Source organism: Hippocampus bargibanti, linkage group LG13 (assembly GCF_051943395.1).
Source record: "Hippocampus bargibanti isolate YZ-2025 linkage group LG13, ASM5194339v1, whole genome shotgun sequence".
NCBI lineage: Eukaryota > Metazoa > Chordata > Actinopteri > Syngnathiformes > Syngnathidae > Hippocampus > Hippocampus bargibanti.
Genome location: NC_142746.1, coordinates 15,073,195 through 15,145,283, shown reverse-complemented (window position 1 = coordinate 15,145,283; position 72,089 = coordinate 15,073,195). Strand labels below are relative to the sequence as shown.

General features: G+C 41.2%; 1 protein-coding gene across 2 annotated transcripts; it reads left to right on the top strand.

Moving 5' to 3' along the window:
• Positions 1 to 19,820: 19,820 nt before the first annotated feature.
• Positions 19,821 to 71,344, top strand: unc5b (unc-5 netrin receptor B). 2 transcript variants are annotated; one of them, XM_089012515.1, is made up of 17 exons: positions 19,821 to 20,607; positions 53,489 to 53,719; positions 53,937 to 54,080; positions 54,295 to 54,398; positions 55,144 to 55,324; positions 55,575 to 55,742; positions 57,989 to 58,153; positions 60,143 to 60,175; positions 64,497 to 64,691; positions 65,080 to 65,448; positions 66,999 to 67,086; positions 67,359 to 67,533; positions 67,621 to 67,860; positions 68,157 to 68,306; positions 68,437 to 68,601; positions 68,704 to 68,882; positions 69,443 to 71,344. In XM_089012515.1, exons 1-17 carry the CDS (start codon positions 20,517 to 20,519, stop codon positions 69,606 to 69,608), a joined length of 2,844 nt encoding a protein of 947 aa, XP_088868641.1. In that variant the 5' UTR covers positions 19,821 to 20,516; the 3' UTR covers positions 69,609 to 71,344. The 2 variants fall into 2 exon arrangements, with proteins under 2 accessions (XP_088868641.1, XP_088868642.1); XM_089012516.1 differs by lacking the exon at positions 60,143 to 60,175.
• Positions 71,345 to 72,089: the final 745 nt, after the last annotated feature.

Sequence of the window (72,089 nt, the reverse complement as noted above, 5' to 3'; positions counted from 1 at the left end):
AAATTTTGGCACAATATTTGACGATTGTCTCCCAAGAGGCAGCAAGCAGAAATACTAAATAAGAGTCATCTGTGTCTCTCTTAAACCTACTTTAGCGCCCGATATTCGATGAAATCATCACATAAAAGCTTGTTTTACAGCTTTTGAGCCTTTGAATGGGGATAAAATGCCTGTAGATCTCTTAATAAGCACTACATATCACATGTAGATCAATGCTGTATTTAATAGTTTGACTTGTTACCTTTTTAAGAATATTGATTTCCATTGTGATCTTCATGAGGGGCTCACGTTGGAGTGTATTGACTGTGGTGTTGTTATGATATTGTGAAGGAGGGGTGGTGATGCCTCAGGCTCCAAATAGACGCTCCCAATGCCACAGTTATTGACCTTATTGACCTTCCCCCAGTAATGCTATACCGTACATCATTTGCTTCCACGTTTGAATAAACAAACTGCCTGAACTTTAACGAAGGCCGTTATAAAATTACATCCAATCATTTCTTTCTTCGATGTCCTTCCAGCCGACTGTAATGATGATGAAACTGTTTTTTTTTTAGACAGAGACTTGTCATTTGGGTGGTCTCCTTTGAGGTTCTGATGATGTAACCATGAAATATGGCTAAAAAAACAACAACAACAACTACTTTTCATTGTAGAAGGGTATTTTCATTAATTAGCCAAAATAGTCACAGTTGACTAGGTGAAGAATGGTTCTCCGGTGGGCTTGTCTCTTCCAGACAGGGGGTAGTTAATCCACTATAGACGCATGTCCAAAACCTAACTATTATGAGATGCCATCCATCTCTCTCTATCTGTCAAGTTTTATGTTGTCCCTCTGCTGACTTGGGCATCCGTACAGAGGGAAGCAGCTTCCCTTGGTCACAATGACACCATAGATGTCATCACACACCGTGTATGAGAGGACACTGCTTAAATGAAGAACTCGGCTCTCTCCCCAACCCGTCATCATTGCCAGCGCCCACTGCTGGATGAATTAGATTGCAGGCTTTTTAATAGGGCTTTTAATGGTTTATAAATTGCACGCAATGATCCCTCCTTCCCTCCCCCCTTTTGCGGTGCTTTTTTACAGCTGCTCTGCTTTCCAAGGGTGTGAGTGGGTTTTAATATCTGGTGGAAGAGGCGGAATGAGGAGGAGAAGCTGGACCTGCATAACTTCCTGCCTGTGCTTTTAATGTTACCCCTGGCTACAGAAAAGGGAGTCATAGAAATAAAACTGGACACTGATACTATCTGGCTGCTAGTACATAACGGCTGGGACAGGATTGTACCGCATAACAAAACAGGACGCGGGAGTAGTGCAAATAACCTGGAGACAAAGGCGGCATAGGTGTAAATGGAGAGGACGCACCTTTGGGAAAGACGAAAATGTGGTATCCCAACCGCGGGAGTGAGAAATAGAGTAGCTTGTATAAGACATCATCATCATCATCCTCAATTGAATGTTAATGTGTATGTTTTTCTCCCTTTTTATTGCAGGTCGATCGATCATGATTTTAAATGTTTATATTCCATTATGAAAACCTAAGCATCACATAAAAGCATTTGCCAGTGAAAGGGAACTCTTGCCCCGCTGTGGTATCCACTGAGACTAATTTGGGCTCACCTTTTATTTGCAATTGCATGCTTCAAACTGTATTTATATTGACTGTAGAGACGCAAGGATAAGCTTGGGGGCAAACTGATAATATCCATTGCCTGCAGTGAGTTGCATATAGTGTTTAATTTCACTGAACAAATAAACATATGCTTCCCATAATTGTTCAATTAAATCCTTCTTTGATTCACTGTTTGCATTGCACTTCCTCAACTTTGTAGAGGACGATAATTAGAACAGTGTGGGAAGCTTCCAAGTCTTAATGCAGCACAGTTGGAACGGCAAACTATCTGCCCTACTTGATGAGGGATGAAGTGAAAATCTCAGTAAATGACCCAAATGTTGGCATCTGAGCGTGTGAGTTGGATGAGTCTGCAGGGGTAAATCTTTGACTTCTGGTCCCATTGATTTGAGTTTGCAAAGTCATTGTACAGATAGAAGTAAACAAAAGAGAAATTGTGCCGTCTGCATCAGCTTGTCGGTCAACATGAATATTGATTATTTTATTGTAATTCTGTAATTGTGCCATGCAGAGGCAAAATCCCAAACACTAGTAGTAGTAGTAGATACTTCTGTGGATTAACAGAAGCCATAAAAGTGTCTCAATGATATTCAAATCAACGTCAAGTCAACGTTTGGTAAAGCAAAAACACAAATTGATTCTACAAGATTTACAAATGATAAATCGATGGGGTTAAGATCTTATCAGTACCGCGGCACAGAGGGCAGTCATGGCCATGCCATTTGTATCACAAATGAGACCAGGCTGAGGCTTAGCCATCGGCTTCGTTGCATCTGTGGATCAGGTGGACGTCAGCCAAAATCCGCCTAACCGGTAAGGTATTGTCACACGGTTTTCAGTAAAGGATGTTTGAAATGTCAAGGGCCTTTTTACATTGGTCTGAATGTTGAGCAAAATCAAACGTGCATTTTCATCCTACTGCATGTGAGTTTTTCACGGCCTGTCTTACTAAACAAAACGCGGTCAGTCGGGCTTCCTGAAAAGAGAAGATAAAGAAGCAGGGGCAGTGTACCTCTGTCAGTCGTTCCAACTGAACTATTTTAGTTCTGTCATGTAGAGACAGGTAGGGGGCAAATCGGGTTAAGGGACGCAAGAGAGGATTTAGTTATCTTTTCTCATTACCACAATCTGTCAGTACAGCACATGCATAACCCACATAATCAGTAATCTGTACCTCTGTTATGTTCTTCATCTCACCTCCCTCTTTTCACCTTTTTTTAACAGCCTTGCCTAAAATGCACAGTGGAATCAGGTGAGAGGAAGTCTTCAAAGCACGACCTGCAGGAGCCTGCCTGAGCCTGGCCAAAATTAAACGGGACCGTCCTTTGGGTTTGTACACACTAAGGGCGAGAATGGGGCTTGAGAGTACTATCTTCTACATATTTTGAATCCTCAATTTTTTGGGAAAGCATGAAATGCACTGAATGCAGAGCACAGGTGTCAAAGTCAAAGGCCGGGGGCCAAATCCGGTCTGCCAAATATTTTTTTGGGGCCGGCGATAGCAACTCAAACTTGTGAAATTCCATGACCCTTGCTAAAATCCTAATCGGAATTTCATCTTTTTGGATGTAAACCACAATAACAGTCATTATTCCTGACTTTTGTAAAACTAGTTATTCATTAATTTGTCGTGCGCTCTATATGTAATATGTGGAGGGGATTAAACATTCTAATGGCGTCCCCAAATTCATAACGGCCCTCGAGAGGAAACCATGACTACAATGTGGCCCGCGGCAAAAAATGACTTTGACACCCCTGATGTAGAGTATAAGCATATTCCTGCGCCGGTGATGGTTATTATTACATTTGGAAGCATCTTTCATATGAGATTCGGGCCATCAAGTGTTGACAGTGGTCACTTTGATGAGCAGCTGAGTATTGTACCTGTCATGTTAGGTTAACTGCATTTCATTAGGGGCATGGCAATAGAGACACGAGCACCATCTCTATGGCTCCAGTACCAATACTTGGATGATATGAAAGAGAGAGAGAGAGAGAGAGAGAGAGAGAGAGAGAGAGAGAGAGAGAGAGAGAGAGAGAGAGAGAGAGAGATCCTTTGTTATTATTTGCCTTCTACTTTGCAATAAATGTCAAAACCTGCATTTTACCATAATTGCAAAGTGATTAATAAGAGAACATCGCGTGCACATTTTGTTACAGGAGACAGGAACAATAGAAAAGACAAAAGACACCAAAACAGTTTTCTGCCTGAATCACTTTTAACTGATCATATATGTCTTCCATCAAAAGCTATGAGGTGTTTAATAGTTTGAATATAACCTCTTCATTTGTCACAGGCAATAATTATATTGTAGCCAAGCTTTAATGGCTATGTGCAAAATCATAATGTGAAATCTAACTCATTACTGTGTGCATGTGTGCGTGCATGCGTGGGCGGATTTCTGTGATGGCAGCATCCCTGCACGGTCCTTATCAAATTTACAAGACCGAATCCTGATTTTAAACCTCCAATCTATTGAACCTTGTGACTTTCGTGACTTCTGTTGTTGTTTTGTGTGCCTGTATACGTGTGTGTGTGCGTGTGTTGTTTTTATTTATTTATTTATTTATTTAGTCCGTCACGGAGATCACCCAGAGGGGTTTAAAGCCGAAGTAGTGAAGACAAAGGCAAAATCAATGTTCAGACAAAGCGATGTAATACATTCTAATGAGCTAACGGGAGACTGGGGTAGCATTTATATGCCTCCTGCATTCACATCCGGAGTTCATAACAGAATATTCTTGTGTATAAAATCTGCAGTCAACCAGGGACGAAAATCTCGTCTAAAGTTTTTTTCTTTTTTTCTTAAGGAAGCCGAAAAAATTGAAATTACAAATAGAGTATGGTTAATACAAGGTTTGTAATGGAGAGATTTTTTAATGAGGTGGATTATTATTTGCTATTAAAAGAATATTTTGAAATCTTAAGAGGTCGTTTGACCTTGAAGGTTTCACTATCCTTGAAGCCACGCAGAGACAAGAAGTAACGACTGACAGCCGGTAGTTTTTCAGGAAAGATTGAAAAAGTGCATCGATCAAAGGTTAAACGGAAGTGAGGCTCAAGCCCGCGGCAGCGGTTCACCTCTCGAGTCTGGTGACTGAATTACCCAGCAGCCTGGCTGCTTGCAGGATCAAGCGGACAAGGAGAGACGACGGGAAGAGTTAATGAGGGGAAGAGACGTGCTGGTCCCCCAAGAGCCTCTGGGCGCCTGCAACTGGAAATCTTGTACCACCTGACCAAGTTGCGATGATTTTCGACATGGGTTGAGCCCACAGACAATCATAGCATAGAGTGTTTGGTGATTTCCCTTTTTGCTCTCTTGGAGATTCTCTTTCCTCTATTGTGCTTTGTGCCTTCACCACATTCCCAGAGTGGGAACAGAGAGCTGCAGGTAACCAGTTACTTTGCAGGATGTTTACACAGCTACAACCGGGATGCTTTTACCTCCCTGCAGAGATATAATTACCAGAATAAATAGTTCCTATCTGTGGATCCTTGGCAGAGAACAGCCTAACACATTCCTCAAATGGTGGCAAAGAGATGAAAGGGCATATTTACTGACATTTTGGGTCAACATATTTACAGAAATTGATGTTGTATTAAGTTCATCCTGTCTACTTGATATCTAATTTAAAACAGATTCTTATCTTACAGACAGTGTATTGTCGGTGTTCAAATACCTGACAGGTATTTGAACACCGACAATACACTGTAAGAATCTGTTTTAAATTAGAAATTGATGTTGTTTGGCATAGCCACTCCACCTCTGGAGCAGTCACAAAATAAACCTGGCTATGTTTGAACATAAGATGATGATGCACAGGGTCAGGTGCTAGAAGGAATACGCAGGTTGCCTTTATAAATATGGTTAACTTCTAAACATTTGACTCCATTTTTACTAGCAGGGATTTTAATGAAATGATCTTTATTTTAATAGCTATAAGGGTTCGGGTACAGTATATCTATCCATCCATTCATTTTCCTTAACGCTTCTCTTACTCAAATGACGATTTGGAGACTTCCATGATCCTTTTGGAATGTGGAAGGAATCAGTAATAGGCAAAGAAAACCCACGCAAGCGCAAGTAGAGCATGAAAAGTCATGACAGGCAGGCCACCGTCAAAATCTGACCCCGAATCACTGAACTATACCATTGCCAAACATTGCCATTAATCCTCCCCATTTTTTTGAAAGAAAAGAAAAATGCTGAATGCACATCATTTTAAACAACATTTTTTTTGCTATCGCTGCTCTGGAATTTCTACCAAAGGTCATCGGTCCTTAAACACTGAAGGCTGACACCTTCACTCAAATGATGTTTTACTGTTGCCTTGCCCAATGTTTATCCCCATGCTGTGAGTATTGAATAGCTTGACAATGTGGGAGTACATGTAAAAAGCTTCCTTTTTGCATCCTAAACCACCTGCAGGCCAAACGGAGTGCATGAGACATCTTGCCATGCCATGGAACAGAACAACAGAAGAAGAAAAAGAAAAGGAAAAAAAACAAGAACAAAGCCGCACATTTCATGTAATTTATGCAAGCAGGTATCGTCTCCCTGCTTTCCCCCCCAGCGGGAAAGTAATCCATTCTCTTCACTTGAAGCCAACACAAGAGGTGATGGAGTTGACTAAAACTCACAGCGGGATGGAAATGCTTTGTCTAAGCAACGGGAGGGCTTAACTAGAACTTTGGAGCGCTCATCGAAGTGAACAAAAACTAAAGAGACAAAACATTTGAAGTCTGTGATGATGGTCCACAACATGTATAGCACTCCAGGGATTCCCCAAAGGGGTGGAGGGGGCGGGGGGGATTAGTAGTGCTCTATCTCTTAGTGCTGGTAATTAATTAAGTCATTATGAAAAGCAGACAAGGGATGAAATATGCATGAGCCCCGATTGGTACGTTTGTGATTGTGTAATCTGATTTCTCCCGGCACAATGACTCTGTCATACAGTTAGCCGATATAGGAAATAATCGGAAAATTAAATTGATTACAATTAAGGATGAAAGTCTCAATCAAAGTTATGATGATTTAACAACAGATTACCGCTTGCCTCTTTGTTTGCGAGATGATGTAAAAACTGCAGGATCATGTTCCACTCAACTTTCTGATTGGGGATTTGCAAAAGGAAACAAATACAGGTGTTGAGAAGATTTTGATTTTATCTCTTTGCGCTTTGATTGAAGCTGCAACGGGGCCAAGTGGAACTGTGAACACCCAATGGCACCGGATGGACACAGATTTTCATTTTTTTAACTGTGTAATTACAGGCAGAAAATCCCCTCTTATTTTGAAAATTCAAAATTCCATTATTTCATTATTTGCCATAGAACAATAATCTATACATCATTTGAAAGCTATTCAAATGCACTTTAATATGGTATTAGAAAATGTGAGATGAATTATTATTGAAAAATTTCACCGCATCCCTACTTTAAGACATATTTTTTTATCTCCATGCTTATGAACCCTTTGCACCCTGCCCACAACATTTTTCAGCTACTCCTCTCAAGCATGCGGTACCGATCCATGCGCACCAAATCCAGCAGACATTTAAACAGCTTCTTCCCCCTCGCCATTAAGTCTCTAACCCAAATATAAATGCATAGTACCTCTTTGCAATTTTGCACAACCCTATGGAACAGCATCCCGTTATAGTCATTGTATCTCCAGTTCTGTACTCACTTGAACCACTGTTACTGACCTACTCCAGCACCAGACACTTTAAGGAGCTCAAGGACATCTGCATTATTGTAAACTTGTTTTATTACAAATACGTACCTTTAAAATGGTTCACTGATTTTCTGTACCAATTGTACAACTGTTCGCGTATCTTATTCCACCACTGATCACTTTAGCTATGGGCATTGTTTCAGTTGTTCCTGAGAGGTATCACTTACATGATGGAATTAGATTAGATTAACCTTTATTAGTGTCCTCCATACTTATTTGTCATGTCTTTTTTATGATAATACTAGTGCAGTGTACTATAACGAAGACCTTGTGTGTCCTACATACTTGGCCAATAAACACACACAGACGTATTGGCCAATAAAGATTATTCTGATTCCCTTATTCCCTCTGTTTTCTCAAAGGTCTCTTAGCCTTTTTCTGTAAAATAGTGGAGGGGAAGATCAGTCAATAGCAGAGCAGAAGTCAGCAGCCACAAGATACACCGCAAAAACAACACCTCCTTTCTTCGTACACAAGTACACAACATCTGGTCAATACAGGCTCGCAAACACAAATGGACACCAAATGTAAATACACACAAAAGGCTCCCATTTGCTCTCAATCACCTGCATGTATCGACTGCAGCGCATTCTCTTTCTTTTCGTTTATTTAGCTTCTCTATTTCTCCCCTGCGTATCGATTTCGACATTTGGAAAGCTGCTGCATCACACTATGCCGGTATATGATATTCGAGCTTTGGCCATTCTGCATCCATCCTCTGCTGGACCTTAATAGCCCCGACTTTAAACTTAACGATCAGTGTAACAACACAGCTTTCAATATGGTTTAATTAAAAGAAAAATGGCCGTTCATACAAAAGCGATGCGGCCACGTAAACATGTCTCCGTAGGAGGTACTTCACTGGAGCCCTGCAGAGGGAATCTCCAGCATTTCAACTGGTCCCCCAGTGTTTGAGTTACGCTCACAAGGCAGAAATAAAGCAGAGAGATGAGAAAACACATACATAGATGAAACACTGCAATGTGACCTCCAAAGGGAATGCGGCAGCTCGGGTGCGTGTTAACACAGAGCACTTGTTCTTTTGTGTCATGTCATCACCCTTTAGTTGCGACTTTAAAGCCACTGGTTGGAAGGTTGTGAAGTTCTTATCGTCAGATTCGTCACTTCTCTTCACCTCAAGGGAATATCCTTTATAGAACGTGCTGAACTTTGATTGCATGACAAATGAGGTCACAGCTCACACAGATGTTTTTTTTTCAGTGACAGAAGAGAGTGATGTTGTTTTTGAAATAACAAGTAGGCGGCGAATGGAGCAGATGTGCCACGAGCATCAGCTGCTCACCTTTTGGACCTCTGCATCTTCTCGAAAAGAACGTGCGGTGCATGCTCCTTTAGTGAATTTCAGTGTCTGTTTTGTGACAGGAGAAGCAGCAACAAGTTAGACTGTGTCAGAGCTTTTTTCACATTGGATGTGTCAAAAATCAATCAGTATTAATAGCCTTTGAGGTTACAAATCGGTAGTACGTCAGCAGCTTAACATAGGATCTTGTCAGGGACAAGAAGTGTAATAATAATAATAATAATAATAATAATAATAATAATAATAATAATAATAATAATACATTTAATATCAAGCGCCTTTCTAAACACCCAAGGACACCATTCTCAAGTCACATGTCAAGTCCAAAAACAAACAGTGCATCTTGGCTTCTGCCTATCAAAGAATATGGCATGGCGAGTGATAGTTTTTTCTCATCAATACTGAAACAGCATCATACATACGAGAATATAAGTGTAGCAGAAAGGACAGGGCAAACTTGGAGAGTTCTAAGGCTATCTTCCAGAGGGTTTAAACAGACGTACTCCGGCTTATCCTAACGGTGCCAAAGCAATAACAATCGTCATTTGTGTTTTTGAAGCATGTCCATAAACGTGTTCCTGGTAACATTAAATATGTTTATTTATCAAATGTGAACCAAATCAAGACTTCCAAATTGTAATTGCCTGCATTTGTATACCATTATTAAGACACTATTACATGCAGTAATAGTACATAGGTTTTTTTTCCCCAAATATTAAAACCATCCACAACAGCTATTTGGCCGATAATGAAAACAAAAAGTTTTGACACCCCTGTTATGCGAGTTAGATGAAAATAATCAAGTGATCATGCAATCATAGCATGTCTTGGAGATGGGCTTTTGGATTCACATTTATTACTTTCTCTGTCATTCGTTTTTATATCCGCTATATCAGTCCACAAAGGTTTTCACTCACCGCATGAGAAAATGTGTCCACACTTTTGACAGGCACTTTGGCAATTGTGAAAAACAAAAGTTGGCATATTTTCTCCAACTGGGAGGAATCAGAATACATATTCTGGTTTTGGGCTAAAACCCTGATTTAACCCTGAATTAAAACAAATCAAGCCCTTTCCAATGTTTTTTTGTCACAGGCTAATTACAATTATTCATAATTATACGGTCAATACACTACAATACATTTTTTTCCAATGAAGTTGACTTTATTTTCTATAAATGTGACTCGAGTGATCATGACAGTGCACAACGATATTATCTATTTCGCATTTACTCCATTTTGTGCATTTTAAAAAGTTTCAGTTCTTGCTTCCTCCTGACCTTATACTACGTTGAATATTTTCTACTACCTCATTTGTGGCTTTAGTCCCAACTGACTGCGTGATTTGCATGGATTTGTTTTGCAAGCATAACGCTGATTTGCATCCAATGGAAAGGAGAAGCACTTAGAGGGCGGACGAAAAAGACCGCTGATTGTGATTGTGATTACCATTCAAATTCACTGATGACATTGAAGTATATCATTTGAATTACAATACAAAAAACGGCATGACTAACACTGGTAAAACGGTCTTTTTCTCACATTTTTCCAAGTCAGCCTTACTTTCACGCATGTTTTCCTCCTCCGCTTTCTCTCCTGCTGCTGTTAGCTTGCATGACCTGAACTGAGCCGATCTTGTGACGATGGGAGACCATGTGATGACAATCAAAATACACCCTCCACACACTAATGCTATTAAGGTGACCGCTGACTGCATGCACAGTGAATTTAGCCCTTGTTCTCCGTGCGCGACATGCAGACATCCAACTGATGTTTCCCATTCTAATTGGCTTTTAATATGTCACCTAGTCAAACTAACTCTATGGAACAGATGAGAAAATGTACATAAATATATTTACAAAGTCATTCATCAAATAATTCAGCAACTAGAAAACATCTTTTGTATTGTGATATTTTGTCGTCGTTTCTCTTTTGCCACATAGTTTTTGTAATGCTCTGTTTTATTTGTTTTTTGTTTTTTTTTGTAGCTGCTGAGAAAGTACTTTGTGTTTTATTACATCGACAAATATACCGCCGCTTTATGAGTTTGGATGCAATTATCGTACACTTTCCCAGGGTGAACTCTCCTGTGCCAAATTGAAAATGTATTAAATGGTGACATAAGAGTGTAACAACTCCTCCAAATAGGAAATACTTACATTGCATAACCACCACATGCGAATATTTTCTCCCCGCTTTTTTTTTTCGGGGGGGGGGGGGGGGGGGGGGGGGGTAGCAAGGTGGTAACTGAGGCTGATTATATCCAGCAAAAACTTACTCAGTTGTTTGGTTGCCACGCAAAAAAAAAAAGACAACCGCTACCTTATAAATCTTTTTTTTTGTTTTTTTTTTGTGGGTGGGAGAAAATTAGAAAGAATGTGTTATCACATTGTCCTGCTGCATCCACATACATGTTTTACAGTATTTTGACTATAATGATCACAAGACATTAAAATATCTACCATTCAACACAATCGCTTTCGGTCTCACTTTACAAACCACATGAAGCACGCACAGCACTAGTAATAATTTCAAGATATATTTGCTTTATAATTCCACTGGAATTCCAAATTACGTATCATTCATCTTGTTGGCTTGGCTGTTTTCAAGGATGAGCTTTGTGTCCCTTGAAAGTAGAAGTGCAATAGTAGCAACACGAGAGTATTATTTCTGTTCAGTGTTCTTGATGTTCCGTCTACATCAAGACTGTGATTCATAAAACTGGCCTCTTGGTCCCACTCCAGTCGAGCCTCACCTTCTCCCTTGACAACTTTATGCCGCCTTTGAGCATGTGGTTGCATTCTACTGTGTGTTTGCCTCTGTCTACTATCCTCATTCTTACTCGACTTTTCTTTCAAGACTTACAAGTGTACAGTACTCCCTTTCCTCGTGTGCCCACTCTCAAGCGAACGGCAAACCATATATGTAGACTCAGAACCACTGAGTAATCATAAGGGAGGAGTTGCAGGTGAACGAGAAGATTTTTGATGAAGAGGTAAATTAGAGTATATATATATATATATATATATATATATATATATATATATATATATATATATATATATATATATATATATATATATATATATATATATATATATGTTTTCCCTCGCGAGTGTTTCCCTTTATCCAAAAACTGTACATTATTTGTATATGCTGAAAGTGATGGCACATGTAATGCTTTTTGTCGTCAATCACACGCATGGAAAAATGAAACCACAATGTTGATCTCACAGGCGAAGAACTGACTTATAGTGTCCTAAAGCCCCCCACAACCATAAAGAAGACTGGACGAGCAGAGCAAATGTGCTGAGCAGCCAATACTATGAAGTGTACATAATGCTTCCCTTATGAAATATCATCACTCAACAATGCTCCGATGCCCTTCATAATAAACAAAATGTGGGTTTATAGTTCATATCAGGGCTAATAGACTGAGACATTACCTGACACAGGTCCACAGAGGGTGCCACATACTCCCACTAGCAAATCATATGAGAAACCTGATTCATCTTAAGCGGCGTACACAGACCATATAGATTATATACTGACCTTATTGCCAAATTTCAGCATTTTTTTAGGCCTACCTCGCGACCAAAGTCAGCAAAGTTCCATTTCTCACATGCCTCGAAAAGATTATCCTGATTGATTTCGTAGTAGTGTGTGTTAAGAAAGGTTTTTCCTACTCTGGAACGAGAGTCAGGGGCAATTATCTTAAATTAAACAAATCTAATATTGAACAACACCAAACCACAAACAACATCCTCGTTCTGTTTTTCCCTGGTCTATTTTCTTGGTCAAAAAGCAACTCAATATTGTGACGGTCAGGCACTGTGATCTATAAAATGTCAGGGACGTCACTTTTCGTGATGGACCTTCAAAAAATGCACGATATTCTGAGTACTGACTTGCACTGGATTTATTTCACACAAAAAAATAAAACATGCTCTCCTTCAAAGTGTTACTTTGTGGCCCATTCTTTGCCGCGGGTGGTTTGTCAGAAGTCCGGATGAAAAGAGTACTCATGGATGAATTGTGCATAAGTCGAGGTGCAGAAAAAATGACTGACGCACGAACATGCGCATTACGAAACATGAAAACGCATGCTGATTGATTTCTCATCTTTCGTGTCTCTCACACTTTAAAAATCACTCAGTGTACCGTGCTTAACCTTGTTTCAATACACAATCACACACACGCAATCTACACAATAATGAGTTCAGACAAACAATTATGAAGATAAAACAAAGCAAAATCCAATTTGCTTTCACCTATAACTTCCACCTACACCCTCCAACCTCACACATTGCATTGTATTGCATCATTGATAATCACCTCAAAGTATTCATAATAGCTCAAAAAAATACAAACAATCAAAGCAATCTTCATCATCCTCGAAGAGGCTTTTAAACCAAATAAAAGTCGGTCAATTAATTTTGTCACACTTGAATAAACAAATGAAAAAAAATAAATACATCTTCTTTTCCTTTCGGCTTTTCCCTTGAAATTGTCGCCACAGCAAATCAGTGTCCTCCATCTTTAGATGTTTGATCCGCATGTTTGTTTTGGCCAAGCTTTTACGTCGGATGCCCTTCCTGATGGCAGAAATGACAAACCATCATTTCTGGTCTAAAATGCAAATAAAGCCAAACATAAAAATAATAAAAAATCTATGCAGTATGGTAGTAATCTGCAAAAAAAGAGGGCATGTATTTAAATGCAGCTGTTCTAAAACCAAATATATTATGAAATATTTGTGGTCAGCATGGGATCGATTCCCACTCCGTGACTTTCTGATGTGCATTGGATTGGATTGGCCTTTATTAGTCTCGGAGTGGAGAAATGTACATTTCACAGCAGCAAAGTCATGAAAAGAAGAGGAAAGGAAAGAAAGAAGTACCAAACAAAATACCGGAAGTATTGCGAAAGGCAGCCATCCTAACGGCACCGTGTTGCAGTGAAAAGGACAAAAAAAAAACGAATATGACAAATAATATGACAACACTCTGCACCCTCTTTGTCATATGAAGCAGTTCTAGATGAAAGAGGAGAGGATCAAAGCGTCCTTTTCACAAGTGGATCATGGACGTCATGCTGGAATTTGCACGTCTACTACAAGCTAATTGCATCCATTGACGAAGAGAGTCTCACATCTCCTCTCCCACGTAAATCCGCTTCAATACCAAGCTGCGACAGTTCCACATACACATCGGCGCAGAGTTTGTCCTGATATATTTCTTATTTAATCTTATAATATAATAATAATAGATTTCATTTATACGTGCCTTTCAAAACTCTCAAGGTCACTTTACAGTCACAGGATATTTTTTTTCTGTGGCTGAGCAGTGGCAGCCACACGCGCCAGCGTTCACTCAACACGGAAGTAACTCAAATAGATAGTAAGCTAGCCAGCTAGCTAATAGTTAGCCAATAGACAGCGAGCTAGATAGCTACCCAGCGAGCTAGATAGCTATATGGTAGATAGCCAATAGATAGCCCGGCAGCTAGAAATATAGCTAGCTAAAGATCTTTTTAGCTAGCTTTTGTAGTGCTAGCTTGCGAGACATCTATATCTCTGTATGTATGTATGTATGTCTTATCTTCCGTGTGTTAGTTATTTAATATCCGATTTTCATCTTTGTATTTGATTCATGTTGTTATTTGAGTTTGCATGAGTCACTTGTATCACAGTACCCACCAATAAAGTGCAAAGCACATTTCCTTCATAAAGTGGTCCAATGAAACACTGTACGTATAACAATAGTTCTGGATAGATACTTAGCATTGGTGACAATCAGCTCCTTAGTGATACTGTGATGTTGTTTATTGATCACATCTGAGCGAGTTCTATAGAATAGATCGGTCTCAACTTTGTCATTAAAATGTCACGGTGAATATTACACTTCCTGTCTGCCATGAATAATATCCAGGAATCACTTGCTGCTGTTTTCAGTGCAACAATCATTATTGTATTTTTCTAAAGTGGATCACAGCTGTTTGCAGTGTAGGATGAAAAAAAACTTAATTTCATGACTGTATAAAAACATAATAAAACACTTGTATCACAATGCATGCCTCCACTGCAAAGCAGGAAGTCAGCAGCGTTTCTAGGGCAACAATCACTCTAATTGTCCTAAGTGTGACACATGCAATCTGCTAAAAGCCCTGAAGCCAACAGGCACAGGTGTGTCCAGGGATTACACGGGTGGAGGACAGGTGAAGTCAATGAAAAGTGACAGGGAGACACTCACACACACCTCCAAAAGCACACACATTGACAATGATATACACTAATACACAGCCATCGAAAAAAAACCATACCAACATTAGATCATTCAAAAAGCTAATTCTACTATCTTCAAACCATCGTTTCTTGTTTGACTCAAAATGGTCATGCTGTTTCATCCTTCTTTCCCCCACATTGTCTCAAAACCCCGAAAAGGATCAAGAATGACAGCACGCTACTTCCACTTTTAGCACCCTGATTGAAATGATTCAGTCTACAGGGGTGATCTGATATGCAAACGTTCCACAGCTTTTATTCGCATGATGACAAGGAGACGACCTAAGACCCAACTCTTATAATAGCGAGAGCGACCTGCACTGCATTTCCCCGTAAGGACATCAGTGACTGTATTTTAACGCCATCACCAAGACGCCAAACTTGACCTGTCAAATTAATGTACCACAGGGATGCCCTCGCTGAATCATACCCGAAACAAACTCTGAATGAGAATAACAACAACAACAGAAAACAGAGCGCAACAGATCTAATCATAAGCTGCAATTGCAGAAATGCAGACTGACCACAAGCAACTTCCGGGGACGCAAAGTCAAACGCCACCGTAGCTTAAAGATTTACCTGATTTATTTTATTTTTTAAATACTTTTTCTTAAAACAACAACGATGGGATGATAAGGTTGCTGTGCAAATTAACCAAAAATATTTATATATACCGTATTTTCTGGTGTATAAGGCTCACCGGAGTATAAGGTGCATCCTCAAAGAAAGTTTTCCAAATATAATATATAAATCTATAAAGGTTTTTAAAATATAAGGCACAACACATTATGAGGCGCTATAGTAGAGGCTGCAGTTCCACAATAATTCTTCGACAGGTTAAAATGGAGTCGATAGCTGGTGACAGTAGTTGCGAGACCTGTTGTGGCTCAACATGACTTCATATACTGTGATATCATGAGAGGCTAGCTCTCATAGGGACAGGACAAGAAGTGCAATGGACGACAGGTTTGGATACAAACAAAAGGTTTTAATCAAGGGTTCCAGGGGGAATTCACAAGCGACAAAGGTTTGAATAGTGTCTCTTCCAATACCTATCAAAATAGTCTGTTCTGATACTTAAATCCAAATAAAGTCTCTTCTGATACTTAAATCCAAATAAAGTCTCTTCTGAGGTAAAACTGAAGACGGAGTTCTTTTCCAAGAGTCTCTAGGCCTCACCCCTCTTGACGTCCTCCTCATGTAGCCTAGCCACCATAGCTAGGTTCAAATCCAGTGTCCAGTCGTGTGGTCCCAACTGGCAATGAGTTCCACGCAGCAATCAACTTCTCCACAGAGCACAGCAATCGAGCTTGTCTTTCCCCAAGATCCACACTCAGAGGCTCTCTGCCTTAAGAGCCTTGCTTGCCAATCAAGCCCTGATCAGCTGCAGGTGTGTGGTTTTAATTGCTGCCTTCCACCAGATGGGGCCAAGACTCTTTCTGGGTGGAGCCATCTTAGGGGGATGTATTTGCCCTCCAGGACACAGCCTCTCGTGACATCACAATACATATAAAGCGCACCTGCGTATAAGGCGCAGGGTCATCTTTTCAAGAAGATCAAGGCTTTTGGGTGCGCCTTATACACCAAAAAAAAAAAAAAACGGTATTCCTAACATGCACAAAGACATCCATCCATCCATTTTCCGTACCGCTTATTCCTCATTAGGGTCGCGGGGGGTGCTGGAGCCTATCTCAGCTGTCTTCGGGCACGAGGCGGGGGACACCCTGAATTGGTTGCCAGCCAATCGCAGGGCACACAAAGATGTAAAACAATCACTCTCACACTCACACCTAGGGACAATTTGGAGTGGTCAATCTGCCTGCTATGCATGTTTTTGGAGTGTGGGAGGAAACCGGAGGACCCGGAGAAAACCCACGCGGGCCCGGGGAGAACATGCAAGCTCCACACAGGGAGTCCGGACCGGGACGCGAACCGGCGACCTCTGCACTGTGAAGCCGGTGTGCTAACCACTCGACGACCGGGCCGTCTACACAGACAAATGTTTTTTTTTTTTTTCTCGACACTCATTATGATCAACTTGGAACCAGTCTGAAATGATTGTGATCGAAATAAGGGGCACCCTTTTTGTACTAGACCGGTGGCGCATATAACAGCCACAAATTCAGTTGGGCACTTATTATAAGTTAATGTGAGCAATTCAGCAAAACGCAGCCCATCTCCGCAAACTTTTGAACATGAGCATTTTATCACTTGCAGATATGCACAGTTTTCCTTCAAAGTCATGTTTCAGAGAAACTTAGAAGTGAGGAAGTTTTTAAATTATGATGGGTTTGTCATGGTGAGCTTTCTTACATTTCATAACTGTATGGGGGCCTTATAAGCAGATCAATACAAATACACTGTTATGTAGCAAAATCCAGTATACCTCACACTATCCACAAATACAATCACCTCACATCAACCACACCCCATGGTAGATTTAATCGTGACATATTTTGATACAGTATTTGGCATAAGCGATTTTTCAGGTGCTCTTATGTTGTGATCAATGTACACCTGCATACACATCCAGTGGAGATTTACCACCACTATCCACTATCCAAAGTGTGTAATAAAACTGAAACTAAGACGCTGACCTTCAATTTTCACCACATCTGAAGAAAGAGATACAGGACACCAAATCCACAAAACAGCTTATCGTTTCGTGGCAGTATTCAATTGTGAAAAGGTTAAAAGTCTTTGTGGTGTGCCCAAAGCCTGCAGGCTGGTGCTTTTTTGTCTTATTCACTTCAACTACAATCAATTAAACAAGTTCTCCTCTGGGTGGCAAAAAAAAATTCTAATTAGTGTACTGAATAGGTCAACTTAATCATTCCTGAAAATAATATTCTATTATCGCATCTTCTGGAACATCTCTTCTATTCTTAGAGCCCCTCTGCTTTTCAGAGATATGCAGTTTGCAGTCTTTTTATGTCAAGCCTACAATACGATGCACTTGAGTGTCTGTAATAGCAAACAGCCCTCTCTAATGACCCACTATCTTGCTGTTTTCCACATCGCCTTGAAGGTTCTCCACACATTGGTTACGTCCCCCACTACCTTTACTCTCCCATTTTGCTTTAAACACTAAGTGCCCTTGACAATTTAAATTAGAAAAGATATCACCACCAGCCAAGACAGTTACTGTCATTTTAGGTCTTCAGTGGTGGTTCTCTTCGCCCATTATTTTCACAAGTAATGCATTTTCTTACCCATTTCAAATATGGAGGTGAAGTGGACAAAAGTCCATTTTCATAATGCTTCACAAGAATGAAACGGCAATGCAGATGGCGGAACCAGCTCTATGGCTTTTTGGCCAACATTGGTTCGATAAACAGTGGGAGAAAGTCGTGAGTCCTACACAAAAGCAATGGCAGGTCAGCCATGAGGAATGTCCTTCCAACGTTCTTGTTTGTTAATACTCATGACCACAGGGCGTCATACTGATGAACAACCACGGATTCTTTGCTCCGAACGTAGCAGCTTAAAACTGTCTTTTGTCAGTGATTTGCAGTTTTTTGTACGGCAGGGTCAATAAAAAAATTCATTTCCCTGCATCAGTACAATGTCGATGAACATAGAACAGAGCCGTTTTCACAATCGATCAGGATTAAGATAAATAAATAAATAAATAAATAAAATACTTATGTTTTTGTAATTTTTGGGATATGGTTTGAACATCAGCTCAGTTTTTTTCCACTTTATGTTTTTGCTTAAAAATGCTTAAAAATATAATGAGACTATTGTCGTAAGAGTAGCAGCATATGCAGTATTGTGGAAACGGTTCAAAAACAGTTGCCAATGACACATTTTAACCACATTACTAAAACATAGCCCTAACCTTGCATATATCATTTTGTAAATGTACATACAGTATTATATATCTACTTTGTATGTTTCCACCGTTTGTCCACCGGGAAGAAAATGCTACAGCTTGTTCATGAACACACAAATAACCATGCAACCTAGAAAAGTTGCATAAACATATACCATAATATGTATACGTATACGTACATAATACGTATTCATGTCAACTTTTTTTAGGTGTCTAAAATTCATATATTGATGTCTTTCTAAATTCAAGTTGAATTTTTCATGAATAAATTAAAAATAAGATCACGGTTTTCTTAAAAAATGTTTCACATACAGTACTCATGAATCTAATTGTACAATCATCTTCATTCATAACATACAACCTACAGGCTGAAATAAGTTCTCTGTCGCAATCATGTGCACTTCTATATTCCTTGTAGTGTGAATTGAATTGCTATTCCAATTCAATATCTGTCTACTCATTAAATACCACCAACTCCCAACATATATAATGGCCACTGAATAACACGAGAATTGTCAGCAGCAGCACCGGTAGGCTCATTAATGAAAGGGTGCGCCCTTGTGGTCACTTGGGGTACGCTTGTGATGGAGAGGGGTGGGCGAATTGACAGAAAACAAGTCCGATGATTTATGATTGATCAAGGCTTTAGATAGGATTCATAAAATAGATGGATAGCTAGATGGATAGCGAGGTTGGATGGTTGGATGGATGGCTAGGTTGGGTGGTGGGGTCGATGGTGGGAGGGAGGGATGGGTAGGTGAGTAGGTGGATCGATGGATCAACGGAGACAGACAGACAGACAGACAGACAGACAGACAGACAGACAGACAGACAGACAGACAGACAGACAGACAGACAGACAGACAGATAGATAGATAGATAGATAGATAGATAGATAGATAGATAGATAGATAGATAGATAGATAGATAGATAGATAGATAGATAGATAGATAGATAGATAGATAGATAGATAGATAGATAGATAGATAGATAGATAGATAGATAGATAGATAGATAGATGAATCCTGGGTGGATCCGGGTTTTCTCTCCTGCGATCTATTCGTCGCTTGCTCTGAACTTCCATTCACTTGTTCAGTCATCAGTGTGATGAGGGGGACGAGGAGGAGGATGCAACGTGATTGGCTAGGGGGAGGCTGCTAGTCCGGCTTGTGGTGTTCCTTGAGTCTTCTTGTTTACACCTGGAGGACGGGAAACAGGTCCAGAGTGCCTCCACCAGACTCGGTCGTACATTTTGCGTTAAATAGGGCTAATTGACAACACCTCGATTTTGTCGGAGCGAGTATTTTTTTGGATTCCTTTTTTATTTTAGCGAATGTTTTGTTTGTTTTGTTTTGCCTGGTACATTTTGTTGAGCACCAGTTTATCATAGAGGCGGGGTCAAACTTTTTAGTTACTTTCTAAAAGGTGTATTTTGTGCGTAAAATCGCACCTGAACACAAACGCTGCTGGAAATATTGCAATTTTGCTTTGTTGGCGCTTTTTTGTCCAAGTTATATGCTGGACGGAAAGCAAGCCGTTCCGTGTTGATTGTAGCGGTTTGATCGGATACGTTGCCTGTCACTTCACAGCGGGACTGGACTGTGTTTGATATTCTCCGACAACTCTTTTCCGGAGAGACATTTAGCGTGGTCAACCTGCGCGTGTGCGCACCATTGGACGCCTCGCAGCAGTCTAAACTGGAATGATGCTCGCTTTTCGGATGCGGCGTGGACAACCTTACGGTCCGATTGTGCTTTTGCTCCTGGTCGGGGGTTATGTCGTTTGTGATACCGGTAAGTACCAAAATCACACGAGGTCTGCGTTATTTGGTGTCCTTTACTTTTAGACTTGCGCACAGCGACACATGGAAACGTGTTCACCCCGTATTGTCCGGTTATTCCAGGAGTATTCCAAATTAAATACAGTAACGGAACAACCCCCTTTCTAAGTTTTATTTTGGAGTCCAGTTGCACTTAAAAAGCCTTGCACTTTGTTGTTTCTTCGTCTCAAAGCAGTAATAACTAACTCACCTTGAGTAAATGGATTAATTCAGGTGTTCTGAAAAGACAGTCTTTTATCGTTTCCATTTTTTGTTGGCCATTCACAATAAATCATCAAATGAATATTAAAAAAAAAATACAAATGTTGGCTTCATGAGTTTGTTAGGTAGCATTTCATTCCCCCACTGTTTGGACATAATCAGAGCGGCATTATGAGAAGTGAGTGTTGGATTGTTCCACACAGCGGTCAGCTCACATGGGAATGCTTGACTTGGCACAAAGGCCAGGTCACTGCGGGTGAGCTAATGGGACTTGGACAGAGACTGTCAGAGTAGGTTAGAAACCGGGTTCTCCCTGCCTTGTGTATGTCATCTTGAAACACAAGACGAATATTTGTGGTTTGTCTTAATATCTGCACACAAGCACACGCGCACACACACACACACACACACACACACACACACACACACACACACACACACACACACACACACACACACACACACATATATAGACACACAAACAAAACTATTGAGAGAATGACCACTACAGCAAAGTTTACTTTTAGCATAAATGACACATGTAATAGGTCGCATTTGTCTCTCATCATCTCTATTTATTTCCCTGACTGATCTTTTCTTGGAATGCACAGGACACAACATTGTATTCCCCAAACACGGCGATCACAAAAGCAGCTAACAAGTATTAAAATTATAGTCTGTTAAAAATACTTGCGTGGGTAACATTGATATTAACAAGGTGGAGTATTGCAGTAAGGTGAGAGGTGCTATTAGGAAGGGAAACAGCCTGACAATCGCCGACTTTGTGTCTAAGAGAAGGTGTCGGAGCTGTCCGACCGTTCTTAATTACTGTATGTCAATTTTTTTCTTGAAAAGTCCATCTTGAAAATGGCTCAAACAGTAAATCACCAACCAAATCCATTTTTGTCCTCCTAAAGCCATTGTGGGTTGACAAAAACACAATTAATTCAACACAACAATGTATTTGCTGATGCTGCTTTCTCCAGATTCAGTGTGCTAGCTCTGGCCAGGATGTTCTGTCCCTAGCGGCAAGTGATACTATGATTGACTGGTGACTAGTCAATCATAGTTTGCGTAAACTCTGACCCAGGCCATGTATGTCACCAACTCGAAATCTGATTGGTGAAAGCAATAGACCTTAGTTAAGGCAACAGAGTCATTGACACCACATTTAATGCTCCAGAGCCTGCAGAACTGATTGTGAAGGCGTCCAGGTAGATTTCTGACCCTGGTAACAAATGATGGAAAGAAAATGTGAAATTATTTAATAGGAATTTATGGACAAAATATAATTAACATCAGTCTGTGATTCAGATATTTTTAGGCCAGCAGAGAAGACCTTGACGGCCGACTACTGGGTTTCTGCATTTGTATGTTGAGCATGTCACTTTTGCGTCATTGGAAAATAACACCAATGGGATACGTTCAGTGATTTTAAAGCAGACATGGGCAAACTACGGCCCGCGGGCCACATATGGCCCGTTAGGCTTTTCAATCCGGCCCGCCGAACTTGCCCAAATTATAGTACAGTGTCTAAAACTCATGACAAAAAGCTAGCGAACAACAGGGCAGATAACTGAAAAGTTGCCTGCCCCATTTTTCACAACTTGAAGCAAAATGAAACCAATCCCATTAAAAAAACATTGTCACAAAGTATAATATTTTTTTTTTAAATCAAGAATGCACCAACTACAAATGCTACCTTGCTTAATTTACGGCAAATGCGCATAGCTGTAAATTTTGCTACAGTAGTCGATTGCCATTGTGGTGCATAATGCAACGTTTGCATTGCTTCCTACGAGCCACTAAGCCCCTTTCATAAGTCTCACGTACACTTTACAGTCACGGTTTAATGTAAATTTACGTTTTGTAGCGTCACATATGTTGTTAGCTTCTTTTGAATCTTTCTTCTAGTCTTAGGTTCTGTGCATCTATTTTGGAAAATGACATGCAATTACACGACTTTGTAACGCTTGCGAAAGTCCGGAAGAAAGAAGCAGGCTTCTGATTGGCTGCCGAGCATGCAAATTTCAACTGCAGGTAGTCTATGTTTGTGTGCTCGGCGACGGTACACGTGTATTGTTTGCGCGTGAAGGCGAGAGCGTCAGTGAGGAGTTTGTTGAGCGCGCGGTCAGGACAAACCATCTATGATTTGGCGGAATTTAACACAAGTAGGTATTATTGAGCTTGAATATTTCGTTGTGTAATAATATGTTTTGAATGTTGAAAGTGATTCCATTTTTCAATAAATGTTGATTTCTTTAACTTTGCCCCTCCAATGAAAACCTATTAAAAACAGACGCAATCTTGATAAATCACAGTGCATGTTATTTTAATCTATTTCCATTTCCTCCTCCAAGTATCTGCGAAATAGTATGTAAACGCCATATTCCTTGAGACAAATTTACCTGATCAGGGATATCTTTCACATTTGAAAGACAGTTAATAAATTGGGGTCTTACTGTGCTATGAGGTTTGTACACACTACATTTAAAGGACAACCGGCACCATTTTTTTGTGTTTCCCACTGACATCAGAAAAACGTTTTATAGCATCTAAAATACCCAAAACAGGCAGGCTGATATTTTTAGTTAAATGAAAAACACCAATAAAAATGACTTCAAAATGAATCCGGAAATGGCCAGTTTCAGAAGGTCCCACCCCCTTGTTCGTGACGTCACGCCAAGACGTCTTGCCTTGCTCGAGAATCAAAACAATGGCTTCAGATTCGGAGAAGATGTTTTCTTGTTCTTCTGAAGAGGAAAGCATAAATGTTTGCAATTGATTCTAGGAGTCCTCCCATATCAATTCGAGCCGTCAAGGACAGAAATGTAGCACCCAGAAAAAGCAGAAGATTGCGCCCAAGCTCCGTTGGAAATGGGCTGATTTGTCAGCTGGGAATTTGTGTCAGCGAATATCAAATAGTTGTCTTGGTGCAACACACAACGATTCACCATGGCGTTATTTATGTGTTTTCCTTCTAATTTCACCATCAACACGGATCAACACGGATCAACACGAAGTTTTCAGACCAAACAAAGTACCCAAAATGCATTGTATGTCGCTTTCTCGGTCAGGGGCGGTCCAAACGTGACGTCACATGGGGATCGTCATCAACACGAAAATAAGACTTCATGAATATTCAGCGCAAGTCTTAAACCGTAAACTATAGCTATATGCTGTGGAATCTTTGTAAAATACGCTCAGTCGAAGTCATTTGAAGTGATTTTATAAATTATGGACATAACTTGTTCGGAGTATTTCCGGCCCAAACACTCCCTCCAAATGCTCCTGGCCCGGTCCCTCTGTCAAATTTTAGAACCCAATGCGGCCCGCGAGTCAAAAAGTTTGCCCACCCCTGTTTTAAAGTGTCTCTAAAACAGTGTTATAATTGAAGAGCTAGTGGCGCTAACTTGAACAGGTGACACGGGACTTTTGGGGACTAAAAGAAGAGAGAGAACTCTTTTGGCCAAGCTTGAACCAGAATGGTTTGTCAAGCCGGTCCTGTCAGCATGATAGACATGGTCATGTTGTGTCCTGGAGCATTGCATTAGTTTTATGGCCATCAGGCGGCAGTGGATGGGATCGCTGGCCAGCCACTGGCCTCGCTGCTGTATTATTCATATGTGCAAAGTGGTCTTTGTTAATATTTAAAAAATGTGCTTATGATGCTCACATTGTGGACAGCAAAGGAACAAAGAGTGGGAGGGCAACAGATGCTTAGCTCTCATCGGCGTAACTGACCCGAGGGGCTACGGGGGTTTGTGAAGGATTTGAGGGGAGCTAAAGGCTTTTAAAGACAAGATGAAAAAGTGGCTCTTCTAACAAGTATGCCAATTACACCCAGAGGATGTGAGCATGCCACAAAAGAACTCCAAGGTGGAAGACAATCCATTTCAGGAAGCTGGTCTACTTCCAATATGCTCACATTTGGAACTGATTTATCCCACAGGAAATTATCGAGAGAAAAAAATCCTTCCTGCAAGGGTCTGTTGCCATCATAAAAAAAATTATTAACTGTACAACCAAGGTTTTCATTTTAATTATCTACCACACAAGCGTAAAAAGTAAAATGCTGAAAAAAATAACACAATACCTTTGGTGATAATTGGCTACAAATAAAGCAGCCAGTCACTCGGGTCGAGTTCATCTTTCTGTACTGTCAGAACAGAGATCCACCTGTGACTCATTGGCAGTATCACACAACACAGCAGGGCCTTCAGATACGAATGACATGACTTAAAGGACAACCGACGCCTCCGCACAAGTTGTGTCCATAATTTGTAAAATCACTTCAAATGACTTCTACTGAGCGTATTTTACAAAGATTCCACGGCATATAGCTATATTTTACGTTTTAAGACTCACGCTCAATATTCAGGAAGTCTTGAAGTTGATGACGATGCCTGACATGACGTCACGTCTCGAACGCCCCTGACCGAGAAAGCGACACACAATGCATTTTGAGTACTTTGTTTGGTCTGAAAACTTCTATTACTATTTGATTCTAGTTGACACAAATGCCCAGCAGACAAATCAGCCCATTTCCAACAGAGCTTGGGCGCCATCTTGTGCATTTTCTGGGATGCTACATTGGAGTCCTGATGGATCGAATTGATACGCAAGTACTTCTTTAATCGATTACAAACATTTATGCTTTCCTCTTCAGAACTATTAGAATCATATTCATCACTGGATGAGTAACGAGAAAGCATCTTCTCCGAATCTGAAGCCATTGTTTTGATTCTAGAGCAAGGCGAAGACGTCCTGGCGTGATGTCACGAACAAGGGGGCGGGACCTTCTGAAACTCACAATTTCCGGGGTCATTTTGAAGTAGTTTTGGGACACTAACTCATTTTTATTGGTGTTTTGCATTTGACTAAAAATATCAGCCTGCATGTTTTGGGTATTTTAGATGCTATACAACATTTTTCTGATGTCAGTTAGACCTTTAAGAGTTTTTTGACACATGATTCTTTTTTGTGTGTCTTGAGATATGAGTATGCTTCAGATCCCCTCAATAAGCACCATGCATTAAAACAAAAATCAATTCACATTGTTTTCTTTGCATTATCTGAATTGAACTTTAATCATGTTGACATGCTAGCATTCTTTACATGTTTTTAACCCGTTCACTGCCAGACGTGCAAAAATTGCCAGAGGCCATGGCCAGCGCTTTATCTGCACCCAAGCAAGAAAAAAAAACCTAACGCATTAGGGAATGGCGCTCTACATCATGTTCAATTCCCGAATACATTTGTGAATGGCAGTGAATGAGTTAATTTTCATGTGTTATCTTTTTTTTAACTTTGATATAATTTTATAAATTGTCTGCACTATCGAGAATTTAAATACTAAATAAATAAATAAATAAAAACAACAGGCCATACAGGAGAAATGGCAGAACTAGTTCAAGCAGATCGGGATCGGGAGTGGATACATAAATGAGAGACACAGAAAGATAGATTGATATCTCAGGGCTTGGCTTTTAAATATCCTTCATAAGAGAAGAAATTTCCAGAGCAGTGCCATTCAAGCATCATTAAACCTCTGGCACCAACTGAAGAATGAGAGTGTGAGGAGGAGGAGAAGGTGAAAAAGAGCAACATGAGAGCTTACAGAGCATCAGAAGAAGCAGAAGTTTAGGGTGTCAAATATTTTAATCATTTTTGGGGAGTGGGGGCAGGTGCGGAGCAAAAAGTGAAAAAGACATCTACACAAATCCTCCAGAGAGATGTTTTTTACGACTCTTATCGATGGAAAGAGCTCACCGTATAAGAGTAGACATGTTTAATGCTTTGCCAATATTGTGCATGTTAGGGCGGACCATAAATCTGCCGCAAATAGCCAGGGCTCTGTAGATGGAGCAAAGGAGCTCGGTAAATGGAGTAGGAAGCTGACGATGAAGAATTGACAGAAGAGTGAGTTGCAAATGAGCATTTCAGAGAGCTTGACCGACCGATGAATAATGGTCATTATTCCCTTCCCTGAAACGCTATATAGATCCATTTAGATTGGTAACTCCGTTCTAATAATATTCTTGACTTTATTGAAACAAAAATGTAGGAATTCATTTAAAAGTATCCTTAGGTTGTAGCAAACGGTGTATTGTAACTCTGTTCTTTGCTATAAAACGTTTTGTACAATGCTGGAACGTTTCAATTCCATCCAATACACAAGTCCTTTCATGTTTTAATTGCTGAGATATTTTTATGACTTGTTATCTAGGCGAATTTAAAAAGAAAAGTTGGACGCAATGCTTGGAAAGCCATTGAGTAGAGAGGAGTTTGGCGGATGAATGGTTCGGGGGACGTTTTGGTGGCAGATGGGAACTGACTTGCTGCTGGGCCGGCATGACAGGATCCCCCACCGCCCGTCTATCATGCCTGTGGGGGGAGATGGGTGGGTCAGGTGGGGGGAAATGCGAAGAAAACCTCTGTGGGGTTCCATTGTACTTTAGATGAATAGTAGACTTCGTAGGGCTTTTTATGCCCTTTTGTGTGGGGTGAAAGGGGTGACAGGAGAACACACACATACTCTGAACTCATTCAGGAGTGCCCCAAGTGCAATGCTAACCTGTGTGTGTGTGCGTGTGTGTGTGTGTGTGTGTGTGTGTGTGTGTGTGTGTGTGTGTGTGTGTGTGTGTGTGTGTGTGTGTGTGTGTGTGTATGAGTGAGTGTATGAGATTCTTGATGATGCTCGTTGCATAACCAACTCAAGCACATTTGCATGCCTTAGCTAAAATATCATTATATACAACGTTCACCATCTACATAAAATCGAACAACAAAGCTGTGTTCAGCTCTTAAAACAATTAGCGAACATATTTTCCCCCGTTTACGACCTTGAAAAAGGTAATGTTTACTTAGTTGCTCAGTGCTCTGTGTTCGGGCAGGTACAAAGTACACTTATTTTTTTCACAGATTGAGAACAATTTATACTTTTGAGTAATTGTTAGGTACCTGTGTGTTTTGTTTCTACGGCATTTGTTTGTGAAAATGTGTAGTTTTTTTTTTTTTTTTTGAGGAATGTCCCGCCTAAATTTTGTTTTAGCATGTCAATGGAATTTTACATAGACTTTAGCATTCGCAAGAGCAGTGTTTTAAAAATTGTTGTGTTAGGTTTAAACCTACAATGTATGCTATACCATATGTGTGTGTTTAGTTGTTAAGTAAATCTCCAACAATTTGTCATTAAAGAGTTGAAAGTGAGCTTCGGGCCGGCATAATCACATAGGTTTCACGTTTACCACATAGACAATATCGTCCCTCCAGGTTATTTTTACATTGGGAACTTGAAAATACACTAGGCCACTCTGCACATTAATTGTTTTTCTTTGCTTATAAAGTTTTAACAATGCAGTCGACTGCATGAGATTCTCCAATGTTGCAAACAAAGGGCTGAGAGAACTCTTTTTAGGGAAACGCAGGACGGTTGGATTTGAAGAATAAATCCTTTTCAAATACTTTTGAACAAGTTCTTTTTTGTGCTCACATGTCAAACTCATGAACTGAGGAGAGGAGGAACTGAGGAGAACCACCCATGTTTTAATTTGGGATATCTGCTGGTGCATTGGAGGGAGTGCAGGAATTTTCATCTGATATCTCAGCAGTACTCGGAGGATTGTGACCAATAGGATAAGGACTAACTACAGGGTGTCATGCCTGATCCCGAGAAACCCCCTTCTTAGAGATGGACACACACATCGACACACACGCACACATTGCCTCTGTGAGATCCATAGATCAGAGGCACTGTCAGCACTTGATTGGCTGGTCCTGTGGTCAGCACTCTGCATGCCTCCCCGCTCAAGAAGTTCTTTCAGGCCATGCAGATTTCTCCTTATCTTCTTAGCAGAAGCTTTTTTGTCTTCAAGAAGCAGTTGGAACAATGTTCACTCTGAGCTTAGGCCAAAGTCAATCTGCTAATGCTCGTGTTTGTGCCTGTTTGTATGCAAGTGTGTCTGGAGTCTTGGCTTAACCAGACAGAAACTCTGCTTAAACCATGTTAATAAGATACCACAGTAGGATAGCATTAGAAACGCAGGCGGGAGCCGCAGAAGAATTTTGATATATTTTTGTTGAACTCCCATCGTTTGAATCCAATAGTGAAAGCTACATTTCACAACCTTCACATTAAGAAATTGCCTCCAGTCATCCCCATTTCCTCTTGCACGTCCTTCACTCTATCATCAGGCACATTTTTAGCTTTAAAGTCCCATATTTAACTATATCTGTCATCCATATCAGTGTCACAGAATCATTTTTTTAACTAGTCAGCTCTCTCTCAGAGTTTGGGAATCGCTCTTTAAAAAGCACCATGAAAAATTCCATTTCTGTGAGTGTTAACGCTTATTAGGGTCCCAGCTGCCCCCTGGGAGCTGCTGAATGTGTCGGGTGTTTGAGTCGCCTTGGGTCGGTAAGACATGGATGTTAGGGGAGAGCTTTGTTATGCGTGGAAGTGGATGTGGGTGACATCCCCCTGTGAGTTGGGTGGGGGCTAGTAGCACTGCGAGCGCACACCGAGCAGCTGGTGCGTCCAAAGTAGCGGAATGACACATGGACCTCCCCGAAGTGATGACCACACTGAGCATATGAGTGCTTATATTCAACTGAGAGGATACAAATGTTCCTTTTCTGTGTGTGCTTGTGTGTGCGTGTGCGCGCTTGCGTGTTGGCAACAGCCTGACTTGTAAATTCCTCCGATCCGTATCCTCCAAGTTAGATTTTTAAATCAAAGTGAATGATACTTAAAGTTTGTTGAGGGCGCACTTGATTGACTGCCTGTCAACGTTGTACGGTTGTGATATTTAGTGTGGTGATTGTGGGGGAGTTAAAGCACCGTGTTGCTCCATTGCTCAGTGTGCCTGTCAATAATGCAACATTGATTGGCCTCTTATTCAGAGGTCACAAGGCTTCACCGACATCACTGAGTTTGTCAAAAGCAATACGTCACAGATGCACATCATGGGCAAGTTGTGTATTGCCTCACCAGATCCGGCAGATGGCGCTTGGGTGGAAAATAATATGTTTTTAGGAAGAACCAGAGATTTGGTTGTGAAATAAATGTGTGTAATAATGCGTGTCTTATTGTCTTCATGTCCATTGGAGCGCTTTTGTTTTTGGTCCGTCATTGAAATTTTGTCAAAGCCTTTTCCTGCTGAGCATGGTTTGAGTCGTTTTATTTTTTTTAATGAATGATTTTAATTTTTGTACACTTTATGCTAATTTTTGGGCCGTCATAATCACAGAGGTTCCGCGTTTGTCACATAGACAATACCGTCTTTCCAGGTTACATTACATTGAAAATGCATTTGGCCACTCTGCACATTAATTGTTTTTCTTTGCTGATAAAGTTTCAAGATCGAGCCAAACCAAAATCACAACTCAAAATCACAAGTTTGATTTATTGTCCAGCTCAATTGTCTGCCTCTCAACAAGTAACCAACCTGTGAGCTGTTTTACTCTGTTCCTTTTTTCCCTAGCAAAGCTTGGATTTGTGTGGTTTTATCACATTTCGTTTTTGTGTGTGCTTTGGATTTTCGTAAAGCACACCTGACAGTAAATAACATCTGAGAGTTTTGTTTTTAGTTGAAGGACAATCGACACAATTTTTTTTTCCTAACTGACATCAGAAAAACGTTTTATAGCATCTAAAATACCCAAAACATGCAGGCTGATATTTTTAGTCAAATGCAAAACACCAATAAAAATGACTTAAAGTGTCCCAAAACTGCCAGAAATGAGTGAGAAACGGGAGATTCAGAAAGTACCGGCCCCTGGTTCGTGATGTCACTTTGGGTCACAGACTGCTTTCCTCCAGAATCAAAACAATGGCTTCAGAGAGTTCATATTCGGAGAAGATGCTTTCTTATTAGTCATCCAGTTATCAATATGATTCAAATAGTTCTGAAGAGGAAAGCATAAATGTTTGCAATCGATGAAAGAAGTCCTTCCGTATCAATTCGAGCTTTCTGCAAGCGATGAAACCGGTCAAGATCTGGACTCGGATGTAGCACCCAGAAAAGGCCCAGGATGGCACACAAGCTGCATTTCGTCCAGTATATGAAGCCGCTTATCAGAGCCGTAAAGCCGCCTGTGATTGGTTAAAATCCGTGGTAGAAGACAGAGGGGTGGGTTTTACGCACACACACAAAGGAGACCGCCTCACGTCAAACAAGCACACGAATCAGATGTTGAGAAAAGAGAGAAAGCTCCGACAGCGGCACAGAGTAAAAAAATGACAGGTGGGAAGTGGATGTTTGTCCGATTTGCTCCACTAATATGGCGATTGCTCTTTTCACAGTTAGCATGCAGTGTGACTAAATAAGTAAACATGCATCTAACTTCCGCTATCCAAGTGCCGAATCACTAACTCTGGTTAGCTTCCTCATTCGCCTCCGCTGGTGCTCGAGTGCTCTGCTCCGTTGGAAATCGGCTGATTTGTCCGCTGGGAATTTGTGTAAACGTACACCTCCTTTATTGGTGTTACCGCAATTGGCTGTGACACAGCGATTCACCATCGCGTTATTTATGTAGTTTTCCTTCAAAATTTGCAACGAAAAAAAGTACCCAAAATACATTGTGTGTCGCTTTCTCGGTCAGGGGCGTACCAAATGTGACGTCACTTCGGGCATCGTCATCAACTCAACAAGACTTCATGAATATTCAGCGCGAGTCTTAAAACGTAAAATATAGCTATATGCGGTGGAATCTTTGTAAAATGCGCTCAGTAGAAGTCATTTGAAGTTGCAGCAAATTATGGACGCAACTTGTCCGGAGGTGTCGGTTGTCCTTTAAGTATTTTGTGCAGTTCCTTTTTTTTCCACAGCGCACATTTTCAAGCTTGTGGGTCTGCCATCAATGTTTCTTGGAGCAGCAGTAGGGGAAAACAGAAAATAAAAACAAACTTTGGCCTTCCTAGCCTTTTAATTCCTCCTCCATCATCACTTCCAGGACTTAAGTCTTTGTACTTCTCCAAGTTTTTTTTTTACTGTAAGCTTCGAGAAACACTCTTCTTTACTTGCATGTAGGTCTTAATCACAAGCTGACAGGCTGCTCTTGGCTTGATTTTTGTGGCCGAATAAGCGTTTGCGATGAATGCACACTGAAAGGAAACCAGGGATATTTCGTAGGAATTACTCCCTTTTTTTGCATTAGGTTAGAGCAGTGTCACATTCCCAATCTCCATCAGCTCAACACACATTTTTATTGCTTTCTCAAGTTTTTAGACTATATAGGAGACCACTTTGTTGATACACTTGCTTCATGCCAGATGAAAATCATGCATGTGACAAATACCCACCTGAGTAATGGCCTGGGGATTATTTTAAAATGGACACCATGTGTGAAGTAGTAAGACAATGGTATGTCCTGATGTGGCAGGTGTACCTGTGTGTAATTAAGGCTAGATTTGAGTTTGCCTCAAATGTGTCCATGTGTGTGTATGTTTCAAGCCTCTTACCTGCTGCTGACCAGATGGGCTCAGCAGCCGACCTCACCCTCACCTCCCTCCACTATCTGCTTAGATTAGCTGGTGAGCTGAGCTAAGGCATCCGGGGCATTATGATAGATAAATCAGCAGACATCACCTTGCCCTATGGCACCCAACCCTGTGCACTGAAACAGAGTCAACCGTTATCTTGATAGGAAATATTATACATTACTCTTTCAGTATGTGTATGTGTGTGTGTGTGTGTGTGTGTGGTTCCCATGGTTGATTGGGTTGTACCCACAACCAGTCGTTAATGGAAATTATGAAAGCAGATGGACAGCCATGCTGACTGGTGAGGGTTCATTAACTTTGTGTGTTCCTGCTCTGATGGCTGCTTCTGTATAGAGCCAGTAAGGTGTGCGTGTGTGTGTGTGTGTGTGTGTGTGTGTGTGTGTGTGTGTGTGTGTGTGTGTGTGTGTGTGTGTGTGTGTGTGTGCGTGCGTGCGTGTGTGTGTGCGTCGGTGTTTGTGCACGTGTGGCAAATAGATTGCACGTGTTGGTAATGAATGTAGTATACATGTTTATAAATAAAAGATAAATACAGTCTTATTTCAACTTGATTGGTTCCTCGGAGCCCATTCAGTGACTTTGCCTTTTTTGTCATTCGACTGGCACGAAACGGTAATTACATGGGTTAAAGTTCATCTCTTTTCGTGCACTTTTAAAGCGGGCCGGCTTATGCATGGAAGGCCACTGGAAAAGCCTCACTGAAGACTTATGATTGAATATGACGCAATAGGTTCAGCTGAAGACCATTCCCAGTGCATTTCAGCGCTGTAATGCGGGAGATGAATAGGTATAGTTATGGTGCGTCATTAAACACTGAGCAATGCCCGTCCGTCTATGGATTCAACCTTCACGCTGCAGCCAACACCAGCCCTCCTCTTCCATGACTTAATAAATGCAACATGGATTTGTGCAGGGACAGACATACCTGTGGAGAGCCAGACAGACGGACTGGCAGATTTCTTGGCAGATGGGTCGTTTGTAGCCCTCTCCCCGGAGGCCTTTGTACCTCCGTTAGACAGGCGAACACAGTGTCCTGCAGAGTTGGCGGCAAAGGGATCTGCAGTAAAACCAGGGGGGAAGAAAGATGAAAGGGAATGTAGCGTTTCACCGATATTTTGATCTCTATCAGTAAACTATATTGACACATAGCTTGCTTCTTTTGTCCCGCTAAAGTCACAGCATCAACAATGATAAACTATTTCTACGTCTAGCATAGGAACCGCCTGGAGTCTATAAAGCTTTCCTGGCAGCTTCACATTTCCAGCGATCATCCAGGAAGTTTTTTTTTCCTCTAGACTCAGATGCCACATAGTAACTTAGACATTCGAAGGCTCCAGGATGCTACCGCACCCTGCTAATAAAATGTCCATCATGCTGTACACAACCTCCATTAACCACAATGTGCTATTTTATACTAATTTTATTGGTCCCAGTAAAAAAAAAAACTCCAGTAAAAGATCTGTCTGAAAAGTTCCAAGCCGATGCCACAGGAGGTGTATTTCCCATCCATACTTCAATGTTTTCCCTTCAGAGTATTTTTCAGGCCTTCCATCTCTCGCACTCACAGTAAGATTATTTCCACAGCATTGCCGCTACACCCATTTTGAAATCATCCACATGTTCCAAACTGGATTCTCTTCATGGCTTCCTACATTGTAGGCAAAAAAACTCATCAAGTCAGGTATTTGCGAGACAGCTCCAGCGTGCCTATTTTCTTTACTCAGAACTGTCCGATGCTATTGGTATTTTGAGCAGTCACTTGTTATTTTGGACGTCTGATGATTAACTCATTTACTGACATTCACAAATTTATTCAGGAATTGAAAATTTGACGTAGAGTGCCATTCCCAAATTAGTTTGGGTTTCGTCTTTCCTTGGTGCCAATAGAGCGCTGGCCAAACCTCTGCCAATGTTTTTCCCTTCCACAGGAGAGCAGCATTTCCCGTTTTTCCATGTTAGACCCATATAATTTAGGAAATAACTTTTTTTTCAAATGAAAGAAGAGAGTCTAAGGTTTCTTACGCTGCATTGAAAGTTTATGTAGTCTTACAACTCAATATTCTGTGGGTCCTGGAATTTGAGTGACAATGACAAAAACCCTGGCACTGGAATGGACACTTTTTTGCACATGTCTGGCAGTGAATGAGTTAAGTATATTTGATCAATTCAAGTTCATTGTTTGGCTTTTTGTTCATTTTAAATAAAATTTTCAACTGCACACCTGCCTCATCTTGCTTTCCTGAATTTGGGTCCTCATCCAGAACTGCCAGAACGTTCTGTTCCTCAACAATTCATATTTTGGTTTAGGATTTCTTTAGGGAAAACACACCTCTAATTGATTAAAAAAGCTTTGTAAACTTTATTTAGATGAGACTATTGAACAGAAAACTTAGCTGAACTATGGTTCTCAGAGTAAACACTATTTTGAGGAGATCTTCCGGGATCAATATACCGCGGCTGGGTCTCATGTTGAACTTAACATGATAGCCTGTGTTTACAAAAGTCGATTTCCATTTACGCTTCATTCATGTGAATGCAAATGTGTATCTATCTGCTCATGTGCGTAGAGCTAAGTGAGCTTTTGTCTTTCATATGCTTTCCTTCACAGCATCTCTGAATACATTTTGCAAGTGATGGTGGTTGTTATGGTGTGTGTAAAGTTTAAAACTCTCAGCGGGGGGCCTTACAGTATCGTCACAGTCTGTGACACATCTTGAGGCAAACAGGAAGCTGCAAGAAGAATGAAAGACAGTAGAGGGAAGTGAACTACAGACAGAGGTATATAAAGATCTCACAGACACTCGTGCCTTTTGTCCTTCTATTATCTTTCTCTACCCCTCGTTCAAGAAAAAAGACTGATTGCACGCCTGCGTCTCTTCTTTCATCTATCTCTGTGAAAAGGACGTGAATGAATGTCTTCTGTAGCGTGTAATTACACAGAGACATCCTGGATGAAGGCGTCTGTCTCAACAAACAAAATAGCAGGCCCCTCTAACCTTCCTAAATACCTCTTGATGGGGTAAGATCTGAAAAAAGGCACTTATCCCTGCAGGCTTCTTGTCTTTACCTGCCACTTATGACAGCCTGACAAGTACGATTGAAAGTTCATTTAGTTCATTAGCAGCATTGACACTAACATATGCGTGGCTTGGATCCGGCCCCGTGGGAAAGAAATACAAAGGCCCACCATTCATTTTAAGTGTGGACTCATAATTATGACACTTTTAAAGGCCAGTGTTGCAATCTTGCCCACAAGTCATGTCGCTGAGTGATCATTGCAGGGCATATTTTTATGGGCTTACACCAGTATTGACTCAACCTCTAATTGCCCCGTAGGACATTTGCATTCTGGGAAGGTTGTAAGGGAGCTCTTTGGGGGTTCTTTAAACGGCATTCCACTACTAGTTGTGCTCGTGTGGTGTTGATGCCTCCAGATGGCTTTTTGAAGCGGAATACGGCCTTATGTGTTTCATCATATATGTACTGACACAATCCTTTGAGAATTGGGAACTTATGAGCACTGTCGCTGATCTGTTGTCAGCCATTTCTAGACTTTGATAATTTAATTTATCAAAATGTGTCCTTTAAAATGGAGTGGGAAGTGAAATACTCTGTTTATAGAATAACAAGCATGTATATGGATGAGAATTCTATTTTCTGCTTCTCTTTTGAGACATTTTACAATGATCCTTCAGCGAGGTCAAGCAACTTGTTAGAGAGCTGGAATTGACCTGAATGTGTTTAATGTCTTTTTTTCGCATGTAAATCCGCCCCTATTCTTCGAGACTTATCTGTTTCTCTGAACTCACAGGGAGATGAAGTGAGCCCAGCTCAAACAGACTTTGCGTTAGACAATGGTGCAGGTTCTTTCTATTTCACTTAGCTGATGCTGCTGAATAGACTCTGAATAGACATGAAGTGGTGCGGCCATGCATGCTAGACAATAGCTGACTCAGCAGAAAGGCAGTCGGTGACCTCAAGGGTCTCCTCGGGCCTTGTCCATGCCGATCCGTGAACCCGACCACACAACATCAGTGACGACTGAATCAATCAAACCTTGCAAATTGTAATTGTGGAACGTGGTTATATAATTCAGGCTAATTCTGTTAGTTAGCAATTAATCTACTCGTGAGCAGAATGTGAATAGTTACTGCAGACTTGATTCTTAGGGTGGACCGCTACACTAATGCCAGAGTGAGAATGTCTCCTGGCTGCTGTTTTTAAGTTTGTTATTTTTTTTTTTGTACAGGGCCATCCATAGTGTACCGCTTTCTGACCTTTCTTCTCAGTTGAGTAACGCACCGCCATGGTACTGTTGCGAAACCCTGGAGCAAGCGTGGATGAAAAGAAAAATACAAGCAAACGATACTGTGACTATATTTTTACAAAATGTGTACTCACTTATTGAGCTATGTCCATCAACTCCCTTGATTGACATTGATTTTTAATCTAAATTGGATGTTTTGAACATCTGATCATGCTTATTCCAAATATTAGTTAGTAGTAACTGGCATGCATTTTTTGTTTGTCTTGTTGAATAGGCTGTCGATGCCAAAATGAATTAATGTCTACTCAACTGGAACACTTGCGGTTTCCTGCCTGGTCAGAAATCCATTGTACAGTCAGCACCACCATCACATTAATAATAAAACCCAAATGCCACAATATAGAGTACCGGTACGCATACACCATAAGTAGTGGAGCTCTCCTCTGTTCAGTTTTTGGAGTGGCAGCCCCCCATTCCTATTTGTGTTTATTCTGGTGGATTATTCTGACCTAATCTCTTTAGAGCATAATTCAGATTAGATTTTGTGTTGTTATTATTATTGCAATGTCCACTCTCTACAGTCCTGCTGGGAAATCCTGGCTGCCTTAGTGCTCCTGTCTTTTCAAAATTGATTAAAACTGCTGACCAATGCCCTAGATAGCGCAAGCTTTGAAGCGTGGATGAAAAGAAAAATACAAGCAAACGCTACTGGGACTATATTTTTACAAAATGTGTACTCACTTATTGAGCTATGGCAGATGCTTGGTGGAGTAACAGCCAGTATGTAATATCTGCTTGCTCCTCGTTCTTTATTGATTCAATATCAGTAATGTACTCACAAATGTTTAACCATATATTAAAATAGGCCGCAATCAACCAGCAATCTAGAGAATTTTTGAGGAAGAAAAGTTGAAATTTGACAATGCAAATAATTTTTTTTTTCACATCTCAAAAGAGCTGACAGAAACTCTTAAAAAGAGCGGGAAGGTATTTACAAACCTTCATGGGCATTCTGCCAATGATGTTCATTAGAAGCCAATGAGATCAGCCAGCAAGGGTGAGTAAAATACACAAGATTATCTCAATAGGAGGCTACCGGGTCCTCACAAAACAAACCTTCTGTTTCCTCTTTCTTTGCTCTTTTTTAATGCCATGATTTGATACAGTTCTGATGAAACAGTTGCTATGACAACTCCATAGGGAATATATTCAAGAGCACATTGAAACCTCATCTGTTTTTACTTCTGTCTATATATGATCTCAAAAGTACCTCAGTTTTGCCAATGTTAAGCGAAAGAGGGCCAGGTGAGCGGGAATTAAAATAGTCTGTGTTGAATGGTCAATATATTTGGAAGCAATGAACTTCCTTCATTCCCTTTCCAAAAAGAAAACATACACACATTCCTTGATCACCAGAGACATGTGACCTGCACTTTACATCCTTCTAGCGCTCCCCTTTACTTGCTAGTTTTTCTCAATTAAGATGAATTATAAAACTGCATGGGCGGACAGGGACAAGGAGAGCTTATTGTGATATTACCCTGAGGCGTTGAGGCCATGAGTTGGTGAGAGAAACAGAGTGCGCTGTGGATATTTTGGTCACAGTGCTTCACACCCCCTGGATTTTTAATGGACCACATGATATGCAACTTTAGCCAGGGCCTGTGCAAGTGAAAGGGAAGATAGAAAGTGGAGGAGCGGGCAAATATTGGAATTATTGTGGTCATTGAGGAGATAAAGGGAGTTAGATGGGGGAGATGTCTTCCTCTGTTTGTGCTACCTGTTGGGGACTTGAAGGTGCTGCAGTGTACTTTTCATTACTTCATACTCCTCTTGCGAGTCTGTGTGTGTTTGTGTGCGTGATTTTGCTTTTCTCTTTGTCAAAACGTCCACGTACTTTCCATAGCTTCTCCTCTTCTCCCCATTTGCCAGTCTTCCTGTCCCGTTTTCCGTTCTTTTTATTTGCTCCACTGATTGTGTTCATTGTCTCCACTGCCATTAAAGTGATTGGAAACTGCAATCCGCAATGCATAATAATGTCCTAGTCATTTTATTCCACACCGAATAATATTTAACGAGGAGAAATTGCAGAAGCAACTACTTAACACTATTTGCTTGAGATAACCAGTGGTTGTTTTTTTGCTGTTTTACATGGAGAAAAATAACATTTTATGGCAACTCAATGCGTAAGTCAGAGGTCAAGAGTCACAGACAGCTTAAGTCCTGTCATAGGCCTGAAGACCTCCCGTTCAGTGCTTGTCTGTACTTGCTTCATTATTGTGCTGGGAGCAGAACCGTAAAAAGCATGATAATATTGAGCAGTGAAACGTTGCTGTGTTAACACAGCATAGCGACCCCTGACCTACACATGTGCACCAGGTAACATGTTTTTGCAATTATTTTCTGTATTATGAGAGCGCCGGTGCAAAGCTGCTTCAAAAAAACATACACAGACATCATTTTAGGATTGCAATGATGTACATGAACATACTTGTCTGGACCGGAGTAATTTCAAGGTGAACATACTGAAAGAATAAATGACGATTCCCTGAGAATAATTGCACAAACAAAGAAAAAAAGCAATTAAAACAAGTAAAACGCCTGAGAGGTTAACACACTACATTTCATGACACTGTTTGACCTAAGATTTGGAAACCATTTTCCTCATTAAAAGTCACGGGAATAGAAATAATCTGTTTCAGGGTCAAACTATCAACATTATAAATTTTATCGATGCAACATTTTAAGTGCTGTATTTTCCGGACAATCAGGCGCACTGGATTGTGTGCCTGTGCTGGAGGTGTGCCTTCAATGAATTACATTTTAAAACATTTCCTTATACAGTATAAGATGCACGACATTATAAGGTGCACTGTTAACAAATAACATATTAAAACATTTTCCATGTATAAGACGCACCGGTTTATAAGATCCGCGGTCAGCTTTTGAAAAGAATTGGAGGCGTTTAGGTGCGTATTGTAGTACGCAAAATATGGTAATCTCTCTTCTGCATTCTTTTAATTTCATGCATCATCGTGCACTTTTAACTTACATTTTCTGCTACATGAAAGGCTTGTTTTGACTACTGTTGACCGTGTTCTGACAATAAATAGCTCACCATGTATTTTAATATGGCACTTTGTCACAATTATACAACATCTGAAGGAGTATATAATACAACGTCATTGTTTCCAATGCTTACTCAAACTACCCTGCACTAAAACATAAATTTCCAGCATGTACAGTTTTTCTTCCCAAAGTCAATTGGGCAATGCTCCAGCTCAACTGTGACCCTGTTGAGGACAAGCGACACAGAAATTGAATAGATTCATGACTCGTAATGGGTTATTTAGCTTCTGTCCACCTCTTAACAAATGGCACGAACGTAAGTAACTTTGATTGCATGACTCTTTTGTTTGCTTCTCATAATCCATTTTGCAGTTGCCTAACTCATATAGTTTGACAAATAGCATTTCATTTCAATGTTTATCGCCGTTTGTTCGCAAACGAGAAACCTTTGTAGGATTGTAATGCGTTGTGATTGTGATTAATGTTGGAATGTAGGATTTTCATTTCATGTCTCGATAAACGATAAAAGTTAATGTGTGCCTTCAAAACCATGGTTGTTTTTAAACAGTATAATCTTCAGACTGGCTCATAAATCCAACATAGAATAACATTTAATCAGGGCAGATCAAATGCCATATGTTTTGTGGTAATGCTCTCCGCGTATATATTTAGTCCGGTCATCCCACTCCAGACCTGTCACACCTTTTATCCATCAGACTTTATTAGTCATCTGAGCAGTAGATTAAGCAGCTGCTACCAGTTTCTTGACTGGCTTTTACCTTACTAGATTCAATGAAAGACTGTGCAATGTTATTTGTTACTCTAGCCTGGATTTTTGTTTGCAAGCCTACTTTCATGATCCCATTTATTTACTCTCTCAGCAGAACCCTTTCTTTTGCTTTTCATCTTTAACTAATCAGTAGTGCTTCTATGGAAGGAGTTTGTCCTGCCCCTCGTGGCTCCTCTGGCTCTTTATCAATTTCTGTCTCGCTCCCTCATTCTTTTTCACTTGTCGCTTGTACTCTCGCTTTATCTTTGTCTCTTGCCTCCCCCTGTACCTGTCTTTTTTCCTTTTCCTGTCTCGTGTTCTGTCCTCCTCTCTCACTACCCTTTTGATGAATGACTTTACCCATCTGGACCAAGCCCGGCATGGCCGTTACGCTATTAGGCAATGCGCGCCAATGATTAAAAATAGATCAAAATACTGAGTGAGAAATGAGTCAAGACGTTTTCCCTCTTGGGTCTTCTCATGTCCTGCTCCGCATACACTGAACTGTATTGGCTGATATTCAATGACAAGTACAGCACCTGTTGAACAAGTACCATCACTAAAGTCCATGTGTCTTGCAAACACAAATTTAAGAGAATTGTACGCACATTATTAACCCATTTTCCAAATCAACTTGTCTTTGCTATGGGTACAGGTAACTGGAGCTGATCCCAGGCGAGAGGCACTTTCCATTCAGGACTGATCATGAACGGGTTGGAGGACATATCAAATTTACTGTAAATCGTTTAATCACGACCCTTCTTAACAGACTTTCAGAAATTTCCAAGAGGCCGTTGCTTAAAAGTGATAAGATTTCAGAGGGTTTTTTTTTTTTTGCAAAGACAATTTTCACTCCGTTTGATAGGTATTCTTCTGACACTTTTTTGTGGTATAATTACCTTTGGAAAAAGCAACGTGTTTTTGTCTGGTCCTAATGTGTAACAGCTGAAGTGGAAAGTTGTACATGACCGCTCATAAGTGGGGATCGCCTGCGGACCTCTTCACTGGGTGTTGTCTCATGTTGAGCGGTGTGCTTGAGAGGCTTGTTGAGGTAAAGCTCCTGTCAGTGCCTGGCCGAGGGGTGTGTATTTATGAAAGGCCTCTTCATCATCCTAATGGCTTACACAAACCTCTTCGCCAGCATTGAGAATGGCACAACCAATGAGGCACACGCAGCAATCCCTAAAAATCATGATTAAAAAAGAAATGGTGCTGCGTAAACAAAAGAAAACAATGCCGCTGGGAGTCACTGGCCCGGTGACCCCGGGCTGCATGTAATTTGTGAGCGGCTTGGTGGATCAAAACCATTCCAATAATTACTTTTGTAGATTGCTAGAGTCCACCAATGGAGGATGAATGGGAAGTGTGTAATATGCCGCCCAGTACAGACCTTGCAAGTTGGGATATTCACACACAAACCTGATGGTAGCAATGTTAATGTGTGTCTTCGCTTTTTGAGTGTGTGCATGCAACAAATGGATTAACAAAGCATTGGCTTAAATCCAGGGGAAATAAAAATCTATAGGCATTGTTGTTGCTCAAATGGCAGGTTGTTGTAACAGAAAGAAATCAGACAAATCATGAGATAAATTGTTTTTCCATTATTTATCAGCTCATTTGAAAAAAAAAATGGTTTTACAATTACAATATATATATATATATACTGTATACGCTTTTCAAATATAACGTACACCACATTATAAGGTGCTACAGTTGAGGCTAGGGTTAAGCACTACTTCTTCTAGTCAGTAGTTGCAAGACATGTTGCGGCTCGAAATTATTTACATATAAGGCGCACCTGCATATCAGAATCAGAATCAGAATCAGAATACCTTTATTCGTACCACAATGGGGAAATTTGCAGACATCTTTAGAAGAAAATTAAGGCTTTTGGGTACGCCTTATACCCCAGAAAATACAGTACGTACGATAACTTGTGCGAACAAGAGCAAACTGTATGTTTTTACATTAAATATTTAGCTACACTGTTTTAACAATACATGTAATGGATTCCATCATGTTCAAAAGTCTAAATTATCCAAAGTGCATTAACAGGTTGCCAGTGTCGTTCCTGTCACAGTGTCATGACATATAAATTGGTATGAATTGGTATTTCCTCAATTTACTTGGCCCAAACACCAGCAGGGTAACTTGCCAAGTCCATGAGATGTCAAGAGGAAGGAAAATGGTCATTTTTTTTGTGACTGAAATGTGATAAAGTGTATGTCATGCACGTATTTCATTTACATCCCTGTTTTTATCAGGGTTCTCCATTGCCATTATTCCAGTCAGTCCCACCATAACTGACCCAATTATGGGATTTGACTTATATTCTCTACCTCTCAGGTAGGTCAAGGGTACGTTCTTTGGCTGCAGGGTAGAACAGCAAAGAATGTCAATCATGTGACAAAACCTCATGAATGATTGACGCATGAATCCTGACTCATCACACTTGGGAAAAGAACTAATGTGTTTATAGTGAAACGTATTTTATGTATGGAAAGAATGCATGGCTCATTTTATAGGAGGGTACTTGCATCGAATGTTTATTAGTTTCTCTATGCTATCCGTGTTGACCTATGACAGTTTGTCGTGTGAAAACAAGATTAATATGATTTCTCCTTCAACCCACCAGCTACACACATGTTCACTGAGGCATTGGGTAATATGTCTGGGGATTTCTCCGAAGCAATGGGACATAATTAAGGAGCAGAGTGACGTGAATGCTACAATGTTTATGTCGTTTGTTTTTCCGCTCTGTGTTTGTCCAGGTGCTGTCATTTCTCCGCTTGTCCTCTGGCTTCACACATATCGCCTATAAATGGCTCTTTGTAGAATTTGTATGCATGTGTGTGTGTCGTGCGGGTCGTCACACTCGTATTGCACGTCGATCCACTGTCAATCCCGCTCATCTGCTCATCTGTTCATTAGCTTGACAGAGAATCTCTGCTGCCAAAGCAGTTAGTCACAAGAATCAGGCCCTGTCACAACACATTACAGCGGCAGGCTTCTCCAAACGGACCAGATACTGTGGCAACCAGAGCTCGTGCGCGTGCAGACTCGCTCACTCGGGATTTTCAGGAGTTGCACCCGGGGAGTATTTCTGTGTCTATATCCATTTCTTTTCTCCCTTGTTGTTTCCATCAACATATCTTCCGTCTTTCCTGGCGCAGCCACCCATTTACAGCCTTGGCTCCCTCCTATCAACTGCCAGCTTTCTTGGACTTGCCTGTCTATTGCTCCATTTTTCTTGTCCTTTTGCCCAAGTTCTTTCGTCAATTACCTTACCTCTATTTCTGGATTCCCTACTCTTAGCTCACAGTCTTCATAAAGCTCTTCGAAATGGAGACCTTTCATTTTTAATCTGTCTGTCTTCCCCTGCGATGAATCAGCGTCTCTTAGCAAGGCCGCGACATTTTCCTCTTTCTTAATTATCACCTGATCGGAGTGTCTGTTTTCATTTTTACTGAGCCAGTCGAATCCTGGTCTCTTGGGCACTCAGAGTTGTCAAATCAAATCATAGAAAACACACATGTTGTGACACCTTCCGCCAAACCTTTTCACAATCACGGTCGTTTGTATCTTGTTGAAGCTATCTTTGCAAAGTCTACATTTCTCTTAACTTTTTTCGAGCCTGTTTGTAGCCTGCTGTCGGTAAACCTGGGAATGCACTGACAATATAGATTGATTCCAAGTCACTCGTGTTGGCTGTCCTTTGTCATGCAGTGTACTGTAGGACCAATTGTTAGTTCCAACCAAAGTTGGATGAAAAAAATAACTCAGAAATCAGAAATCTAAAAATCATTTGATCAGAAATATAATTTCACAAAGTTCGATTGAGTTACTAACAATTGGAGCCATTCCACCTTCACTGCACCTGGGAAAGGTGGGTGAACAATATTTCGAGAAGAGTATTATCCACACAGGTCTATTTTCTTGAGATTTCTTCCTGAATATAGCAAAATCGATTGCTTTACACTGTTGCCAAACAGGTATAAAGTCTTCTTTGTGATCTGTTTAACAGTCAGGAATAGTCTGAACCACACATTACCAAACTTTACAGGTCTGAAGTTGTTGGACTGTAAAGTGTCCCTGAGAGTTTTGAAAGGCGCTTAGAAATTAAATTTATTATGATGATGATGATGATTATTATTATATTCTGTGAACACTGGCTGACAGCAATGTAGGTGTTCCATTTACAAAGTAGGAACACGGTTCCAGTTCAGAGATTACATAGTTGTTAGCTCAGAATTATCTACATTCTGTTTTTAGTTTGGGTGAACTAAGTAAGACCCTGATTTCATTTTTTGAAAGGGTGGGAGTAAGGTAGATGTTGACTAAGTAGGTGCAATTCTGATAAGCATACAAACTATGTCTTCGTTGTCTTACACAGGCTTGGGATCAGAGGGTAAATAAAAGAGGAGTGGGACCTCTAACTGCTGGTTGTTCACAACAATTTTGGGTGTCAAAGTGAGGAATGTGTAATTTACTAGTCTGCATGTCTCCAGTCTGACTGGAATCCCCAACGAGGGTCGAGTGGCAGGTTTTGACAAGGTCTATAAAGTGTGAGGTCATGTTCACAAATCCTCCTCTCCTTTGTGTGAGCACCGCCGAGAGATGCCAAAGTGGCGTTAGAAAGAGTCCAGATTTACCTGGAAGGCAAAAACTGTCAGCAAGGGGCGGACGTGAGGACCACTTAGCTTTTGTCAAAACACAAACACACCAATAAACAAAGCAAGTCGGACACGTTTAAGTGCTAGTTGAGTTTATGGGCTTTCGTAGATCAATATCAATTGCATAATGTCTTGATGTTTGTGTTGGTGGATAAGAAAAATATCAGGTGGTGTTTTAGGGGATTTTCTGAGATAAAATGATGAGGCGGGTGATTTCACTACAACGTCTGTGATGAGCATAGAGGGACATTGAGTGAGTGGTGGTTGGGGGGGCGTTTTTTTTTTTTTTTTTTTTTTTTTTTTTTTGTGGAGGGGTGGGTGTAGAGTGTGTGTAATTACAGGGGCCCAGAGAGAAGCCTATAATCAGCTTGCCCTCAGGAAGGAATGCAGCTCATCTTCTCATGTAATTACTCCCATTAAAATGGCCCCAACTTCCAGGGTACTGCTCACCTTTTCACAATGTGCACACGCACACACAAGCACACACTTCTACTGAACAAACGCATCATAGAGCGAACCCAACCGAGGAGATAAAGCAAAAACCAAAAAAGAAAAAAAGGGGAAACAAGCACATGGGCAAGAGTTAGTGTCTGCAAAGACTGCAGTCATCTTGGGGACTGAACTCCGAGTGAATTCCTACCATGGCAACCAGCCACGTAGATATGCATAACGCTCATCAGGCAGCTGCGCAGCGGTGGGGCCGGAAAGCAGTGGCGCCTTATACAAAACACTTACTGTACTGTTGTGACTACACACACACGTGCGGGCCAGGGCATCTAAACTCATAGGTTGACCTCCAAATACGACATTACTCTATAATTTTGAGATGATAATAGGAAAACAACATTGTCTCACCCACAGTGCTTTCTCATCCTCCCTCTGCCCCTGCCTCTCCCTCTGCACCTTTGATCGTGATTGATTGTGCTACTTGCCTCTTCCCGTGTTCCCATGCAGCAGGGGGTCTCTGGGGCACACATACACAAACAGTAAAAGGCAATTTTTTTGATCGGCTGTGATTAATGAGCTTTGCAGGGGTGGCGCCCTCTAGCTGCGACAGAATATAGTTCCAAATCCACCCTCCCCCTCCTGTGTCCAGTCCAATCTACGGCACAGCTAACACCAGTGGGTTGGCTGCTATAACACAACCGCAAATCCTCTTAGCGCTCCCAATCTTGCAGTCACACTTACCCACACATTTAAAAACACGCTCACACAGTCTCTCTTTGAGTATGCTGTCCCTTGTGTTGCACACAGGGATAAATATAAACCAGCAAGTGCAGTAAATAAAATCAATTCTCATCACAGTGGCAGTACGAATTTTGGTATCTCTTCATTCATACGAGCTACTCTCCATCATTTCTAAACATCAGTATGATGTCCCTGATCCACTGGTGAAAGGACACTTTGGTCCTCTTATCCATCTTGAACTACTTCAAAGTATGCAGAAATCTAATTAAAATTGAATGATTGTGTGTTGTTTTGGGTTCTATTGTTTTGTTATGGTATGACTTCAAGATGGCGCCAGGGGACTGCTTTAACAGCAGCTCCTGTACTTTTTGTTCTTGTATTTTCTTCCTTTCATAGCTTCGCTGCTATAAATTGGGAATGTCTCCATTGTGAGATGGATACAGGTTTTCTTATGTATTTTTTTATTTTTATAACATTGGCTAAAATATGTATGGTTTGTCAATTTAGATGTACAGTGATACCTTGGCTTACGAACTTAATTGGTTCCCAGACAGAGTGTAAGGCGAAAAGTGTGTATCCCAAAAAACAATTTCCCATAGGAAACCATTATATACCTTATTTTATGTATAATAAATGTGGTATTGTATTGTAATGAAAGAAATACACTGTACTGTATAATAAAGTCATTGTATTTACATTTCTGATCGTCGTTGATAGCTTGATGGAATGGGGTGGGGGGAGGTCGGAGGGAGGGAATTGCTGTTTGAAAGGAGAGTCACATTCCATAAGGACTTTAATTAAAGAAATAAACGACAGTATAATAAAGTTGTTTTTGATGGAATGGAGTGGCCGATTTCATCAGCATTAAACACTTGATGAGGAATATAGCCATCTTCTTTCACCATCTTGAGGAATGGTCCCTTGTAGGCTTCGGCAGCTTTACCGTCAGAACTGGCTGCCTCACCATGACGAATGACCCTATGAATCCCTGTACGACGCTTAACGTTCTTGAACCATCCGTGGCTAGCCTTGAAATCATCAATGGATGACTCAAGATGGATGATCAAGGTTGCCTCTGGACGATATCCGAGTGAAGTTGCCGTGCTTTCTCTGCGATAATTTGACCTAGTTCCTCATCAATTATGTTGTTCAGCTGGGTTGACAGCTTTTTGCACCAAGTGTACCGATGGCTTGTGCAGGTTATTTGTGGTGCCTGATTGATGGAATATTTTGATCTTGCCGTCTACACTCTGCCTTGAAACGAGTCCAAATTTCACTGTTTTCTATCCATTTTCCCGCTCTCTCTGTCGTCTGACTATCTATTTAATGTTTGCAGCTCTGTGTTTCTGTAAACCCTCCACTCACTGCTGCGTTCTTGACCAATCACATGGCTTTAACCGAAGACTGAGGGCGGGGAATAGAGGACAAAAACAAGTCGGCTGCTATTTTCTTGTTTGGAGAACGTCCCCCCCCCCCCCCCCCCCTCCTCGGCCTATAAGCAAATACATTGTATGTTAAACTTCCTCCCTTTGTGTGTAATGGATTAAGGCTGAACTATTCATTCATTCATTTCCGCCACATCATCACAAGGGACTGGGGGATGCTGGAGCCTCTCCCAACTGTCTTCCGGGACAGAAACAAACGACCATTCACGCTCACACTCATACCGATGGACAATTTGGAGTCACCCGTCAGCCCTATTAAGCATGTTTTTGGTATGTAGGAGGACCCGGAGAAAATCCACCTCAGCACGGGAGAACATGTGAACTCCACATAGAAAGGCTCCAAGTGGAATTGACCCTGGTCGCTCTGCACTGTGAAGTCAACATGCTAACCATTTGACCAATGAGCCGCCCAAGACTGAACTACATATTAGGAATTATTTTTAGAATTCATCTTCATGGTGCTTAAGTGATATATTATGGAAACTTAAATTATGAAATTTTAATAATGCGTCATGTGCATATTCATGGTTTCAATTTACACAATTCATAAGGTTTGTTTGTTTTAAACCCTGGCTAACAAAGTAATTACAACTATGAATCATAATTGGAGTGCTATAGGCAGAGAAAACAAAAATACAAATCTAAGCATTTTAATGTGCGTGGCTGTCTGCGTAAGAGATTAAGTCTGTTGGAGTACTTGCTGAGAGTACAATGTGTCAGAGCCATGTGGTGCTCATGCTGGTGACAGTATCAAAATATCCAAACATGAATTCACAAGGCCATCATGGCAAAGCCTCACGGAATTTTAGTTTCCTGCCCCTCTGTGTCTGGGTAACCACAATGGAGTGTGTATTCTTTTCCAACTGAATTCCCGATTAAAAGTTGTCTTGTGGGTCTCTTCCTCCCTTGCCAGAGTTGAAGTTGCCGGCTTGAAGTGTAATTGGTTGTGCAAAGGTGTGGGGGTGTGCGCGTGTGTTTGGTACTTTGTAAGATGGGCAAACTGTATAAATTTTCACACCCAGTCAGCCTTTGTTGAGGTGAGAAGAGATGCTGTGGACAACTTGTACTCAGGTCACCCCATACCAAGACACATTCTGTAATGTTGCATCAGCATATGATCAAAACCTTTTATTGTATGCATTTATTGCCTTTCCTAAACCCACCTTCCTCCTCCCAGGCAGAATTTTGTTTGGATTGATGATGAAGTCAGTTGGCCCATCAATCAGTCAATGTAATTGTCCTTGAAGGAAATCGAGGAGACATTGTCTCAGTCCATCCATCCTTGCTGCTGTCGCCCTGCCAGGATGGCTGTGAGGCTCCACACCGGCTTGTGTTACAATTGCTTCTTTATAAAGTATGATCACAATTTGATGACATCAGTCAATGTTATATAATGGGTTTTATTTTGACTTTGTTGGGTCTGTATACTCGGCAGTGCTGTCTTATTTAGTGGTAACCACAAATGAAATGGTAAACCCTGGTCTTTAACACTGTTTATGAAAATGTAGGACATGCACTTTTGTATCGATCTGCATTATACAGTGCTTGATAGAAATGAAGCTTCTGGCTTTCTGTTCCCATGGCTTTTTGTCCTGAGTGAGTCACTTGGTCTTCATGGCTATGGGCTGATGGACCTATTTGTGTGTTTCATGACGTTATTTGAATCCATCAGGCAGTACTAAAGTCGAGGGGGAAGCATTTATATGACCGACACCCAAATGAAATAGAGGAAGGAGAAATGATTTGCTGTTGTTTTGTTGCTGGTTTTTTTTCGGCCCGGCAGGACGCCTGAAATATACTCTGGAGGGGAAAGCTCCTTGAGCCTACATTCTCCTTATTATCACGTCTCCCTGGAGTTTAACAACTGCATTTTGCACATTGGAGCACAGTGTGGAATCATAAAGAAAAGTGCATTTGTTTGAATCTTCACTAGAATCCACATTCAGCGATATGAGAAAATATGACTGTGCGTTTGCGTAGTATGCGCGAGTGAGAGTTTGAGAGGCCAGTTTACCATTATGTAGGGTTAAGCAGAAGTCGTCAGGTTGTTCATAGCCCCTTCTTCTCTCCACTCTACTTGTCGCTTAGTGGCTGTTGGAGCGAACAAACAATCACATTCAGTTGCCAAATACATTTCATCCAGGTCATGATAATCTACAAATTTGGAGTCGAGGCAACTGCACTTTGGTAGATTTGTTGGGAGATGTGTGGGAGGTTTTATTTTTGGAGAACATTCAAAAATTACGATAGCGTGTATGCTATTATACTCATCATTCAAAAAGTCCCCAAACACACTTTTAGGAGCACTTTGCATTCTAGTATGTCAATGCTGTTGTATTCAACAAAAGTAGAAGAGTGGATTCCTAAACAAAGTGTTGATGTTGTGTTTCTACACGCGTATCTGTTGAAAAGACTATTCAGAAGCCTGTGCCTCTCAACTGTGTGATGTCTGCCATTAGAGTAATAAAAGTCTTGTTGTGCTGCACTGCAAGGAGTTGTTGTCTTGGCGGCTCCTCCGATCTGCACAAATTGCCGGCTACTGAGCTCTGATGGATGTTTGTACACTGGCCCAAAAACACCTCCCAGCTCCATTATCCCTGGAAGAAATTGAGCAAGAGAAAGAAGCTGTCTTCTGTTGCTCCCTTACCTCCATCATCTAAAAGTGTTTTAATTAAACTGTGCTGGGCCCCAGTACACTCCCACCCACACAAACAACAGAGTGGAGTAAGAGGTTGATCCAAATTTGCAGGGCATGCTTTCTAAGTGAACCACCATTTCTCGGTCCGTTGTGATTCTCTCCCCTTACCCTCACCCCTTTTACTCTCCCTTTGGCTGCCCTCCCCGTGCCTCAGGAGTGACAGGCAGTGATTTTTTTCCCCAGCTGATGTTTGAACACTGAGCAATCAATGCCGGGCAAAGAGAAAGAACGTGGGTGAAGGGTGGGGAGGAGCAACACAATTGGTTATTGACAGAGAATTCAAAGTCTGAAAGGCTGGAGGCGAGATCGAGCTCGAGGACAGAGGGAGAGAACTAACAGAGAGAAAAGCACTGTGACAAGTGTGCTCCATGTTCAGATGTGTCAGCGGTTTGTTCACGCTCGTGTGCACCTGCAAGTGTAGACCCACTTATAGTTTTGCATGAAACTTTCAATACGTTTATGCATGGCTTAACTTGAGGAGTTGTTGTCTCAACGATATCCCAAATGCGTTAAAGTTGTTGGTCTTGGTCACATGATGCCCACTCATGCCAGGATCGCTATTTAGACTGTGTTGTGATTTTGTATCAGTTCATGAAACTTCAACTCTTAACAATTTCATCGACAGAACTGAAACGTAATCGTGAAATAGTGAACTCCAGTGGAACACCCGAATGATGTTAGGATGAAAGCTGACCTCAGATATGTTCAGACTTGTTGAAGACCCGGTACACTAATCACTGAACTGCAGTATGTTATTTGGTCTTCATTTTTTACCATCCTCGAGCCATTGGTCATTTCTTTATCTTTTGCATCACTGGCACACTCACTGCTTATTACATTTTTCTTGCCTTACCGTCGCCTCAAGGCAAATGGTTGTGTGCTGAGAGGTTTGAAGACGCAGACGTGGTTTTTGTTATACACGTTTGTACGTCAGAGAAGATACTGACTTGTATACTGTATGTGTCATTTATGGTACCAGTTATTTTTTTTTATTATTACTTATTTTATTATTATAATTTTATTAGCATTTATGTATTTATTTATTTACTTGTGTATGTGTTTATCTTTGCATTTATTTATTTATTTATTTCCCAACAATGGTTTGCCATTTCTTGGGCTCGTGAACTTTTTTGCCTGACATGAGCAGTAATGGCATTTTTGCGCATGGAAGCATAAGTCACATACTTGAATACCCTATTTTCCGGTGTATAAGACACACCGAAGTATAAGGCGCACCTCAAATGGTGTAGTTACATTTTTTTTCCATATATAAGGCGCACCTGTGTATAAGGTGCACCTTCAATGAATGAAAAATATATAAAACTTTACCAAGTATAAGGGACACCTCATTATACTACAAGAGGCTGGGGTTACACACTACTTCTTCTACAGGGGGGAATGGAGTCGTAGTTGCTGACAAGAGTTGCAATACCTGTTGTGGCTCAATATTACTTCACATATAAAGTGCACCTTTGTATAAGGCGCAGGGTCATCTTTTGATGAAAATCAATGCTTTTGGGTGCTCCTTATACACCAGAAAGTACGGTAATACCTTTAGGTTCCAGTTTGCACTTCCAGGTTAGTGAAAACATTTAGTCATGCAGAGAAATTCTTTGAATAACTTGAGATGCTCTGTAAGGGTGAGTGATGGGTGGCTTTGAGAGTAATTCAACTATTCCACCAGCGTTCATTAGAATGTGACTGAAGGTGGCCTGCGAACCACCCAAATTTGCACTACAGCTTGCCGTCACCTTCTGTGTTCCCCTTTTGCTTTGCACTAATGTCTGAGCAAAACGTCTGTCAGCGGGAAAATTGGGCTGGAGGGTAGTTGAGAACTGCTAGTGTTCCTAAAATAGAAGATTGTAACTCTCTAAGTAGATTCTCTTGTTCCAAGCTTGTGGAATAACTGATCATGTCAAACTTGATACATTTATAACACCGTGAAAATGTATCTGTCCAGAACATCCTTGTTGAAAGTCTCCAAATATCCGCCTCTAAATATTTTTTATTTTATTGAACGGTGAAGTGAAATTGAGGTTGGAGAGCTGTGGCATTGCGGTATTGCCATGTTTGAATGTGAAAGCTTGATGGAATGATAAATTGAAAAGAATGATGGAATATGTTTATGCACCACTGGAGTTGTGTAAAAAAATTGACTTCGCTCAAAATTACTGCTCAGCTGCTGTAGTCTGCTCTAAGGTCTCCTATTGGAATACAAAAAGGTAACGCTGCCAAGTGCAATAACATTATTTCTCCCTTCTAGTTTCCCATCAAACTGTAAATTTCATTTTGTGGTACCGGTCAACAAATGTTAATCAAGGTTGTATTTCCCCTGTCGGATGCTTTGTCGGAATGGCGAATAGCTGCATCACCTACAGTACAGTACATAAATAGCTTGTTACATCATACTATACTAGCGAGACAATGGTTACTTTATAAAACAAAGAGTTGTGGCACACTGCTAACAATGACTAATACAAGAAAGGAGAACAACACGACTGACTTTTCAGAATACAGTAAAGTCTCGTTATATCGATATCGGATATATCGATAGTCCCGGTTATATCGATACTATTTCTATGCACGCACGGAGAAAATTACATGCAAACAGGGTCGGATATATCGATAGTCCCGGTTATATCGATATTTTTTCGGACTCCCTTGAATATCGATATAACGAGACTTTACTGTATTTCATTGTAAAATTCCGCCATCCGCTATTCAAATCCACACCATCAGAGTGATTCATTTCAATTTTTAGGTTCATCCGGAACTTACAATAGAAGTTGCCCTGACATGACAGACAAATAAATAAATAAATAATTGAAAAACGTGACATGTTCATACTGAGCATTTCACGGGATAATGTTATGACCAAAGCTGCCTGTCCAATGAAAGTCATCTGCTTCACTACTATTTAGAAACATGCACTCCTGTGGTGTGTTTCCTGACCAGATTCCCACGCAATTGCTGGACAACAACAATCGTTTCAACCAGCCCTATGTATGTCCATGTTTTCAGAAAGCAGCGACTACAGCGATGCCGAGGTTCTCCCGGACTCGTATCCATCAGCACCAGCAGAACCTCTCCCGGAATTCCTGCTTGAACCAGAGGATGCTTTTATTGTGAAGAACCGGCCCGTTCAGCTCCGGTGCAGGGCGTCACCTGCCACACAGATCTACTTTAAGTGCAACGGGGAGTGGGTCAATCAAAATGACCATGTCACAAGAGAAAGCTTGGACCAGGTCACAGGTAAAGATTACAGATGCCCAGTGAACAGAATGATAAACACACAGCAATGTCATATTCTATTTTACAGACCAAAACAACACACTCAATTATATACAGCATTCCCAACTATGTCTCCCATTACCTCTCTCAAGGTTTTATGAACATGAAAACTGCATTTGGCCCGCAGGCAAGTCAATGTGGATGTGCATTATTGCTCTCTATCGCTGTCTCCCCACAGGCCTCGTGGTGAGGGAGGTGGACATCTCAGTGTCAAGGACCCAAGTTGAGGAGCTGTTCGGGTTGGAGGACTACTGGTGCCAATGCGTAGCCTGGAGCTCAGCCGGCACCACCAAGAGCAATCGTGCCTACGTCCGCATTGCATGTCAGTTTTGGGCAACATTATTATTTTTTTTATTATGACTTTTTTCCTGTCATCTGTCAACGTGTATATGTGCCAACTGACGTGCTGTCATTCTGCATGACTGTGTGATTGACATTCCTGTTGTGAAGGTACAAATGGATAAAGAAAACTGAACGTCATTAGACAATCACAAAGACACTTTCGCCAACTGCAGTTCTGCGTTTCTTCCCTTTAGACTTGAGGAAAAACTTTGAGCAGGAGCCACTGGGGCGAGAGGTGCGACTTGAGCAAGAAGTCCTGTTGCAATGTCGCCCGCCAGAAGGAATGCCCACCGCTGAGGTACAACTCTCTGACTTCTCCACTGTCTACACGTGTATCGTTGTACATTTGTATATTGCATTGAAAATCGTCCCTTCCCACAGAGGTTTGTGTGCACAGAGCGTTGGTCATATTGTTGTGTGGAAAACATTCAATGCAATTTTGAATTAACTCATTCAGTGCCATTCACAAATGTATTCGGGAATTGAAAATATGACGGAGAGTGCAGTTCCCAAATTTGTTCAGGTTTTGTTTTTTCATGCTTAGGTGCCGATGAAGCGCTGGTCATCACCTCTGGCAATGTTTTTTTTTTCCACAAGGGGCAGCGTTTCCCCATTTTCTGTGTTCGTTCTTTGTTCTAGCTTCAGCTGATGTTAAAGCGCTATACAAACCAATATGTATGTGTTGCATTGTATTTTGGACAGCCACCCTTATTTCAAGATCATATAACTCCAGACCCATATAATTTAGGAATTACTCTTTATTCTGATGAAAGAAGAGAGTCTAAGGTTTTTAACGCTGTCTTGAAGGTTTGTGTAGTCTTAAAACTCAACATTCTAAGGGTCCTGCAATTCATGTGACAATGACAAAAACCCTGGCACTGGAGTGGACATTTTTGCACATCCGGCAGTGAATGAGTTAATGATAATGTCTTCATGGAAACCAAAATAGCAGTTTTTTTTTTTTTTTTTTTAATAATTTGAATGATACCGATGGTTTGGAACAAAACGTTTTTTTTTCCATTCTCTCTCTCCGTTCCTTTAAGGTGGACTGGCTGAAGAACGAAGATGTCATTGACCCTTCGCAGGACTCCAACTTTCTGATCACCATCGATCACAATCTAATAATCAAGCAGACTCGACTGTCAGACACGGCCAACTATACTTGCTTGGCTCGCAACGTGGTGGCCAAAAGACGAAGCAGCACAGCAACGCTCATTGTTTTCGGTAATGCGCAATTTCCCTTATCTTCATTGTTTATGTACGTTTCAATACAACAGAAAAAAAAATGAAATATTTCAATGTTTTGCAACTCTGCGTTATTACTGATGTGATGTATTTTTTCAATGCAGCTCTTGTTCTGGATTAAAAAAAAGTGTATCTTAAGATGGAATTTGTACATGTCCATCTATTATGTTTTCATGTTCTCAACTGAAATAACGCTTTGACCACCCTTTGTCATTTGTCTGTACAACAGTGAGCGGCGGATGGTCCTTATGGACCGAATGGTCCGAGTGTAACACAAAGTGTGGGCGGGGCTGGCAGCGACGAACACGTAGCTGCACCAACCCCGCTCCCCTCAATGGAGGAGCCTTCTGTGAAGGCCCACCGTTTCAAAGAGTGACATGCACCACACTTTGTCCAGGTTAGCATGACCATCTCATCTGTCTTGTTTTACGTGCCCCCATTCCTGGAATTTATTCGGGAATTGATAAGCATGACACGGAGCGCCATACCCGGATTTATTCAGGTTTTGGTTTTTCTTGCGGGGGTGCCGTTAAAGCACTGGTCAGACCTCTGTCAATGTTTTTACCTCCCATGAGGGGGCAGCATTTGCCTTTTGTTCATGTTAGCGCTTTGTTACAGCTTCAGCTGTCAAAGCGCTGTATGCTGTAAATTAATGTGTATGTATTGTATTTTATTTTTTACAGTCACCCCCATGTCAAACGCAGATAACTCCAGACCCATATTACTTAGGGATTAACTCTTTCATTTCTGATGAAAGAAGAGAGTCTCAGGTTTCTTACGCTGAATTTATTGTTTTTGTAGTCTTAAAACTCACTACTCTTTGAGTCCTGGAATTCAAGTGACAATGACAAAAACCCTGGCACTGGAGTGGACACATTTTTGCACGTCTGGCAATGAATGAGTTAAATAAGGCTGCCACAAATTAGGAGGATTTTCCTCGTCGACTACGCACCAAGAGAAGTCACTGTTAGTCAAATAAATGGATTGGACATAAATTGCAGCATATCACATCAATCAACAGCGACTCCAAAGGAACTTTTCTCATCTTACTGTTATGGTTCAGGGAAGGGAGAAGTAGCAGAGGATCCAAGAGAGGGTGGAAAGCGGGGTAATAGTAGGGAAGGTGGTCCGTGGGGAAAACACAGATGTACGTAGAGCCTGGAGACATGCGACTAAGCTTAATCATCTGGCACCTGCTTGCAGATCAGCAGAGGTTTTATACACAGCTGCTGATTGCAGATCAGCTGCGGGTGCGGGAGTCTCCTCAGGCCCAGCTTGATAATAACAGGAAGCCAACCAAATCCCAGGAAGTCGATCACCAAAATAAATTTGAAGTCAGAATACAAAATATAAGGAGGACTTTGTGACAGCACATCAAACTGATGGCTTGAATTCTGGAAGGTATGCGCGAATAAAAAATTAAGACAATTTAGATGTACATTCAGAATTAATTCAACTTTGCACCATTCCTGATATGTTTGTAGATGATGGTGCAAGTTCAATAGAAGGTGATACTGTGGACTTGGTGCATTTTTAAAGGGAACCATAAACTACTGTATACAGTCCGCATAGTTGCACTCTGAATACAGTACTGTAAACATTCAAAAAGAAAATACTGGTGAACATATTTCACTGTTGTCAGGCTTTATGTCCTTATTGAACCTTCATTTATTCATATTTAAACATTTTGCTTTTCTTAATAAGTCTGTATTACTTCATCAGAATCAGAAAGTATTGTAGTCCGACAATGGGGACATTTGCAATCTACAACACCAAAATGGAAAGGGTGGGGGAGGGGTCGAAAAAAACAAAACAATGTTTTGCACAAACAAAAAAGATGTCAGAAAAGCTGAACTGTACAACTGCACAGAAGAAATGATCAAATTTATCTACCCGATCAAAATGAGGTACTGTAATGAAGATTAGGCGGAGTGTAGTATATGTATGCAATGCCTTATATTGACAGAAAAAAAACTAAGATATGTGTGTTTGATTGTGATGTTGCCGCTGAGGGGTCGGGGCAAATGTCACATTCTCCTACATTGAGTGCTCCTTTTTCTGAGTTCAGCCTACTGTTCTGTTTCTGAGGAACAAACAAGGGAGCGAGTGTGTACGACTTCATGTTTCAACATCAGAATGGCAATACGGTTTGTGCTGTTTAATGACTTTGGTCATGTGATGTTTGCAAGCTAAGAATTAATTTCTCATTACCTGATCCCTGAGCAATCGTGCTGTGGTTTTCAGGCGACAGCAAGCGGCATGTGAAAGCGCAATAAAAATAAAGATGTATTGGATTAGATTGTAAAATGTCCGCCCCCTGCGTTGGATACAAATGGGTGGCTTTTGTTGCTTCATTCATATTCCACAAATGCAGTCATAAAAAGAATGCCGTGCAGTTAATGGGGTCGGATAAAAGCTATCATTGTAAAGAAGATTCTTGACTTATTGAAAATATATATTTTAGAAAGATTAAAACTATTTTAAATGCATAACTCGACCAATCATATCAAGACCAATGTGTTACTTCAATTCTAGTCACACCACTTTCCACCATGATATATTTGTATGTCAAAAACGGAAGTCATGCCTAATTTGTCGCTGTGCTGCTGCGCTTAATTTTCTTTCTAACTTTTGTCATTCCAGTGGATGGAGGTTGGACAGAATGGACCAAGTGGTCTGCCTGCAGCACAGAGTGCACCCACTGGAGAAGCCGCGAATGCCAAGCGCCTCCACCCAGGAATGGAGGCAAGCACTGCAGCGGGAGCATGATGGAGAGCAAAAACTGTACTGAGGGTCTCTGTGCACGCAGTAAGTAACCCGTATGGATTGTGTAAGAGTTAAAGTCATTTTTCAACTGTTAAGTCTTCTACTGAACCACGAGAAAATCTGTGAAAAGGTTTCACTGGCTTCGCATCTGAGAGAATATAGATGTTCTAAGGCAGCCATCAGGACAAATTCCCTTCGATTATATTTGTCGCCCCGGGTGGTCATTTAAATCGTAATAGAACTTCTCTCTGAAAGTGATTTCTTTGCACAGTTAGACCATTTTGTAGAGTGCAATGCATGTCCAAATGATTTTGTACAGAAATGTATTCCTCAAGGTGTGAAACCTCTCATAGTAGCTTGGAAGAACATGAATCATGCAGAGAGCGATGAAAAGAAATAGAGACACAGCCTAGACAGATGTTACAAGAAGGAACATGTTAGTTCGCAAAAGTGAGAAAGCGGACGAGCCCCATCCGAAAACCGCAGATGGGAGAGTGAGAGACGGTGAGAGAAATAAAACTGGCACATCAGAGACGAAAAATTAGCACAGTGTAAAGCATATGAGAATGACTCAGACACAACCTGACACCGAGTGTGCGCCTCGTGATGAGCAAGGAGCGATTCCGATGACAGCGCATTAGAGTCAAAAGCGCACGTCCACAGAGGCCGCACACACTTGAGAGACTACACGAAAAGTCACAAAAGCAACACGCCCGAGCGTTGGGACAAACCTCCTTAAATGCAACAGGGGGGGTGGGAATTAGACGCATCCTCTGCGGAACGACGGTGCTTCACTTTCACTCTGAGAAATACATGTGAATGCTGACGCAAACCGTCATGTGTGGCGCATCAGATTAAACAAATAGACTTTGTGAGCTAACGCAAAACAAATCTCCGGAGGTCACCAGGAAAAGATGCACTCAAGTTATTTTGACACAGATGATGAGAAGCATTCCACTGGAGATGTGTGTATATATCATTTGGGATACAACTGATTGATTTGATTTTTTACATTTTAAATGTTATTTGGCTCTTGTGTCTCGTTTGTCTTTTTTGGAGCGTAAACAAACACAGCTGCCATAAATATCACTCCTTGGGTGGTGCCTTCCATTGTTAAATGAATGGTAGTGATAGGTAGGCCACCACCAACCAAGAGATTAGATTCATGTTTCAACATCAGAATTAATTGGCTGTGACATAATTTCTTTGAACTCTGATTTACAATAAATTGGTGAATGTGTGCTTTCTTACTACCTGGGCTTTAAAATTCCCACATCCCCTGCAAAGTTATTGCAATTTTCTCTGTGAATGATTGTTGGCTCTTACTTTATGTACCGAGTGTACTAATGGGTTTATATTGGAGTGGTAATATTGGATTGGGTGGAATTAGATTAGCCTTTATTAGTCTTGCAGTGGAGAAATTTACATTTCACAGCAGCAAAGTTATGGGAGAAAGAGGAAAGGAAGAAGTAAAAAAACAAAATACAGGAGCTGCTGGAAAGGTAGCCACTCTCGCAGCAACATCTTGAAGTGAAAACAACAAAATAATAAAATAATATGACAACGTAAAGACAGTCATTCAATCTTCAGCACTTTCTGCACCCTCTTTGTGGTATGAAGGAGTTCTAGATGAAAGAGGAGAGGATCAAAGCATCCTTTTCACCAGTGAATAAGGGACGTCATGGTGAAATGTGCACGTCTGCTACAAGCTTAATGTTGAAAACAAACAAAGCTGTAGCATCCATTGACGAAAAGATTTTGTCTCACATCTCCTATCCCACGTAAATCCGCTTCAATTCCAAGCCGCAATAGCCGCGATGGAGAGAATCAACCAGATTTTTCTTGAGACAAGGTTGAATAGTCTGTTCCTCCCTAGATGTTGCATTCCACAGTGCAAGAAAGAGTTTTTTTTTACTCTTCACTTGTAAGAGGCACATTTCAGTGTATTCTGTTACTATATGATTTGCATTACGTGTCATCCTTTCATTCAGTTTCAATTTCTTCGATCTGTTCTTTCTTCTGTTCAAACAGATAAAAAGGTTTCTATTGAACATGCAAGTCATCGTAAGTTCATTCACCATCTTAAGCTCTCCCTTTTTTATTTATGTATTTCTTTTTATACTTGCATCCTCAGTGTGTTAATTTTTTGGCGTCCGTATGGTCCTAACATCTGTGTCGTGTACAGCGTCATCTTTATCTCACATTTTCCTCAGAGTGGATGTCTCACCTTCCTTTCTCAGCTTCACATCTTGCTGCAATTTAGAATGAATCGAAAACCAAATGATGGAATAAACATCAAGTCAGCAGGTTGGACAAGTTGTCGAACCGAGCTGTGAGGTGGAAGCACAGCACAATTGATTTGTTCAGCTAATCTGTGATTTGGTTTCAAGTTAAAGTGATGCTAATTCCTTTAGCACAATGTGACATGGGCTCAGGGGAGTGCAGCCATCGTAATGGACCTAATTCCCTATTGTTCCGTTTCTGGTAATAAGTGCCGACGGCTGTCGGATTTGGTTCCGTCGTGCCACATGAAACATGGAGGCAGTCCTCTTTCAGCAAGCCTCTGGCTTTCGTCTCCTATTTTTCTTGCATCTCCTTCAACTTCTGATCTTATTCAATGTTGTCGTCTTCCTCTGCCCTCTCAATGAATAACAAGCATATTGATCTCCTCTCCTGTTTTGTCAATCTTGGCTATTAATACAGTAAAGGAACATGACAAAACAATTTGGTCAAGTTAATAATAATAATAATAATAATAATAATAATAAGAAGAAGAAGAAGAAGAAGAAAGTTACCCATTTGAATTGTATCCTAGCTTCTAAAAAGGATACCGTATTTTCTGGTGTATAATGCACACCCAAAAGCCTTCATTTACTTCAAAAGATGACCCTGCACCTTATATGCACGTGTGCCTTATATGTGAACTAGGATTGAGCCACAACAGGTCTCACAACTACTGTCAGCGGCCAACGACTCCATAGAAGTAGTGCGTAACACCAACCGTTACTTTAGCACCTTATGATCTTGTGTGCCTTATATTTGGATAATGTTTATATATTTTTAAATTATATTTGGATTTTTTTTGTCATTCATTGAAGGTGCGGCTTATATATGGAAAAAGTTTGAAAATACACAATTCATTGGGGGTGCGTCTTATACTCCGGTGTGCCTTATACACCAGAAAATACTGTCATAATATCGCTGTCCGTATGGTTATGGTGGACAAGGCAGGACATGTTTTGTGTTGTTACTTTTTTAGAGCGCTGTGCACGGTTTGTACAAATGTTGCCGCCCTCTAAGATCTGGTTTTAACAACACATGATTTAATAATGGGAATGTTCTGTTGCATCTGGCTACATTAGTATGTGACCTCATCGTTGTTAGTAACATATTGGACAATGTTTCCTACAAAAGTAAATCCATAAATTAATAAAACACTGATCTGGAGGGTAGTGCTTTCTGTTAGGAGTTTCTTGGAAATTGAAACTGACACAGTGCATCGTTTTCACAAGTTCCTGTTATGTTTGATAGATGTCGGCGCATCGCACCGACATCTATTCACCTGTTTCTTTCCAACGGGAATTCCCAAAGTATCACTTTGCCGTTGCTGAAGTGCACCTGCACGCATATGTTGACCATTTCAAGTCTTGGGGTCTGGGACAGTGACAATTTTGCTTTGAATTTAAAGGACAACCGACGTCTCCTGACAAGTTGTGTCCATAATTTGTAAAATGGCTTCAAATGACTTCTACTGAGCGTATTTTACAAAGATTCCACCGCATATACCTATATTTTACGTTTTAAGACTCGCACTGAATATTCAGGAAGTCTTGTTTTTGAGTTGGTGACGAGTCCATACGTGATGTCACTAAAGGACCGCCCTTCACCGTAAAAAAGATGCATTGTAGCGGTCCTTCCATCACGTCAATGTGTTTTGCTGTACCTGTTTGGTCTGGGGACCTCGTGTTGCACCCAAAAGCCGACAGGAGGCCAGAAGAGGGCGTCCAAGCGCCATATAAGGAATTTATTAGTCTGTGGAAACGGAGGTGGCCAGAGGAGGTCGTCATTTTGTGCCTATTTTTTTGGGTGAAAGATTTTCCCCCAATGTTGCCTCAAATAAATTCTTTAATCGATTGCAAACATGTATGCTTTCCTCTTCAGAACTATTTAAATCATATTCATAACTGGATGTGTAACAAGAAAGCATATTCTCCGCATCTGAAGCCATTGTTTTGATTTACTAGCAATGCAAGACGTCTTGGCGTGACATCACGAACTGGGGGCGGGACTTTCTGAAAATGTGAGACTTGATTCCATGACTAAAAAGTTAGCAGTGCACGCTTCGTAAATGTTTTTCTGGTATCAGTTAAAAAACAAAAAAGTGACGTCGGTTGTCCTTTAAAGGCTTCTTTCTGTATCTTGAAATTCACAATCTGGTCATTGCTGGTGGTATTACACTACTCTTATAATTCTGATGCTTTGGCTTCAACGCCTCATTTTAGAAACCGAAAAGTGTGGAAGAATGGGAAAATGATGGCATACATCCACTGTGAAATCTGCAAGCGTCTTAATATGTTCACCAGTATCAATTGTGAATAAGTTTGAATTTGCAACTGTAAGAAGAGCCAAGGTACAAATAAAAAGTACAATTATGCGCAGTGCAGATTTTAGTAGTTGGGGTTGAGGAGGCTGCGTTGAGCCATCTAATCCCAATCAGCAATCAGCCGGCAGGAGAGGAAGGAGATGGCGCCCAGTGGGAAGCAGGTGAATATAAGGCCAACATCTTTATCCGTCTTGCTTTAGTCTTTGCCTATTTGCCGTTGTTGGTTTACTGCATGATCCTCTGAAACGCAAGTCCGGTAGAATTCTGAGAACATCCTAAGAGTCGTATGGGAAGATCCATGAAATCACAAGCGTGTGTGGAGACTAGAATTGCTCCGCCTCTTCCTCCCCAACTTCAGTCTCTGAAGTGATCACCTCTTCAATGTTATTCCAAATAAGCAGATGGAGAAAGAAAATCCTTTATCCTCATTTTAAATTTCGAAAGTTAAAACCAAAGCTGTACACCTCTCTACCTCAACTCAGTGATATAAATGAATGTGTTCACAATCAATACTGGTGAACATATTAAGACACAAGCTGATTCTGATTAGTGATAGTTCTACTTTTCGTGCTCATCCATGTTCTTAGCACATGAATCAAACTCTAATCAAAATCAGAATCATCTTTATTGGCCAAGTATGTAGAACACACACGGAATTTGTCTCCTGTAGAACACATTGCACGAGTATAATCAGAAAAAAGACGTGACAAATAAGTATGGAGGACACTAATACAGGCTAATCTAATCGAATTCCTTAATGTAAGTGGTACATATCAAGAACAACTGTGAGTCAATTTCAAAGTATCAAATAGACGGCGGTTCAAAGGAGTACAGAGCTGGAGCTACAATGATTATGACGGAGAAGAAGAAGAAGCTGTTTAAATGTCTGCTGGATTTGATGCGGATGAATCGGTAGCGCCTGCCTGAGGGGAATTGCCGGAAAAGATGGTGGGCAGTGTGCGGAGGATCCAGTAGGGTTTTCCGCCCTCATGTCTTGATTCTTGCAGTGTGCAAGTCCTTGATAGTGGGTAGGGTGATGCCAATGATTTTTTTTCTGCCATCCTAACTGTCCGTTGAAGTCGGATTTTGTACATTTTTATGGCAAGCTCGAACCAAACCGTGATTAAAGAACACAGGATTGATTTGATGACTGCCGCGTAGAAATGTCATAGCACCTCCTATGGCAGGCCATGCCTCTTCAGCAGCCTCAAGAAGTATACATCCTCTGTTCGATGTATATAATCAGGACTTCTGATCATAACTAAGCAGTTCTCTTTGTCTGGTGAGATTTAAGTAGGGGACTTCAAACTCGCACCTTGAGGCTGTATGAATCAAACTTGACTTTGTTTCTCCAGTTGATGTCGTGCATTTGGGCAGGAATCAACACAGACTCAAACACTGGTGTGGACAATGTCCAGCGACCACAAAAGGCCTCCTGTGGTTCAGGTGGTCTTGGACAATTGTGTCTGAAAGCAGTACTTGAGTAAAAGTATGAATAACCTCACAGCAAACACTTGTAAGATTGGTAAAAGTGAGTCAAACGGTACATGGGTAAAAGTCTTCCAATGTAGCAACACATCCATTTAAAGATTTTTCTCACGGCCGGTGTCTCAAATTCAGATTCCCCCCGACTAGTATTACTAACACCTCAGTAGAAGCAGAACTAGCCTTTGCTTTACTGTTGACTGTTGTCACATGACTAACACTTGCCGACCTCTTTCCCTTTTAGTCACTTTAACATGCACAACATCTTGTGCTAACTTTTTCTCCCACTTTTCTCAGCGCTGGCGCCAGAGATGGGTGTAGCAGTTTACGCTGGTCTGGTCGGGGCGCTGCTGCTATGCGTGATCTTGGTGCTGTGCGTAGGTGTGCTGGCTTACCGCCGCAGATGCAGTCACCTGCACGGAGACATCACAGACTCTTCATCTGCCCTCGCCGCTGCCTTTCACCCTGGCAACTACAAGCCTCCCAGACAAGGTAAATTGACGAATACAAACATATGCTCACAGTGTTATTTCCTGATATGTTTTTGCTTCTTTCGCTCCTGTTCACAAAAGCATGTCCTCACGTTTGATTCCACTTTCAGCTCTGCTTTCTATTTTTATCGGGAATTCTTTTTATACCATGACTCCATTATCTCCTCTCACGGAGACGGTTCTCCCTTCTTTACCACATTACATATTTTAGAGTTCAGAGCATTTGACGTGGTATCTCCTCTCTTGTTCTGGCCATCAAATATTAATTGGCAACATTAATCCATTTCACTTGCACCACTTTTTGCACTCTCAGCTTGGGATGTTTCATTTCTGCAGATGAGAGAAGTGCCTTGATCAATCTGTGTGTGTATATGTGTGTGTCTCCACAGATAACCTCCACCCTCTGCATCCGTCTGCTCCTCCTGACCTAACGGCCACAGTGGGAGCATTCCGTGGGCCACTCTATTCCTTGCAGCAGGGTGTTCACGAAAGCCAGTACAAAATCCCCATGACGACATCGCCATTGTTGGATCCCCTGCCCAGTCTCAAAATAAAGGTGTATAATTCCTCCACGCTATCGTCGCTGGAGATCCCTGCTGATATGTGCTCAGGAGACGCCGAGATCCTCAGCCTGAAGTCGGTGGGCACTGGTGGAAGGGAGCGACAGTTCCATAGCCACACGCTGTCCAGAGAGCCTGGGCTGAGTACTAGCGCCACCCTGGGGCACCTGGGGGGACGCCTCACCATCCCTAACACAGGTAGTCACAGCCAGCATTAAACTTGTTCAAAATGGAGTACACTAGACCCATCATTGGGAGACAGTCCTGAGACATCACATGGCTAAATAAGGCAAAATGATATGTCGAGAGCCAAATTGTCCATCTGGTTCCCTTTGGACCTCATTTGGGCAACATTTGACAAGTGCTGGAAGGCATTAAAAATGACTGGTTCAAAAGAAAATAGCAGATTTGCTGTTGAATTTCAGCCAATGGTCCACAAGTCCTTTGATAAGAAAAATGTCCTTCAACTTTCATGGTTATCAGTGAAACCAGGCACATTTTTCTAACTTCTCACGAGGCACTTCAGATGGAGTTTTGGCAGGTCATGTTCACAATGTCTAAAGACATACCAGAAAAACAACAATTGTGACTTTTCAGGAATCTCAAGAACCTCAGAGATCAATTCGGTCCCTGGAAGAATAGGAATGAAGCAATGCAGGTTGGAGTCCTCAAAATGTGAAATGGTGTGCAATGCTTGGCTGAACAATAATGTCACTGTTCAGCGCAAACCTCAGCTGTTCACTGTCAGTCTCTATCTCTCTGGTTCACAGAGGATGATGAAAGAGGTTGCAAGTTTTCCATTTTTAGATTCTAAAACCAAATAAGGAAGAGAAAAGGAAAGGAAGAAGTAGAAAAACAAAAGAAAGGAGCTGCTGGAAAGGCAGATACTCTCGCAGCGCCATCTTGAAGTCAAAAGAACAAAAAAAACTCAACAAAAAAATACTAATATGACAACACAAAGACAGTCATTCAATTTTCAGCACTTTCTGCACCTTATTTGTAAGAAGCAGTTCCCGATGAAACAGGAAAGGATCAAAGTGTCCTTTTCACCAATTGATCAGAGACGTCATGGTGAAATGTGCATGTCTGCCACAAGTTAAATGTTGAAGGTGTAGCATCCATTGACGAACATAGATTGTCTCACATCTCCTATCCCACGTAAATCCACTTCAATTCCAAGCCGCAATAGCCGCGATAGAGTCAACCAGATTTAAAAAAAAATTTAGACAAGGTTGAATGGTCTGTTCCTCCCTATATGTTGCACTCCACAAAATACTTTCAGATTGATAATATAGTTTTTGGCTCATCCTTAAGAATCCTTAAAAATAACACCATGAACAAACTGACAAATCTATCTACTGATCCAATTCAAAAATTCTTGAAACAAAATTTATCACTGCAAATATTACTCAACAATTCTATATATTATTTGTTTACAGCAGTGTCAAATTGTTGAAGACATTTGGTTGCCACATTCAACTACACAAGATAAAATAGAAGCAAATATAATGCAGTACAGCGACACCACTGCAAACATCATTTAGATGTACTACATATTTATGATATTGTCAAATGAATACCTCTCTTGACAATGTCAACATATAATGTGTATTTTCCATGTGAAAACATTCTTTATACACCTTTTAATTCAGTATGCCATCAGATTGGAAAGTTTGTTTTAAGATTGTTCGTATCATGTACCTGCATCGAAAGATTACAGATTACACGAAAGCCACCTTCTCCTACAGGTGTGAGTTTGCTGGTCCCGCCTGGCACCATCCCCCAGGGGAAGTTCTATGAAATGTACCTCATTATCAGCAAATGGGAAAAAACAACGTAAGTGCCCGGGAACTCGTCTTCATTTGAAGCCCACTTGGCACAATGCTGCTCAACTTGGCTTCAGTCTCGGAAATGTTGTTCCTCGTGTTATGACTGTGTCACGTTTGAAAACAGCATGGCACAATGCTGCTCAACTTGGCTTCAGTCTCGGAAATGTTGTTCCTCGTGTTATGACGGTGTCACGTTTGAAAACAGCATGGTATTGTCCTTTGAAGTTGAATGTGATGTTTTGGCACCTCTTGATACGACCTGATGGGTGGTGTTCACAGGTTGCCATCTGAGGGCAGTCAGACTGTGCTAAGCCCCGCAGTGAGCTGCGGTCCGTCTGCTTTGCTGCTCAATCGTCCTGTTGTTCTCACCTTGCCGCACTGTGCTCAGCTTGATACACCGACACCTGACTGGACACTCACACTAAAGACGCAGACACACCAGGGAGCATGGGAGGTGAGACTGCTTCGTGTATGAATGAGTCAAGTGTCTCTATTGAGACCCTCTTCACTCCTTTGTCCCCCCTACCCCCTACCTTCTCAGGAGGTACTGACAGTGGGAGAGGAAAGTTTTTCTTCTCCGTGCTATCTCCAATTGGAAGAGGAGTGTTGTCATGTGCTCATGGAGCAGCTTGGCACGTACGGGTTGGTGGGTCAATCGTGCCCCCCGCAACCGGCTTGCAAGCGCCTACAGTTGGCTTTGTTCGCACCCCGAGCGCCCTGCCTCTCCCTGGACTACAGCCTTCGTATATACTGCATCCATGACACCCCTCACGCACTCAAGGTGAGGGGTGGAGTCTCTTTTCTGTCTCACCTGTGATTTTCGATTTTAGCTGTTAGCTGTTATTTGCCATGATATGAATAAATGTGTAGACAGAATGACAGAAAGCTACAAAAGATGGGCACCATTTTTGAAACAACTGTCTGTATGACACACCATTTATAAATTATTAACGGCAAACACAATAATAAACACTATCTAGAATGAGTAGCTCTCATCAGATTTTCAAGAGTATTTCATGTTCAAATCCCTACAAAATCGATGCTGCAAGTAAACCCCGAGCTCTTATCTGCATCCAGGAAGTGCTGGATTTGGAGCGAAGTCTTGGTGGGGTCTTACTTGATGATCCCAAACCGTTGCTATTTAAAGACAGTTACCACAACCTGCGTCTGTCCATCCACGACATACCTCACACTCACTGGAGAAGCAAACTTCAGGCCAAATACCAGGTGAGTTCCCTTCCCCTTTCATCTAAAAACAATGCTGTGTATAGGGTGAAATATTGTAACATTGGCTATATACAAAATTTAACCAAAGCAAAAACTTCTTCAGATTCACTCTTATCCTTATTTCTCCCAGGAGATCCCATTTTATCACATTTGGAGTGGCAGTCAGAGACCTCTGCATTGCACCTTCAGCCTGGAAAGAAGCAGCCTGGCCGTGTCACTACTCTCTTGTAAAATCTGTGTGCGGCAAGTGGAAGGGGAGGGACAAATCTTTCAGCTGCACACCGACATCCAGGAGGTAATGTCAGGCATCACTTACTCACTGCGAGATCCTCCCCGTGAGATCCTCTCCGCGAGATTGTTCTCAACACTTTTCTGTTTTTTGTTCTTCCCAACGCAGACTCTACCGCCTCACTCGCCGCTCCCCGCACCGGGCTCCTGTCTACCCTCTTCTCAAGTAGGACCGTATGCCTTTCGCCTGCCTTGCTCCATCCGCCAGAAGATCTGTGCCAGTTTGGACGCGCCGAGCGCCAGAGGGTGTGATTGGAGACTATTGGCACGCAGTTTAGGCTTCGACAGGTCTGTGTAGGCTCTCAGTCATACAGGAGTGGTCCATCGATCAAAAGGTTTCTTCAGGTTTCTGTACTTTGAAGGTGTCGGGTGTTTCAGTCCTCATCCGAAGAGCTTCATCAGCGAACTAAAATTTGTGCTGGTACCTATATATCCCTAATGGACAGAGGTGGCTGTGCCAGACCTCTGCTCTGATAGGTCTCTGCTCTTGGGTTGGGGGAGCCATAGACTACTCCCTGAAGCTAATCTGATTAGCTCTTTTGGTCTGTTTGATTACCTCTAATGTTCTATGCCTGGCTCTGATTGCCCCATTAGCTCTGCTATCAACTCATTAGCATGGTGATACCAGGTGAGTTTTAAAAGCAGCACTGGTCTCAGGTCGTAGTGAAAAATTGCACAACACACTGTCTAAAGTCAAACGTTTCCCCAACTTGTTGCTCCAGATACTTGGATTCATTTGCAATCCCTTGGCCATACTGAAACAACCACAAATATTCTGAATTAAATTTTTCTGTGAAGTTGTTTCCTCTGACTTGTTGTCTAATTGTACTCTCCCCACTGCCCCCCAGGTACTTGAACTACTTTGCAACAAAGCCCAGCCCCACAGGAGTTCTCCTGGACTTATGGGAAGCTTGTCACCAAGGCGACGCAGACTTGGTCTCTCTGGCGACGGCGCTCGAGGAGATGGGCAAGAGTGAGGTGCTGGTTGTCATGACGACAGATGGGGATTGTTGATTGGTGAAGGAACATGATCATACAGTAAATGCAACAAATCAGAAACATGCCTATGAAAATGTCCACTGCGACACAGATGGTAAAGCATTTTAGTTCCTTTCCCATGTACTCTATTACCTCTTGGACACAAGTCATTTGTATAACCACTGGGTTTGAATCCTCCAAAGCGGTGTGGGGATGTGAAATTAGTTTTAAGGTGTTTTTTTTTTTGTTTATAAAAAAGAGAAAAAATGTCTGAAAATGACCAAGTTAATGTACTGTATATAAATAGAGCTGCTTTCAGGGTAGAAAACAAAAGTCCCCTGAAGTATGAACAATGATGCAAAGCAGACGTGGGATTACCCATGTTTGAGTAGCAGCATGGAAGTGCATGATTGAACACCATCACACCTCGGGCCAGTCACCTGATTGTTTTGTAACCGATGCAAATCTCCATTGTCGTGCGTGCGAGCACTTCCGGCTGCAGACGCATTCCGAACAGAAAGCGTCATTAATCGGCTCTTGCTCAAGATTGGCTCGCGTTTCTCGCTGATTGGTTGCGGACGAATCAAACGAGGACGAAAAGGAAGTGTTTGGGGATGAGCGTCTGGCTTTGGGCTCTTCTTATCGCATTGAGTAAAACGACTGACTGTTTCTATTGTACTAGCAAAATGCCTCAAAGCCTTGGCGTGCACACTATATCATTGAAACTGGCAGGGGGTGCCTGGGTGTAATCTCTCCTCCCACTTTGCCGCACTACCATCCGCAGAGAATAAATTGCAAGAGTTTTCTGGTCATCCTTTAAAAGTTTCCTTTGGGAAACGCTCTTTAAGTTATCATCCATATTTGGGATCGTTTATCTTTACTGTTCTCTCTTCCCTTTTGTTTTGTCGATGCGCTATTTCTACTGCAGTATAGAGGGCCGTGCAGTAGATTTAAGCACATTGTAGGCCGCTCAGTCTTTGGGAACGACACCATTTTGTACTCTTAATGTGTGTTTGTGCCACTGTGAGACAGAGGAGCCTTCAAAAGTTGAGCACGATCAGTTGCAAGGTGCAGATTGATTTGGTTCACAGTTATTGTCACCATTAAAACAAACTCACATTTTTAACTATCTTACAAGTTTTGCGTTCCCCTTACATGCAGTGACTTGTCTGAAGAGGAACCTATCGTTTGTCATAAAGCTTACCAACTTTTCCTGAGGCCAAAGCCTTGTCTAAAATAAAAGTGATGCTTTACTGCCACCTCGTGGCAGTCATCGGCACTTTTTGACTTTCTGAGATTTCAATAATGAATAGTCTTGAATTGGCAAAATGACACAGTCACTTGTGGTGAGACTTAACGGGGAGATCCTTTCATGTCTATCTGAGTTACAGGAGAACGCATATTGTGTTTTGTGGTACTTTTTGTTTATTTACTTGCGTAATACAACAAAAGGTATCAAAAACCTGGACTGTGATCAAAGTAAAATATTGTGCAGCCAGGTGGGGTTTAGGCTCGATAAATATACAGTGCATCTCAATATAAAAGTAAGCGTGTGGTGTTAGTATATAAGAAACGTAAAAATAATGACGAAAAAAAACTGCTTCTCTCACAGCATGTGTCCATTTAAGAAAGTCATTATCAACAATGGTGGGGGATGGAGGAATACTGGGAATTATTTGTTGTCAATATACCCACAAGAGGTGGCAATATGCCAAACAGACAAAACGAATTTTAAAACATTTTATATACAGTAAAGTCTCGTTATATCGATATTCAAGCGCCCCCCCCCCCCCCCGATATAACCGGGACTATCGATATATCCGACCCTGTTTGCATGTAATTTTCTCCGTGCGTGCATAGAAATAGTATCGATATAACCGGGACTATCGATATATCCGATATCGATATAACGAGACTTTACTGTAGTTTAATACTCCGCTGCCCCCCCCCCCATCACACGCTTAAAATAATTTTCAACTCGTTAAAATGCACGAACTATTCCTTTGTGCCTGTTCTCATTCTTGCTCCACTCAGAAAATTGGAGACTATCATACAGGTATAATATCACTCTCAGAAAACCAAAATAAGACTCCTCCGCACGCAGATTTTCAAATAGGAATATAATAATAATAATAATAATAACACATTTCATTTATAAGCACCTTTCAAAACTCTATATATGAATAAGTAATTGGCCCTTCCTGGTTAAGGTGTACTGTAAAACTGACACCTATAAAGGACAACCGACGTCTCCGTACAAGTTGTGTCCATAATTTGTAAAATGGCTTCAAATGACTTCTACTGAGCGTATTTTACAAAGATTCCACCGCATATAGCTATATTTTACATATATTCAGGAAGTCTTGTTTTTGAGTTGGTGACGAGTCCGTATGTGACGTCACTATAGGACCGTAAAAAAGACGCATTGTAAACATGTATGCTTTCCTCTTCAGAACTATTTGAATCATATTCATAACTGAATGTGTAACAAGAAAGCATATTCTCCGAATCTGAAGC

What these genes read in the sequence shown, in the direction of transcription:
- unc5b (XM_089012515.1), top strand. Translation starts at nt 20,517, where the DNA reads ATGATGCTCGCTTTTCGGATGCGGCGTGGACAACCTTACGGTCCGATT. An exon ending in AAGGAATGCCCACCGCTGAG is followed by an intron (nt 54,399 to 55,143) that starts GTACAACTCTCT and finishes CGTTCCTTTAAG; the next exon opens with GTGGACTGGCTGAAGAACGA. An exon ending in CCTCACCATCCCTAACACAG is followed by an intron (nt 65,449 to 66,998) that starts GTAGTCACAGCC and finishes CTTCTCCTACAG; the next exon opens with GTGTGAGTTTGCTGGTCCCG.